The sequence below is a fragment of the Melospiza georgiana genome, chromosome W (assembly GCF_028018845.1).
Source record: "Melospiza georgiana isolate bMelGeo1 chromosome W, bMelGeo1.pri, whole genome shotgun sequence".
Taxonomy (NCBI): Eukaryota; Metazoa; Chordata; class Aves; order Passeriformes; family Passerellidae; genus Melospiza; species Melospiza georgiana.
Genome location: NC_080464.1, coordinates 14,085,729 through 14,157,817, shown reverse-complemented (window position 1 = coordinate 14,157,817; position 72,089 = coordinate 14,085,729). Strand labels below are relative to the sequence as shown.

Below are 72,089 nucleotides of genomic sequence, written 5' to 3'. Positions count from 1 at the left end.
ACGCAGTTTGTGGTGAAATCCTGAGAAGATATTTGGAAAAAGCTAGAAAAGATAGATCGGTGGCAAAAACAGGGGTTGCAGGAACTGCTTTGGGAAGCCCAGAAAGTCTACATGAGAGGAGATGAGGAGAAACAGAAGATCCAAGCCAAGGTTTTGGTGGCTGCAGTAAGGGAAGCACAAAAGCAGGAGCAAGGTAAGGACACGGCGAAAAAGGTGCTGGCGAAGAAACAGGGTTCTTCACAGGGAAAGGGTTCAAACGAGCAAAGGCGGGATTTTGAGTGCTTTTACTGCAAACAAAAGGGACACATTTGAAGGAATTGTCTCAACGAAGCCAAGGACCAGGCAATATTTCAGGAAGATTAGGGGTGTCAGGGGCTCTTCAGTTTGGAGTCCGAAACACCGAGGGAGCCCTTGATAAAATTAAAAGTGGGACCCCACAGGGAAGAGATGTGGTTTATGGTAGACTCGGGGGCGGAACGGACAACAGTGCAACAAATACTGAAGGGGTGCTCTCTGAGCAACTACTCCATGATGGTAACTGGAGCAAAAGGGGAACCTTTTGAGATTCCAATCATAGGAGATGTAGAAATAGAAATGGAAAATAAAAAGTGCACAGGAAATATATTACTGATACGGGATGCTGATTTCAATTTTCTGGGACGGGACATGATGGTTGCTCTGGAAATTGGATTGGCAGTGGAAAAATCCCTGCTCAAGGTGAGAATTTACAAACTCACCGTCCAAGACAAGGAAAAGATAGACTCGAGGGTGTGGTATGTTCGGGGGGAGGCCGGGAGGCTGGACATAGAGCCGATTCGAGTCGAGATTGAGAGACCAGAAGACCCAATATGGGTCAAACAATATTCCATCTCCATGGAAGGGAGAAGGGGTTTTGTCGCAGACATTTCTTCACAGAAATCCTTTCTTTCGGATTTCTGTGTCTTCTGGAGGCCAGAGGCCTCGGAAGACAAGGTAAACAATTATTATCAGCTGCTGTGGAATGTAATGGGACGCACCTTGATTGGCTCATTTTCTTTGTTTATAATTAAGGGCCAATCACAAAGTGTAAGCCAGGGACTCAGTCTGTGAACACAACTTTGTTTTAGATTCTTTGAATCTATTCTTAGTTAGCCTAGCTGCTCTGCAAACCTCTCTCTATATTCTATTAGCATAGTCATAATATATTATATATAATATCTTAATAAATCAAGCCTTCTGATTCAAGAAATAAGATTCATCGTCTCTCTCTCACCAGCTGCGACCCACTCAGGAGCGGTAATAGGGTTTGAAGCCAGTGATTGATGAATTAATAAAGAAAGGCACACTGGAGCCGTGCATGTCCAGACACAACATCCCAATTCTGGTAGTGAGGAAACCAGATGGCAGCTTCAGACTGGTGCAGGACTTAAGGGCTGTGAATCAGAGAACTAAGACTTTGTTCCCCACAGTTTCAAGTCCTTACACTTTGCTGAACAATATCTCTCCCGAGGACAGTTGGTACAGTGTAATTGACTTAAAGGATGCTTTCTGGACCTGTCCTCTAGCTGAGGACAGCCACTATTATTTCACGTTTCAGTGGGAAGATCCGGAGACGAACAGAAAGCAACAGCTCAGGTGGACTTCGTTGCCACAGGGCTTCGTGGACTCTCCAAATTTATTTTGACAGGCACTTGAACAGGTTTTAAGTCACTTTGTACCGACTGAAGGGACAAAATTGCTTCAGTAAGTAGATGATTTGTTGGTTGCAGGTCCAAGGGAGGAGGCTGTAAGGACGAGCACAATGGAGCTTTTGAACTTTTTTGGGGGAAAAGGGATTGAAAGTTTCAAAGTCGAAGTTGCAATTTACAGAGCCCGAGGTCAGGTACTTGGGACATTGGTTAACCAAGGGCAAAAAGAAACTGAACCCAGAGAGGGTGGCAGGGATTATTGCCTTACCACCCCCTCAGACAAAAAGGGAGGTCAGGCAGCTTTTGGGGTTGTTGGGATATTGCTGGCAGTGGATTGAAGGGTACAGCGAAAAGGTGAAGTTTCTATATGAGAAATTCACCACAGACTGGATCAAGTGGACAAAGACAGACAAAGAAGAATTCAGGGGAGTCAAGGAGGCACTCACAGCAGCACCAGTGCTGAGTCTCCCTGATGTGAAAAAACCCTTTCAGTTGTTTGTGGATGTGAGCAGTAACATGGCACACGGGGTGTTGACGCAGGACTGGGCGGGGGTCAGGAAACCTGTGGGTTACACGTCCCAGCTTTTGGACCTGGTCAGCAGGGGCTGGCCCACCTGCTTGCAGGCGATTGTAGCCGTGGCATTGCTGGTGGAGGAAGCCAAGAAGGTAACCTTCAGCACACCTCTGGTAGTATTTGCACCACACAACATGCGGGGCGTACTACAGCAGAAAGCGAACAAATGGCTCACTGATGCAAGGTTGTTAAAGTATGAGGCCATTTTGATTCACTCGCAGGACTTGGAACTGAGAACAACGACATCGCAGAACCCTGCGCAGTTCCTGTTTGGGGAAGCTTCATTCAGAGGAATTTATTCACGATTGCGTGGAGGTGGTTAAATTGCAAACCAAAATCAGGGAGGATTTAGAGGAGAAGGAACTGGACGAGGGAGAAAAGTGGTTTGTGGATGGATCGAGCAGAGTAGACGAGGGAAAAAGGAAATCAGGATACGCAGTCATGGATGGGAGAACGGCAAAGGTGATTGAAGCGGGTCCCCTGAGCACGAGTTGGTCGGCACAAGCATGCAAACTGTACACAGTTTTGAGGGCATTGAAGGGGCTGAAAGGGAAAAAAGGAACGATTTTTACAGATTCTAGGTATGCCTTTGGGGGGGTTCACACTTTTGGGAAAATTTGGGAGGAAAGAGGACTGATCAACATGAGGGGAAAGGGACTGATGCATGGAGAATTAATCCGGCAAATCTTAGAAGCTCTAAGGGGGCCGGAGGAAATTGAGTGGACCATGTGAAAGGACACCAGGCAGGAATTCAGTTCCGGACCAGGGGGAACAACTTGGCATACCAGGAGGCCAAAACCGTGGCGTTGATGACAGTGAGTACCCCAGAGATCAAAGGGGCTGAGGTCCCTGACGATCCTCCTCAGCCCTCCCAAAAGGAGATCCAATGTTATGAGAAGATTGAGGGAAAATTGAAAGAAGATAAGTGGAGATTACCTGATGGGAGAGAATTAGTTTCCAGAAGTTTTACCAGTAGGATTTTGCGAAAATTGCACCAGCGAACACATTGGGGGGCACAAGCCCTGGCAGAACAATTTTTGAAATTTTTCGGGTGCAAGGGAATTTACGAATTGGCCAAACAAGGTACAAGGGTGCCTTATTTGTCAGAAAGTTAACAAATCAAGAGCAAAACAAGCTGCCCTGGGGAGTTGCCCCGTTGCGTACCAACCATTTGAAAGAATTCAAGTTGATTTCACAGAGTTGCCAAAAGTGGGGAGGTTCAAATTTGTGCTTGTAATTGTGGACAAATTGACTCATTGGGTGGCAGGCCTTTCCCAGCTCATGGGCAACAGCTCAGACAGTGACCAGAAAATTACTGGAAGAAATTGTACCCCGTTATGGGGTAGTGAATTGCATTGATTCACATCAAGGGACTCATTTCACATCGAAGGTTATTAAGCAGATGGCTGATGCACTAGGCATCCGATGGGAATACCACACTCCGTGGCTGTGGGAACTCAGCACATCACTCCTGATGTCCAGAGTTGCCGAGGTAACCCTTGGGGGGCTCGGAAATCCTGGAATGTTGCCAGAAGTGCTTGGTGGTTGGATTTTGACCCTGCACGGGATGTGCCACCTATATGAGGATGAGAGGATCACTTGGGGATAAGTGGTGAAGGAATTGATTATTTACAGGGTGAAAACACAGGTTTTGGGATTTTGGTACAGGGGGGTTCTTAGGAGGCAAGATGGAGGAATTAGAGCATGCCCTGTCCTTCCCCTCTTCTTCTTGTCATCCATCTTTGATGGTGATGCTGGCACTTTGGGATTGGTTCACACTAAATCTGCACTTGTTAATAAAAGTAAAAGGTATTGGAAGGTAAAGGTAAATATCTTATACGTAGTTTTTAGTATAAAAATAGACGACCGCCCAGAGGGAGGTCAGTGTGCCCATGGCTGTCTTGCTGGGCAGACCTCTGTCAGGCTGGCAGACAACTTTGTAGATAAGAATTAATAAACAATATTGAAGACCAAAAAATCTGAAGAGTGCTTTCGTCCTTTGGAGCGCGGGCTGCCTCAAGGCCATCCTAAGCCTAACCAGGCAGAGACAACAGGCCGAGAACGGAGACGTGGCATCCCCAGAGTTCAGGACAAGTGGAAAGAATGAATCAGACTTTGAAGGTGCAGTTATCTAAATTATTTTAGAAACGCAGATGTCCTGGTTGAAATGCCTGCCTTTGGCACTGCTTAATATCCGAATCATCCCTCATTCAGAGACGGGGCTCTCACCGTTTGAAATGTTATATGGGATGCCATATAGACATGGAATGCCGGTGGGACATCCCAGGTTTGAGGATGGTCAGATTCAACCCTATCTGGTTGCAATCAACAAGAATTTGCAGGAAATCAGAAAACATGGGATAGTGGACAAGAGTGCTCCTCTGGGATTCGCTATTCACAAAATCCAACTGGGTGACAGAGTGCCTGTGAAAGTGTGGAAGGAGGTACCCCTCTCTCCTTACTGGGAAGGTCCCTTTCTTGTGCTCCTGACGACACCACCATTCGGACAGCGGGGAAAGGCTGGACACACCCGTCTAGGGTGAAGAAAGTCGAACAGCAGGAGAAAGTGCCCAAGTGGAGGGTCACTTCTTCCCCAGGAGACTTGAAGCTCAGACTCCAACGTCCTTGTAAATGACCGACGGCGAGTGGATAAGTTGTATACTGTCAGATTGTGTATGCTATTCATTTGTACACTTTAAGTGTGAATATTGTCGAGGGGATTTTGCTATTCACTGTAGAAGGGGACAGAGGCCAAAGGGGCTGTGTACTCAGTGTTTGGAGGAAGAGCTTGAGCTGACTGACCGTATCCTAACCTTAGCCACCAATTTGGGAATCATTGAATTGGACTCACAGGAGTGGTTTCAGATTTTTCAAAACGGGGTGCGTGGGAAGCTTAGATCAAAAGCAGAAATTTTGGATGTGGAGTGCCGGAAATCCATCAGAGTACCGTGCAGTTCTGATGCCATCAGAGTTTCGCGGTGGGGCGCTTTTAAAAGGAGGTATACAGCTAGGTCAGAGAATGTGTTCCCTGAAGAATACTCCTGCTGCTGTGAAGATGGTCTTCCTCGCCTCTGGTGGCACCCCAGGGGGCAGAGGCGAAGGCAGAGGAGTACACCTGGTGGGAATCTTGATTGGCCTGAACCTAGCCATGTGCGGGACACAGTCTGCACACTGAGGTCCCAAGGAGAGGCGGAAACGAGAGCTCCACAGATGAGTGTAGAAATTGCACTCAGGTGGTATACCAAGCCCCAGAGGAATGTCTCAGGGAACCTGGCGGGTACTGTTGGAAGAATGGCACAAGGGTGAAATTGTGTGAATTGGAAACAGATTTGGTGCATCAATCCTGAGGCAGGGCTAAGGAACGAGCAGTCAGATGAGCACCAACATTAAATGAGATAACGAAGTGTGGAAACAATGTCAATCCCCATTTGTAACCGATGCAACTGAACCATGTGGGGTTGGGGGAAAGACGGAATCAATCTTTGTCGTGTATCACCAGGTGAATCCATTGTGCTACGACAATGCGAGGCTGGGGATATGCATGATGAATGGGAAAATGCATTGGATGGCGAGAAATGCTAAATTTGACAGCAAATTTACTTTAAACAAAGACCCACTCATATTGGACTTGGCACAGGCAAATGACGACAGAGTGTGCCTGCAATATGATCGGGTTGTCTGTTTCACTAGAAATAAAAATGATGAGAATCCTGAGGGGAGAATGAGAGAGATAACTCAGGAACTGAGGCAAAGGGAGTCAGAACTGAGGAAGAAAAGAGTTGAACAGGAAAGATTGAAAACACTGGGAGAACAATATGAAATGCTGGAAAAACAATATGCTGGTGGGGAACTACCTTCCCCAGACAGGAACCTGTTCATTGACTTGATGCAAGAGATTGCAACTGAATTAGGATTGTCAAATTGTTGGATTTGTGGGGGGCTGAAGTCTGCAGAAAAATGGCCTTGGAAAGGGGAAGGTTTGGCTCCAGAAAAGCTTTTGAAATGGGACAATCCGAGGGTCTCAAAATTGGCACAGAGACGTGAGGGGTGGATTTTGGACCAGAGGGTGATTGGAACTATCTGTATCAGTCGAGAAGGAAGGGAGTACACTGAGACGGTGGGATATACTCCTTCCTTGTGTATCTACCCTGACGGTGAACTCAGACACAAAAAGTAAGGTCTGGCAGCCAGAACCCCCTTCGGGGTACTGGAGCCGGAGAAAAGAAACAAATTGTGAATGGAACAAAAGAATGGGACTGTGTTGGGTCAAAAATCCAGGACCCAACCCTTTCCAATCCTTGGAGGGCATGAGGGAATACTGGGGAGACCCAGGGAAAATAAATATCAAATGGAAAGCCCCACATGGAATTTATTTGATCTGTGGAAAGAAGGCATACAGTGAGTTACCCCCAAGGTGGAAGGGATCATGCACCTTAGGCATGATCTTGCCAGTGTTCTTCACTCTCCCGTGAGCAAAAAGTAACCTGTTAGGGGCTCCATTATACAAGACCCTGAGAAGGGAGAGAAGAAGCCTGAAAAAGATAATACCAGTGATAAGTGGTAAACAAACCTGGGGGGAGGAAGAGTGGCCAGCGGCAAGAATAATTGATTATTATGGACCGGCCACGTGGGCCCAGGATGGAAGCTACGGGTATAGGACTCCGATTTATCTACTGAACAGACTGATTCGGCTGCAGGCAGTAGTGGAAATTGTATTGAACCACACCTCCGAGGCCCTGGATTTACTTAGTTGGCAGCACACCCAGGTACGGGCATTTGTGTACCAAAATCGAATAGCTTTAGACTATTTGCTGGCTGAAGAAGGGGGAGTGTGTGGAAAGTTCAATGAATCAGAATGCTGTATTGAGATCAATGATTATGGGGAAACCATAAGAGGTTTGGCAGCCGAGATCAAAACCATGGCCCATGTCCCTGTTCAAAAATGGAACTCGATTTTACAATCCTCATGGTGGGACAAATTGTTTGATGGGGCCTGGTGGAACAAAGTGATGTTTTTAGTGCTCTGTTCAGTAGCTGGAATCCTATTCCTGCCTTGTCTAATTCTGTGTGTTCTTAGACTGATCCACTCCGTGGTCCAGGGAATGCACATAATTCCCGTGGATCCGGAGGGAGCTTCTGGAGGCAACAGATCTAAAATCATGAGATTGGGAGAAAGGAAGTATGCCAGCAACGCTGCCGAAGTATTGGCAAAGTTCGAGAAACAAGCAAAAGCGAATGTGAATAATATGGGATATCAGGGTGTTCCACAAAGGGAGTACCGAATAGTGTAAAGGGGTACTCTGTTTGTGGAAGACCCTTAATGGTGGCGGGTAGAAGTAGAAAATGAAAAATTTAGCAATTTGAGAGCATGAATTAAATTGGTGATATAAATGGGGAGGGATTGTAGTATATGGTAGAGATAATTCATGCTATTAATGTATAAAATATTGTAAGATCCAAACTATGTCTTTTGACCATCCTGGCTGGGAGCAGTGTCTTATATACATCTGGTTCCTGGACTTCGTTGAGATAACATTGGGGTTTTTAACGTAAGAATAGAAGTTTCCAGGTCGATAATCGCTGGTTTCCCTGGATTGCCGGGACCACTCAAGAGTGATTATCGCCTCCATGATTACATCTACCAAGATAATTGACTGCGCCACCCTGATACATGTGAATGCTGACTTCCCGAAGTCGACTGATAACATCGAGACACCTGGACTGAGCCTTTGTCCACCTCTGCACATGTAAAGCAACGGCGATGCATGTGAAGAGACACAAAGAACATTCGGTCATCTCTGCCTCGGGCAGAATAAACTGTATAAGAACTCGCTGCACAAAGCAGCATTTGTGAACCGAGGGGGAGACTGACATTTTGGAGGTCAGATCCAGGTTCACCCAGCACCGAACCCAGACTCGACGCTGACTCTTTGGCTGTAGTGGTTTGTGATGACCGAAATTCGGTCTCGCAGACAAATTAATAAATCTTTGCTAAATTTTCTTATAAGTTTGGCTCTTGATTTGATCATTTATAACACTAACCCAATAATCTCATTATCTATAGCAATCAGACTCTCAAAAGTAATTTGGCCAACTTATGAATTAGACAACAATGAGATGTGGCCTGAGTTTGGCAGTTTAGATAAGGAATTAATATCAAATTTGATGTCTCACATATGCCAAGACCAGTATTTCAGAGAATTAGAGTATGCTAGGCTTTTTATGCTTTTATCACGTAAGGAAAAACTGCTAGGACCTAAGAAAGAACATCATGTGATGCTTTTAAGAAAGAAGGGGGAAAAGGATGAAAAGAAAGAGCTCGCTCTCAGCCCACTGTGTTTGGGGGTGCGGGGAGGAGGTGGAAACAGATTTGGTGGCTCCTGCTCCGAGGGCGGGGATGCCTGCGGTTCCAGCCCCACCCCTGCCGCCACTGCCGGTCAGAGGCAGCCAGGGGCAAGAGTGCAGCTTTAGCAATACCCCCGCCGATAAAAGAGGAGGGGGAATGAAAGAGGGATTTTTATGGGTCACTGTCCCCCTCTCGGGAGACGGCGGTGCTAGCGAAAGCGGATCCACCGGCTTTGCTCTGGCTGCCTCTTCCCCCTTCCCCTCCTTCCCCACGTCTCCGCGGTGCCTCTCGGGTTGCGAGGGAGGCGGAAGGGCAACTCCTGCGCCCAGAAATGGCGCTGGCGGAAGCGGACGTGTGTGCGTTCTTCTGGCTGTTCTACCCTTTTCCCCTTCCCCCCTCTCCACCGATTCTTCCCGAGTCGGGAGGAGCTAGGCGGGGGGGGACAGCCATCCTATGCAGCAGCCAACGGCACTGCCTCTAGAGGTGAAGCTGGAGGGCAGAGCTTCCGATTGAGAGGGCGGAGAGGGGACCTACCACCAAGGGGACGACACCTCTGCCACTCTCAGAGGTAACAATGTGTGCTCGAGTTTCTATGACCACACCGTTCGCTTGGGAACAGGCTCAGGAGATGACGTCTCACCTGGCCGAGCCAGACCAGCTGAGGCTGACTGGTTTTCATGGCGTAGCAGGTCCTGTCCAGCGGAAACAGACAGTAGTATTAATTCAGGTAGCTCCTCTGGAGAGGAGGATGGGGGAACAGCTGTTTTGATCAGACGGACAAGGAGAAGAATAGCACGAAGGGCCATAAGAGAGCAAAGCCCTATAGCCAGTTGTACCACATCTTAAAGTGAAGAACCAGTTTTACTAGCCCCTTTGAGACAGGCAGTCGGTAACCAGGAACCTATATATATAAAAGTCCCATACTATCTTGCAGAGTTGATCAGTGGAAGACCCCTTTTGAAAAATATAAAGAAAATCCAGATAGAGTAGCCAATTTGGTTGCAAGGGCTATTAAGACACAGAACCCTGACTGAAGTGATTTGAAATCTATGATGGACACATTCCTTGATCAAACTGAGAGATGGTTAATAAAGCTATTATAGGTTCTGTAGAGGCACAAATTGTAGGTTGATCTGGATAATTATTTTAAAGGGTTAAGATTTTAGCTGAAGGATAGAACCAATTCATATTGAAGTTAGATACACCAATGATAGGTTAATGATTATTTGATGCTTAAGCTAAAGCTAATTGTTATGTTAGGAGCTCATTTATACAAGGAAGTGGAGCAAGTGAACCATTATAGGAAGATGTTGCAGTGTGTTGCAATTTCCTGTTTTAAACTTCCCAGCCCCTTCCCAGGTGTGGCAATACCTCTCTCCCTTCCCCCTCGCCCCCTTGCTGAGTGAGTTCTGTCAATCAGGCTTAACATTCCAGCAAGGCATCGTGTGGTTGGTCAAGTTCAAAGGATGCAATACAGGCCTGGGGGTCATTGGCCTGTCTAGGTGTCCCTTGTCCCCTGAGACCCTCCTCCTCCCACCTGGTTGGTGCTCACCTGTCCCTTCCCCTCCCCCTGTCCCTGAGCTTAAAAAGTCACTCAGGCCATGTGCTCGCTATTCTGTTGGAGCTGTTATCTAAGATTCAGACGTCTGTGACCACGGAATAAACTCTGGATATTAACCCTCTGGCAGAATCTGTCTCCTTTCTCTTCCCCTCGCCTAAGGACCTTCACCATAGGTAAAAACTGAGCCTTCTACAAGCCTGGGCTTGGTTTCTAGTGCCTAGCTGCGATTCCCAGCCGGCCAGAGGTGTCTCTGTGTAAAATACCACAGCAGTTACTTCCGGCCAAGAAGCTAAGGCTCAGAACAGCCCAGGCATGTTCCACCTGGAAATATTGGGATCTTATTCCAATAGGAAGATACTGAAACCAGCAGAACAATGCCCAGCACCTGGGCTCTGTGTCAATCCATCATGAAGCCAGAGGGTCACAGAGACCTGATGAAGACATTCCTGACTTCATCCCTGTGACCACTGACCCAATTCGAGACCACTGACTCAATTCAAGAGAAGAATTGTGGGTGCATCAAAGATTAATAATCTCATTTTAATACAAAGCGAGGATAGGAGGTGCTGGGGTTGTGCATATTTATTATTTTGGGAAATAAATAGAAAGCCAAAATCCTTGGGCAGTGCAGTCACCCATTTCGGGAACATTCACACCTCTTCCCCCCATGCCGCCCGCCGGTGTAATAAAAATATGTGGTGGTTTCATCTTGAAATCGGGTGGAAACACTAATTCACTAATTTTGTGTAGTGGTTTTGGTTTGCCAAATTAAGATTTCTCCAATTCTGAAATTTTCTCGGCCAACGCACCAAAGAATATGGCGGGTTCAGTGCTGGCTAATCACCAATATACTCACTTCTTGCTGTGAGATAGGGTTAGGAGAAAGGCAAAGGAGGCTCAAAACTTCAAAAGGGTATAAAGAAGATTTTATTAAAAGTAACTAGAAGGAAAAAAAATAGTAAGAATCAAAACAAAATCTCCAGAACACTTCTCTTCCCCCACAACCTTTTCTTTCCCACTGACAATGTAAAGAAACTACAGCCAAGATTTCCAGTCAGTTTACCACTTCTAAAATAGCCTTTCTTCAGTTCACTGAGGGAGAGAAGTCCCTCTTGTTAAGGTTATGGAGACTTATTCACAAGAGGAAAAAACAGTTTTCTTGTGGCTCTCAATTTCGTCATGAATAGCAGCTGCCCAGGGAACTCTGCCATTGTGAAATTTTTTCTATTACCACAAGCCTTCCCACAGCTTGTTGATGGGCCATGTTGACTTATGGAGTATTGTTTTAAAGATGAGCTGTTCAAAGGCAGAAGTCCTCATTATCTATTTCTAAAATTATCTTCATCTCTGGAAACAGAAATCTTCTTCTTCTTCTCCTAGAAGCACAGGACTACTCTTCTCACTGTTTCTGTTCAAACTTCTCATGAGTTCACAGCTATTTCAACATCTGCTTATCTTAGCATGGAGGCTTTTGTTTGATATTAATTTGAACACTTTCATCTCCCCATAGTTTCATGCATTATAAAGAAAGAGTCCTTTCTCCACAGCTTACAAGAAGATTTCAGTTCTAAAACAAGGTATCTCTTCCTCCCTCCCATCTGGGACTTAACTTCTTCTTCATTGACCCTAATGTCTGTCCTAAGGTGATGTTATGATGCTTGTATCCCCATTCGTGTGTTCTGTTTATGCTGGATATTATGTTCTGTGCCTTCAAGACTGGCTCTGAAGAGTGAAAGTTTTGTTTTGGTTTTGCTTTTGCTTTTCGCTTTTGCTCTTGCTCTTGCTTCTGCTTTGCTTCTGCTTGCTCTTGCTTCTGCTCATTAGCTAGTTTAGTTAAACAGTCCAAATTTCTTCCTGGACTGTTTCTCATTTCCTTTTTTGGACCTACTCAAACCTGCTCCGGACTGGGACCTGAGACTGCACCTTGTGGCCTGCAGCAGCTGCCCCAGCGCCAGAGGGACTGATAACAGAGCAACCACCCCCAAGAGAGACTTTCTGAATTTGCCATCTTTTTCAGAGCAGTGAAAGAGTGGTGTCATCTGGTATTGTTCATTTTGTGTGCTGGGGGGTGCTGTGCCTGTTAAATAAACAGATTCTTTCCACTTCTCTCTGAGGAATTCTTCCCGAACTGGTTGGGGGGAGGGGTCGTGTGGGTTTGCTTTCTGGAGGGGCCCCCTTTGGAGATTCTCTCCCAAATTTGCCCTAAACCAGGACAATGTCTTTATGCTGTTCTTTTACATGCTTGCATCCTCGAGAGAGGATTGAAGCACTGAAAGAGTTAACATCACGTATGTGAAAAACGCCAATCACTTGTTTTTAAAATTTTAAAAGTTTAATAGTAATAAAATGGTTATGAGCATAGTCATACAATTAGAGTAATAATAATTTGGGCAATTTGAATTAGGACAATATGAGACAACAAATACAAAGAGTTACTGATGTTTGGATACCTTTTTCAGGGCAGCACGAGCCCGAAAAAGGACTCCCATTAACAAAGGATTAACCCTTAAAAGCAACAGCCTGTTGCATATTCATACACTTCATATATGATGCATAAATTCCATTCAAATACAGGATTCTGTCTGGTCATTGTCAACTTCATCCTCCGAATCCTAACAGCGCCTTTGAGGTGGGAAGAAGTTTGTTTCTTCTGATAAGAGGGCAATAAATTCTTCTTCTCTGAAAGATTTAGGTGTCCTGTGGCTGCTATCTTGCTGTGAGTCCTTTCTTTTTTTAAAAAAAGTATCCTACATAGCATAGTTTCTATTTTAACAATTTTTATAACCTAAAACTATATTTAACACAGTACTTAAGAGAATTAACACAGCATTACTTTCTAACACAACACATATAATATTCATTTTAATATTTGCGAAAAGCCAATCATTAAATACATGCATTTTTCACAATGTATAAGCTCTTCAACTGACCCCGGTCGAGCTGAGCTGAGTGCTCTAGATGGCAGCAAGGAGAGGCAACTGGGAGGCTGAGATCTGAGATCTAATCAGCCAGGCCAGAACTCAGCAGCAGCACAGCAGCACGCCTGGATTGGAGGGGGGAGGGAGGGTGGCCTTCTCCTTCCCCCTGCCTGATGGTTGCGGGCAACTTTCGCGAGAGTAAAATCTTGGCACCGACCCGGGGCACAGTCGGTGCGGCTGGGCCCTGAGCTGAAGAGTTGTAGGCAGCAGCTAGATGTTAGCAAGGTCACCTCTATCCTGCCTGCCGTACCCCCTCTCCCTGCCCGGTGGACCTGGCCCGGCCCGGGACGGACCCCGCCCAGCGGTGTTACTTCCTTCCTGACCAGAAAAGAAAGAAAAAGTTCCCAGGGTTTTTCGTCTTTAACATGTCTGTTTCACAGCTGCATGTTCAGCTTTTCAGTAGTTCCACAAACTGTCAGTTACACAAAAAGCTTTGCATCACTTCCCTGAATTTCCTCCCATTCCAAACTAAGACAACATATCACTTTCTAACTTTGACTAGTTAGAGAGTCTTTGAACGTGATTTTTGGTTTTAACAATTCAGATCTATTCAGGGCACAGTTAGGAAGGTTTTCCTATTGGATGATTCAGGGTGGGATGCTAATGTGCCGGAACAGATAGCAAGGCTAAAACAATACCAGAATTTCATGGTGTATGGGTTAAGACATGGTGTCCCTAAAGCTCTAAATTGGTCAAAACTTTACAAAATAAAGCAAAATCAAGATGAATCTGCCACTGATTTTTTAAATAGGCTGAGAGAAGCTACAATCAAATATACAAACCTAGATCCTGATTCAACTGAAGGGAAATCTCATCTAACTCTCCTGTTCGCAGGTCAAGTTATGAATGATATAAGAAGAAAGCTGCGAAAATTAGACAGGGTTCAGGACATGAGTTGATTATTAGAGGTAGCCTGGAGGGTGTATCGGGACAGAGACCCAAGTGACAAAGCTAGTCGCCAACCTAGTAAAAGGTTATTCAGGAGAAGTCACCCAAGAGAACTTCTTCCCTTCTGGACAAAGATCAGAGTGCCTTTTGCAAGAAAAAGGGACATTAGAAAAATGACTGGCCGATGTTGAAGAAATCCCCAGTCCCCCAACTCACTGTGGGACAGGACTCAGAGTGATGGTGACCAAAGGTCTCTCCCCCAGCAGAGCCTTTGGTTATAGCTAAGCTGGGGAAAGACGACACTGAATTTTGAAAGATACTGAAGCAGTGTATTTTGTGTGAAATACTTTAGAGAAGAAACTGAGTCAAGATACTGTACATGTTAGGGTGACAGGGGTGGGTGAAACACGGCCTTTCTTCCAACCTTTAAAATTCAGACTGGGGAAGCACTGGGTAACTCATCAATTCCTTTATATGCCTAACTCCCCTAAGCCATTGTGGGGGAAGGATTTACTGGAGAAACTTAATTAAATTTAAAAAGGGAAAGGATGTATGAGTTATAATTCCTGAATCTAAATTTGTCAAAGTTGCTGCACTTTTTATACAGGAAAAATGTGGTGAAACCCCCATTTTAAAATTCAGAAAATGCTGTCAACCCAATAGTGCGAGCCAGTGATGTTTCAGGAAGATCCAAACAAGCAAAACCAGTGAGTATTGCACTCAAACCAGGAGTCACACTGGTAAGGCAAAAGCAATACTCTTTGAAATTAAAAAGCCATAAGAGATTGGCATCTATAATTGAAAAATTCCCCCAACATGGGTTATTAGTGCAGTGTAAGTCTAGGTGTAAGACATACATCGTTTAAGACAGCTGATGATAAGAGTTATTGATTAGTGCAAGATTTAAGAGTAATTAACAAAATTACAGAGGACATACACCCAGTTGTAGCAAACCTTTTGATCACACTGACAGATGAATTAGGGTGGTTTACTGTCACAGACTTGAATGATGTCTTTTTCTGCATTCCTGTGCATAAAAACAGCCAAGAGCTCTTTGCTTTTGAAGGGAAAATCCCAAAACAGGGAGGAAAAGTCAGCTTGCTTGGACAGTCCTACCGCAGGGTTTCAATAATAGCCCAGCAATATTTGGAAACCAGCTAGCAAAGGAATTGAAAGACTGGAGGAGACAAGAGCCATGAGGGATTATTCTTGATCATGTTGATGACATCTTGATTGCAGCTAAAACACAAGATGACTGCATCCAACGTACTGTAAATTTGTTAAACTTTTTGGGACTGAGTGGGTACAGAGTTTCCAAAGACAAGGCACAGATTGCCAAGGAAGCAGTAGTTTATTTGGGGCTTGAGATCTTTCATGGACACTGACAGTTCAGCAAAGAACGGAAAGAAGCCATCTGTTGACACCCAGAGCCCCACATCATAAGAGAGATGCAAGCTTTCCTGGGAATGGTAGGTTGGTGTCATTTATGGTACTACACTTGTATATGTATACAATGATTACCAAGAAAATTAAAAATTCTTATTAGAAATATTATAACAACAGGGTATAATATTAAATTCAAAGTGTCCATGGTAGTTGGGAACAATCCAAATGAATCATCCTTTCATGATGTTACCAGCTTGCGTAAACCAGGATTTTTCCCTTTCCTTTAGTCTTAAAACTGTAGAAATGATGTGATGTAAACCAGGATCCAGGAAAAAGGGTGTATGGAGCCTGTTTTTCAGTTGCAGTGATTGGAAGAGTTCAGCAGATTGGTCAGCAACTTCCTTCACTTTCAATCATGCTTCTTAATACAATTCTTTAGTTAAGTTCAGTATTAACAAATATAGGAATTTTACTACACAATAACAATAGTCTGGTTGCCTCAGGGAGAATCAAAGGTAAAATGAAATCAAATTGTTCCTACCTACTCAGCATATTACTCCAGTCAGGGTCCTACGTTTGGACCAAATACCTTCCCAATTTTATCAAATCTTTCATTGGTTTCTGTTGGTTTCTTTCGGCTGTTTTATGGCCTGGTAAGGCTCGGGGATGGCCTTGGGCAGCCCGCGCTTCAAAGGACGAGAAGAGGCTTCAGTTTTTTTCTCGGTCTTCAGTGTTTATTAGTTGTTTATCTAAAAGATTTTCTCTCGGCCCGACAGAGGTCTGCACAGCAAGCCAGCCATGAGCACACAGTCCTCATACAGGTGTCATCTCCCATGTAGGATCAAAGTCCAGCCACCAGACACTTCTGGCAACATTCCAGGACTCCCGAGCCCCCCAAGGGTGGTCTCGGTCACTCTGCACATCAGTCCTGAGGTGCTGAGATCCCACAGTTTCCAAACCCAAAGGTTCTTTCTTTCTCTCTTCCTTCAGTTCTTTCTCCCTTTCTCCAGGAGCCATCAGAAGTTTAGCATTCCTTGTTTTGTACGATCATGCTTCATACATTGTTTCCCATTACTACATGCACTTCCTTCAATTATAGTAATTTTATACTTTGCTCTGAAGAGGCATGCAAATCTGTTTCCACAATTATATGAAATGTTGTGCGAGCTTCCAAGCTGAATTTAGGGAGGAATCCTCTGCCCACTGTGGCAACCACAGAAAAACCCCACAAACATTCCAAAGCAATGCTTGCAGAAAATTCATAAATATACTGCAAAACTAAAACAGATACAAATATTCATCCAAATAATTGAAAACTTCTCTTATTCAGATTATCTAGTACTCTAATAATGCTGATCAAGATTCCTAACACTATGTGAAAAGATTTAAGTTAGAGTAACCATCCATCCTTTTGAGACCTTTTCAGAAAAAATGTTTCTTGTCAGATCTACGCATCTTGTTCCATCCTATTTTGCAGATTTGGAATAGAATCCACACACAAAGCATTAATGTCAGAACTATTATCATTACGTCAATCAGTTTTCTTACAATCACATTTAAATTTGGAATCCATGATGTTATCCAACCAAATATATCTTCCCCTAGATTTTTTCTATTTTGTGAAAGATTCCAGTGTTCATTCTAATTTCTTTCAAATCTGTCTGTATTCTCAGTCTGATCTATGTATACACAGCAGCTAGTGTTGATAACTGCGCACAACCCACCTTTGGAAGCCAAAAGCAAATCCAAAGACATTCGGTTTTGCTTGACTACCTTTGAGAGGCTGGTAACTTCTTGTTGCATTGATTGCATTGTTTGTCTGATTTTCTATTTGTTTGAATACTCCAGATATATTCACTATCGCCTTTTCTAATTCAGGCACTCCTAACCATGGTAGGAACCCTCTCACAAATCTGTGGAATCCAGAGGATCTCTCAACCAAGGGATTCAAATTTTGCTTTTATCTTGTTATAAAAGATCATAAGTGTCCTCTGGGGAGTTCTGATTTATCAGTTATATCTATCTCTGAGACTACATTTCCAATGGTGCATATTCCTTGCCATTTAGGGGGTAGAGCTTTTCTAGTTCGATTTCTACAAAGCCAATAGTATGCCATATTGTCTGGAATAGGCCATCAATAAATATTTTAAATGCCTATTCCTGTTACATCCAAATATAAATGACACTTGGGATAATCTACCATTATTCCTTGGTTACACTCTTGTAATTCCATGTTTTGGAGTAAAGTCATCCCTGGTCCCTTTAGGCATCTGTGAACACAGGAGGTTTCAACAGCTACTGTATCTATTGTCAGGATTTGTTGGTCTATGGAGGTTTGGACTGCCTTCCCTTCCAAAAAGAGCATCATTCCAGCAGGAGCAATACCATTGGAAAATATGTTTGCTGTTGGAATTTCCATCATCTGAACACTTTCATCTGAATGAGTAGGAAACTGAGAACAAATCCAACAGTTACTGCAGTTTGTTATAAAAGTCTCACAGCTTGCATCAGCTTTAGGTGTGAATTTCTCTTCCAAGTGTCAGACAGTATTTGTTCTATGTGTGTTATATTAGAGCGGCCCTTAAGAAAAATGACATTGCTCTCCTATCTTTTATAATCATTAGTTGCAAGGGTTTTTTGGATGGCTGACAAATCCAGGTGAGAACAGCCATGCTACAGTATTGAAAATATTGGCTGGTAAACATAAAAAGGTAAACTATACAATGATTGTACTTTTAGAGTTTCTGATTTTCTTGCAGCTTAAGCTACAGCAGATTTATTAGTTACTGTGCTGTCCAGTATGGTTCCTCTGTGTCTGGAACTGGCTTTAGGAGGTTTTTAGGAGTCTCTGCCCATAGTTCCCACAGCCATGTAGGCAATCAAAAGTCCTTTCCACTGCTGCTTGAACAGCTCCTTGTTTCATATCTGGATATACACTGTTTCACTGTTTTCTGTCTGGTGAGGATATACTTGAACATCCAAGGTTATTAAAGAAGCTAAAAAAACCAACTTATACAATGATAAGAGTAGTTCAGAATGTGGGAAATATCCATCGGGCACTGATACTCTGTTGATGGCCATTAGAGTCAGTAGCCACCCAGGCTAATGGTCCTCAAGTGTTTGTTAGTCGTAGGTACAATCCCAATTTGGGGTAATTTGACAATGACTGGTTGGCATGAGCTTTGACCCATCTTATCTGGATTTGTCACGATTGAGCCTGTAACAACAGCCATTTCCAATGTTCTTTCTGCCAAACCTCTTTCCCTTCATTGCCAATTTAACACTTCCACTGACACAATCACTGTGTGGCACCAGCCCAGACTGCATAAAATTCAACATACACCATCCTTGCTTTCTCCTTTACTGCCAGCAATGCAGCTTTTAACTGTCCCACCTGCGCACTTCCTATTCCTTCTTCTACTAGTTCCACTCCTGTTTCAACATTAAGAGCAACTGCCCTGTACTTCCATTTACCATCAGTGGGTTTGGATGAGGCATCAGTGAATCAGACATCTTCAACTACAGAGTCTGAGGTAAATGCAGGGGTATCCAGTATAGGACTAGGTTTATTTGGCTGCTCTAAAGCTACCCTCTCTTTTCTATCCCAAACTGCCATCCATTTGTTTGCAGGTGCCTGCAGTGTAGCAGTGAGGTTTGCAATATTTGCAACAGCTGCAGTGAAATGTCCCATGTAAGCATTAAGCCTTTGATAATCAATTGTTAAACATCAGCTCCTGTCTGGTTTTTTGTTTTTCACTAGCCAAGCAGATTTTAGAACTGTAAGCAGAATGCATCTAAAATACAGTGCCTTTTGTTCTAAATTTTTAATTACATCAAAACAGATTTTAGCAGTGTAACAGATAATACTTTTTCATAAAAGCCAGTTAAACAATTTCAATTTTTAAAACTTAGGTTTAGTTTTTCAGCTTCCCTAGGAGTAATTAAAGAGGTTTCAATGAATTTCAAAGATTGTCTTTCTGCTCCTACAGCCAGATAAACAGAGGGGCTATTCTTATCAGAAAACCATTATGCAGGAATGTACCAGCTGGGCCTCAAAGTTCAACCAGCACTTAAGGTTTGCTTTCTTTTTCCTGCTGTGTTGTAAAGTGTGAGAAATGACTGCTCACTTTAAAATTTTAAAGGTTTATTAAACCTTAACAAATACAACAAAGGACTGAATAAGGAAAAAGGACAGCATCCTGTCTGTGACCAGCTGCCACAAGCTCATCTACAAAATGGCTGCTCCGCCTTTTATACACCTGGAGGGTTGCATTAGGCAACCCTGGCTCTTCCCAAAGTCTGTCAGTCAGCTCTTCTTTGCCATCCATTGGTCGAGACTACTTTCTTGCAACTTGATTGGAGGTCAGGTGTCGTCATGCCGCACAGCCCTGGCAACAAGCTTTCCCCATTCTCAACTGTCCCATGCAAGGGGCACATGTACACGCCTTTCTTCTACATGCCTCAGACAACCCAGGCTGTCTGGTGGCAACAATACAGAGGGGAGGAAGGGGACTATGGGGAGAACAGAGGACATCTAAACAACAAACCACAGTAACAGAACCATACATTAATAAAACTTCTTTTAACTTAAAATATTCATTCCCTAATTGAGAGCCAATCATCATATTACCTATCTATAACACAAAGGAATTGGAAGCAGGTTTTTTTCTCTCTGTAGAAGGTTTGAGCTTAAATCTGCCAGTTCCCGCCCCCCCCTCCCCCCTTTGCTTGCAAGACATTTCTCTGTATTCCCAAAGCCAAGGCAGTTCTCCACAGTCCATTTATCTTGGGTGGATTATGTTTAACAGTTCTCACCCATTTGTGGAGGGACGTTTTTTGGGTGGGGATTGTGGGGTGTTTTAGGTTTTTTGGGGTTTTTTTGTTTTTTTGGGTTTTTTTAAGGCAGTTTCTACATATCAACATTTGGGCTTCTTTCATGAAATTTCCAGCCCATTTCCGTTCTCATTTTAGAAAACAACATTATTTCAAGGTTCCGTTATGTAGCCATTTTCCCCTAGAATCTAGTTTATATTATGGCCACTATTTATGAAAATACTTCATCAAATTGTCCCTGGTAGCTGTTCCCCCAGGGGGCTCACCTTTTTTTTTCCCCAGTGTCTCAAAATACAACCAAGTGGGGATTTCTTAGAATGTCCCCTTTAGATTGTCCTCTGACCATCGCTCTGACAGGGGACCAACCCCAAAATGTTACAATACAATACAAAACAGTTACACAAATACGAAACAATTATCAATCAATAATAACAAAATCAAATACCAAATTCTGGAATACCAAATAATCCACCCACAGCACTGGAAAATCTGCACATCTTATGTGGGCAGGGTTCCTAGAAAGAATGCCTTATTAACAGGTGGGATCTTACCTGTGTCCCAGGCTGGACTGGGGATCTGTGGTCTCCTTCAGCAAAGTCCCAGTGCTGGCATGAAGATCCAGAGATCCTGGGTTCCAGGGGAAATCAGTCAGATTGTCCCATCTGGGGTGCCAATTCTGATACCGAAATCGGCCAGATAGAAACTAACACAGTTTTGAGTATTAGAAAGCAGGCATTCTTTATTACAGCATCCTGGACATGAGGAATTTTTCCTTTAATCTCGTGTAACCCGAGACAGACAAGTAAGGCTTTTTATTATACATGTTGTTTACATATTCTTCAGGTATCCACACTTGCTTGATATATATTCATTGTCCTGTTTTGCATATTCCAATCCTTTTCAAAAGTCCTTATTTGGTTCTTGGGAGTCTCTTTCGGGGTCTCTGGTGGTCTGTTCCCCAAATTGTGGTGTCTTCTGGTTGACCTCTGGTTTTGAACATGCACAGTTTGTTTCTAGCAATTAGCAAGGTTGCTTTTATCTTATCTATGCCTCCAGAACTCAGTCTGCATTTCTCAGGACTTTCCAAGGCTGTTTTGTCATAGGATGTAGTAATGCATAATTTCTCTTATCAACTGGCTTCCCTTGATCAACTAGGTGGATAACCTTGTCATAACCATTTATCACTTTAGAGTTAAGGAACAAATAACTAAAATCCAAAGTGTTCTGCACCTATATTCATATTCTTTTTGCCAAGGGATATGTACCACACTGTTTGCACTAAAATTTAAAGATCCATTTATCAGACTTTTCAGTACCCACTCTTACTTACCAGCCTTCCCCCTCTTTGAAACTTCAATGAGCCTCAATGGAATTAACGCTCCTGAATTATTATGAATAAAGCTTAGTTTTGAATACAGGCTCCTATCCCACCTGTCAGCAATTTACACATGATACAGTTAATGATTTTATAGAACAATGAGAGATTTCTTGTTCCATACATTCTTCCTCTGATATATTGAGTTAAAATAAACAAGCCTTTGTGCAGATTAAAAAAGCAAATGAATGCAGGAGGGACCATCAGAATGACTAAGTACTAGTATCAGTATGGTTATCCTTCCTAAAATACTCTCACCCTGACAATATCACAAATCTGGATACATTCTCTCCAAATATCCAGTTCCAAGGTGCATTCACAAAACAAGCAAACAAAAAACCCATCCCCAAACTGAACAAGCTTTTTATTATGCAGTTGAGTTGATTTGACTTTAATACAAAAAGGTAGAAAAAATATAACTTTGATGATTTAAAACAGCTCCACAATTAAAAAAAATAAAATTCATCCTAGCACATGAAAGCCCAGAACATGCCCTTGCTCCCTTAGCAGAAGCATATATAGTGGCAGTCATAATTATTATGTATTAATCACCAGCAAAGATAGCTTCTTTCAAGTCAGCATGTGCTGTGTGCTCTGTACTTTTCTTTTTCCTTGTGAAAGGTATGTATGGCATATATGACATTCATATTTGGATACAGACTCTGACAGCTCTGCCTAGGCCTTCTGATGAAGATTTTAACAAAACAATGCAGTCAGTACACTGGCTGTATTAGAACAGATCCACCAGAAATAACTTCTGTAGCCAAAAGGAGAAAAAAACAACCCAAAACCCACAACAGAACAGAAACTTTTCAAGTTCACTACTAATATTTCCTTCATTCCCTTTTAAGCACATTGTTGTTTGCTGACATCTTTATCTGGTCATCAAGTAGTTACCTGTATTCCAGCTGTTCATGCTTTTCTGACCTCAACAAGTAATCTTAAAGAAGTCAGTATGTCAAAATAAGAAATAAGGCGCTTAGAATGGTTTAGGAAAAAAAAAATCTATAGTAAATAGTTTTGTATCCCAACCGCCACAGGGCCACTTTTAAGTTACAGCAATAACAAAAAAACAATGAACTACCACAAAAAGAATTTCCTTCTGTACATGATTTTTTATTATTTACATAATACAGCAGAGCATAGATGCTGGATAGAGTCATTATGTGCAATACCTAAGTATGAACTATCTGTACATGCTTGCATATCTGATAACTATATTGAAAGAAAAAATTTAAAGCAAAAGCTTGATTTTTTAATAGTGATGAAAAAAACTAAGATTGAACACTGCAATAAAAATCATAAGTAGCATCTTGTGTACATATACATGAAGAGGCATTACAACACTAGTCTACACTATACTTGATTATATAAAAAACCACCACACGTTTCATACATCACAAAGCCCCCTTCCATTATAACACAGAAATTATTTTACCAGACAAGCATCAGTGAACTATACTGTCCTTTCTAGTTATTATACAAAGCTGTAGATAATGGAGCCCATGCAATACACCCAAGAACACTGCAGTCCTACACCCAAATACAATTAAAAATGATAAAGCAGCCTTCCAAGAGTGGTTCCAGCTCCCACTTAAGTCTACAGGAGTCATGTTGAGTTTGATTCCCATACACAACAATTGTTACATTTAAAACTTTTTTTTTTTAACTTAAAAAGCTCCTAACAATCTTTTGAACCCAGAATGTGCTGAATTTAAAAAGAACATGAATAATAAACTGTTCAAATACTTCTGCAACTTACACAGGTGCATGTGTCACTTGATAGAGTTGGTGTGGTATGTCTAAAAATACCACCCATAGTTTTTGTTTTCTAAGTCAATCTTAGCACAATATTGTGCTACTCATCATTATTAGCTATGCAAGGAAAAGCAGACAACTGTTGCAGGACAGTTCTTAAGTTTCTAACAGGACATTTCCTTTGGGAAATTATTATAATTTTCATTATTCTAAAGTTGTTATCTGTTCTAAAATAGTTTTCTTCTCATACATATCTGATTTTTTCCCACTTTTCTCATTGCAATTGCTAAATTATTTTTTATTAAATATGGCCTCAACACTCATCTTACTGGATGGTAGAGCCCTCTACATGTCTTATATTCTGCTGGAATACAATGGAGCATGGAAACGAAAAATAAAATAAGATTTCAAATGGATAGAAGTAGACCATCAGCCTTTCTGACATATCCTTCTCCCAAACAGGCACTGTCTTTGGCTAGTCATAAACACCTTAAGCATCTCAAAAGGCAGATCTGTGGCAAACATTAAGTAAACATATATTTATCACATGTGAAATAGAGCCTGTCTTCTGTGCATGTGTATTCCTGCGCAGGTTCTAGCCATCCAATCATATTCTGAGGAGAGCATATACATTGTCAAGGACTGTATCTATCCAATTCAGCCTGCAACAAACACCCAAACATTGTGAAAAAACATTATGACAGACAAGGTTAAAATTAAAACTTTGGAGAACAAAGGAAAATGGCCATGCATATGCTCTTTAATGCTTTCATAGGGCATATTAAAATAAAACAAAAGTCAGTCTTTTCACAAATAGACTAGCTTATATTCTCTGGATTTTTTCAGCCACCACAACTGGATTCTCTTTCCTGATTTTTGCTGCAGCTTCTGCTTTGTAATCATATGGACAGTTATGCTTGTCAGAATAACGGTGAAGTCCACAAAATAAATTTCCACATCGGCAATCAAACCCTGTATAAAGAAAAGGAAAAACAACATCACTAGGAAGCTTCAGACTTGAGAAAGCTATAAATTAAGGGTTTACCCAGTTCAAAGGAGCTATGTACATCTTCTGTATCAAACAGATTAAGTGAAATGAATATTTTCAAATATCAACTCTATTAAGGGATCTAACATTATGGATTTTGTGACAGCAAGCAAAAATTTAATGCCTACAGATTTCAACAAATTTAATCAATGGCCTGGACTGAAAGATAATTTGCAGGATGGCCAGGGTATCAGACCCAGCCAGCACGGATTTAGGAGGGGTAGATCATGTCTAACTAACCTGATCACTTTTTATGACCAGGTAACCCGGCTAGTGGATGCAGGGAAGGCTGTAGATGTTGTTTTTCTGGATTTCAGCAAGGCCTTCGACACTGTTTCCCATAGCATACTCCTACACAAGCTAGCTGGCCGTGGTCTGGATAGGAATACCCTTTGCTGGGTTCAGAACTGGCTGGATGGCCGGGCCCAGAGAGTGCTGGTGAATGGTGTCACATCTAGCTGGCGACCAGTCACCAGTGGTGTCCCTCAGGGGTCTGTGTTGGGACCAGCTTTGTTCAATATTTTTATCGACGATATGGATGAGGGCTTAGAGTCTTTTATTAGTAGTTTCGCTGATGATACCAAATTGGGAATGAGTGTAGATCAACTAGAGGGGTGTAGGGCTCTTCAGAGAGACTTGGAACGGCTGGACGTATGGACAGAATCAAACGGGATGAACTTCAATAAGTCCAAGTGCCGAGTATTGCACTTCGGCCATAATAATCCCCTGTACCGATACAAGCTGGGGATGGAGTGGCTGGATAGTGCCCAGGTGGAAAGGGACCTGGGGGTGCTGGTTGACAGTCGATTGAATATGAGCCAGCAGTGTGCCCAGGTAGCCAAGAGGGCCAATGCCATCCTGGCCAGTATCAGAAATGGAGTGGCCAGCAGGAACAGAGAGGTCATTCTTCCCCTGTACTTGGCACTGGTGAGGCCTCACTTGGAGTATTGCATCCAGTTCTGGGCCCCTCACTTTAGGAGGGACGTCGAGTTACCTGAGCGTGTCCAGAGGAGAGCAACGAAACTAATAAGGGGCTTGGAACACAAGCCATATGAAGAGCGACTGAGGGAGCTGGGGTTGTTCAGCCTGGAGAAAAGGAGACTAAGGGGTGACCTCATCACTCTCTACAATTTCCTGAAGGGTGGCTGTAGTGAGCTGGGGGTCAGCCTCTTTCTCCGGGCGACAACGGATAGAACAAGAGGACACAGTCTCAAGTTGCGTCAAGCTAGATGTAAGTTAGAAGTAAGAAGGAAATACTTCACAGAAAGAGTGGTCAGAAACTGGAATCATTTACCCAGTGAGGTGGTGGAGGCATCATCCCTTGAAGAATTCAAAAAAAGACTGGATGTGGCACTTGCTGCCATGATCTAGTTGAACAGTTAGAACATCGGCTGGACTAGATGATCTTATAGGTCTCTTCCAGTCTTGAAAATTCTGTGATTCTGTGATTCTGTGATAATGTGTGTATTCTATTTGCCATCTGTCAGAGGTAGGGCAGTTATCTTTTGTAATTGGGCAGTTTTCTTTATCTCTTCCACAAACCAATCCTCCCTCCAGGAAATATCTTCTGTTAATATGCCATTGAGTGTCACTGCACGACTGATAAAATTACATCATCCCATTGTGAGATGCTCACCCAGGGGGAGGAGCCAAACATTCCTTCCTGGATATAATCAGAGATTTTGGGATACCAGAGTAGCCTTTTCCCACTGCATTCCCAGAGGAGCAGCTTTCTTCTCCACTGGATTCCCAGAGGAAGACCAGGCCCATCTACACCACTACCACACCTTCAGAGGAAAACTACACCCTTCTACAGGATCACTGCTTCAACAGAACCACATCTGTCACTCCAGGAGGACTGCAGCCACCATTTAATTAGACTGCTACCAACACCCTGACCCACATGGTGTCAGGTTGTATTCTGTCAGTAGTTTGTTTTTTTTTTTTTGTTTGTACTATTACATTTGTATTTTTAGTTTTCCTAGTAAAGAACTGTTATTCCTATTCCCATATCTTCGCCTGAAAGCCTTTTAATTTCAAAATTATAATAATTCGGAGGGAGGGGGTTTACATTTTCCATTTCAGGGGAGGCTTCTGCCTTCCTTAGCCGACACCTGTCTTTTCAAACCAAGACAATCTAGTAAGAGGCAACTAATAATATAAATCTATTCAATATTAACAAAGTACTATCATACCCGTAAGGCCAACCTTCTTTCTGCATGTGAAACATCTGTTCTTCTTTGGTTTAGGCAGTTCAAAAGCTTTCTCTTCACTCTGTGAAGTACTAGGTTGAGAAACTGATGGGCTTGGTTGAGTAACAACTGTTAAAGCAAGCAAAAGAATTAAAGGTTATTTTTTCCTTTTCTTGACTTCACTAGCATGTTTGTATTTATTAACAGTAAAATCCCCTCTACTAAGACCCTGAAGCTTATTGTCTGAAGTGGTAAGTAGAATAGGTATTCTATTAACTTCCCTTTTATCTCTACAGAAAATTATCAAGTTTTCCCCACTGTTCCATCATCTAGAAAATACAGCATACCTAGTATTATCACCTGTATACACCCATATAGGTCCTGTACACACAATATTAAAAGTAATATGATCCAGTTTAAATGAATCTAAAACAATAACAACACTGTCTAAGTTGTTGAACAGAGGGGATACTTGTGGAAAATAGTCAATAGGACCATATTTTAGAAATGAACGACATTTACAGTAATGCTTTTTTGTCATAGTACCAAGTTACTCTGCCATAATACTTGCAAAGTCAGATGATCTAAAACCTCAAACAGTACACCACCTAACATTCTTGAGCTTCAAACCATTGATTTTGTGATACACCAAGTATACTACAACAAGCCACACAGCTCAAAAAAGCCCTTATTTCAGACACTTTTCTTCAGTAATTTAAAGAAAAAAACTACATATTTACATTGGATATCAGTCTCCTTGTACTATATTCAACCATAATGATCAAGCAGTTTGAGTCAAAATGGTTTATTTTTCAATTGCCTTTGCCATGAACACTTTTGGTTACATTTCTCACTTTTTATCCAAGTTCTATGCAGGATAAAAATGGGTCCTTCTGTAGATCTGTTAGTTTTCTTTGAAAAATTAAATTTTTCATCACTTGTTTTAAAAATTCTTTAAATACCCAAATTAGTGCAGAAGAAACACAAGGGAGATGTGTTTGTATACAAACTTTAATGCATATAACCCAGAGAGTCTGTCCCTGTTCAGTATTCCTGGACACTCAATTGTATGATTACATCTAATGCTTTAAAAAATAATGAGCAAACTATAAAATATACTCCATAATTAATGATTGAGACTATAGGTTTAAAGGACTCACTTGTAACCAACTTTATGCTCACAAATATGATTTCTTAGTTGAGATCCTTTTAGATGAGTAAGCATGTCATTCTGAAAGTGGATTTTTTCAACATCATGAACCCCTTATAGTTAACATTTTATTATCCTTACTATTAATACTTGCTCTTATAAGATTTTATTTGTATTATGTTCGTATGCCTATCACTACTAACACAAAGCCTCACAGACCCAAGCCCCATTTCACAATTCACTGTAGAAGTGAACAAAGAGAGCCTCCAGTCAGTTCATATTTCAGATTGTAAACAAGATTCAGTAGTGACAAACTTCTAGAGGCAACAAGGAACTTTCAGTGCTCATACCCAAAAAGTCTTATGCTGGGAATCAGTATTTTCTTATACAATATTATAGCTGTAAGTCCTAGGGAACAACTCAAGCTCTTTACTGACTTTATTTTTGAATACTCTATAGATTCTTCTAGAAAGTGTGAAGAGTTCAGCATTAACACTATTTTGCTAATTCTGAGGACAACAATACTATCCAGTCTTGGATATATAATGTTTTTTCCATACTTAAGCATGCTATTAATAAAAAGAAAAGGTATGGCACTACATTCATAACTGCTATTAATACTTTTCAGAGTAATTTCAATAGCTGTTTTTTTTTTTAATTAAGCAATTCCTTTGCCTTGACAATTAATATTTTCAAAATTAACAGATATAACCTTTTGAACTCGTCTTTAAACCCCAAGGAAAGTAGTGTTCAGTATTAGATATTCTAGTTGAAAGCCTATGACCAAAAAAAATCAGGTTAAAAACACTGACACCACAACGTAAACCTGTTGGATACCACACACCTCAGCTGACAGGAATTAAGAAATTGATTAAACATCTCCCAAATCAAGCAGCATGATCAAGCTCCTTTTTGATTTTTTGTATTACCAGTCTGTTTAAAATGAAATGCTAGTTATGAGCTATGGCAGATGGAAAAAGGGAACTTTCCAATTCTCTGGTGGAGTGAGCAAGTGAGCAGCTGTGTGTGCTTAGCTGCCTACCAGGGTTAAACCACAACAGACCATTTTGGCACCCAACAAAGGGCTTGAAGGATTTGAGATAACAACAGACTTGACTGGAATGTGCTAGGTCAAATTTATAGCTGTTAGTGCTGTTTAACTAGGAATCAGCAGGCTCCTGGGCTTGCCATGGGCTTGCTTGCCTGACTGCAAAATAAACTCTAGTGCTCATTAGTGGCTGCTTTTTGCTTTCACTGCTTATCTTCTTATTCTGCTGTGCCTGGGAACATTCTGATAACAGCAATGACCATGCATGCACATGGGTTGGCAAATGGCCAGTGCATTGCTGCTGTGCTGGACAGGCTGGAACTCTGTGTGAACTCAAGTCAAAGGGACTGTGACCTGTGGATGAGTCCCCATGGAAACAGGACACCCTGAAGCATCTGTGGCCATGGTTACATCTGTGCCAGAGCAGGTACACCTCTAAAGGGATTGTGGCTCAAGAAGTCCACACTGGAGGAGGTAATACCTTGAAGCATCTGTGGCTGTGGATAAGTCTGTAACATAGCAGGTACACTCCTGAAGGGACTGTTGCTGTGGGTAAAGCCACACTGGAGCAGGTACATCTCTGAAAGAATTGTGGCCCATGAAAAAGGCCATACTGGAACAGGTGCACCTCAAAGCAACTGTGGCTATGGATAAGTCTGTGCAGCAGAAGGTATACCCTAAAGAGACTGTGGCTTGTAGATAAAGCTCCACTTGGAGCAGGCACACTCCTAAGGGACTGCAGTCCATGAATAAATCCAAGTCAGACCAGGGGCAAGGGGAGGAGTTCATTGCAATGTTAAACCCTATGGCCTGGTACAAAGGGATCAAGGGTAGAGATTGTAATGGATATGCCTTTAAACTGTTGTAATCTGGGTTTGGAGTTACATGTTATAGGATGTAGTTATAGTAGGAACCACCTGAACCAATGGAGAACAAACCTCACAAGAAGCAGTGTAAGTGCAGCAGTGACCAGATTTGAGCTCACTGATCCATCAAGACAAAGAGATAGTGTATTAGATAATTTTGTGTCACAATACAAAGATTAAAAACAAATCCATCTAAGTCAAAATGTTATCAACTACTACAAATAAACTTACTTCCTCCTCTACATAAATATACTGACCCTGAGACTAGCTGAGTTGGTAAGAGCATGGTGCTAGTAACACCAAGGTAACAGGTTTGCTTCCTCTGTGGGCCATTCACTTAAGATCTGGACTTGAAATCCTTGTGGGTCCCTTCCAACTCATAATATTCTGTGAACTCTGTGAAACTGACAGGTGTTCACCGCCACAACCAGCAACCTGGGAACTAGGAAGCAATGATGATAATCCAAAGTGCAAAGGCCCATTTCCGAAAAGAGGTGCCAAACAGGATCCTTCCTCCACAACTAAAAACATATTCCAAAAACAAAAAGCAGGTAACATGCAGAAATGGGCAACTAAAAGGTCCCAACACAAGGAGATTTCACAGGTTCCCCTAAATCAGAATTGTTCAATTTATTACTTGACACAGATAACACCTGCAAAAAGTAGGCATCCACCCACTTTTATGTCAGCAGAGTTAGATCTAATAATGGGTTTCAATAATGAAGTCCTCCAAGTAGCTTTGCATAACAGCTAGAACAGGGACAACACCCTTTAACTAAAGCTCACACATAAAAGCAACCCCCCATTTTTTCATCAAACTATCTCAAATGAAATATAAGTTTTAGTTCTTCTGACATGACATTAATAGCCACATTCATCAGATACTATCCCGACAACTGCTTCTCACAAAAAGCTCCCTTTACTACACATTAAACAAATTTTATGCCAGAAATCATACTGTGTTAATCATCAGGCAAAGTACTCAAAGTGCCATGGAATAAATCACTAGACAAAAGCTGAAATGATGGTAGGAAAATGGTTGTTACTGTCACCTGCAGACCTGCCTCCTCAGTACCAATAATCCTATTCATACGGAGCAAAGCCTTTTATCACCAGAACATGATTTATTGCCTTAACAGAGGTCCTGTTGGCATGTAGCTCTCTTCACCACCAAGGTTATTTCTCTTGCCAACTACCAGCTCAGATTACCAGATGAGGTTTGTTTAACTTCAATTTTAGGAGACCAGATCTCCTGCTACAAGGTTGAAGAACTTGGGAGCAAAAAGAAGTTTCCAGAAATGGACATGATATTTAATTTTATTAAGTAATACAACAATAAGTTAATCACAGGCAGTGTAAAATGCAGTGTCATCAGGAACAACAAAACAGGCACAGGGGATGCCATTCAGAGGGACCAGGACAAGCTCAAGAAGTAGGTCCATGTGAATCTCCTGAGGTTCAACAAGGCAAAGTGCAAAGTCCTGCATTTGGGTCAGGACAACCCCCAATATCAATACAGGCTGGGGAATGCAGGGATTGAGATCATCCCTGTATAAGAGGACTTAGGGGTAGTGGTGGATGAAGACCTGGATGGCAAAGGCATGGACTGGGAGAACAAATAAGCACCCACTGTAGGAGATCAGGTTTGAAAGCATCTAAGGAACCTGCAGGTGCACAAGTCCATGGAACCTGATGAAATATCTGCAAGTCCTGAGAGAACTAGTGGATGAAGTGGCTAAGTCACTATCCATCATATTGAGAAGTCATGGCAGTCTCCAGTGAAGTTCCCATTGACTGGAAAAGGGGAAACATAACCCCCATTTTTATAAACAGAAATAAGGAAGACCCAGGAAACTACAGGCCAGTCCATCTCACCTCAGTGCTTGGCAAAATTATGGAGCAGGTCCTCCTGGAGACTATGCTAAGGTACATAGGAAATAAGGAGGGGATTGGTGACAACCAACATGGCTTCACTAAGGGCAAATCATGGAGATCTTTATGAAAGGGTTACAGGATTGGCAAATATGGGAAGAGTGACAAAAAAAAATCTACCTGGGCTCATGCAAAGCATTTGGTATTGCCCCACACAACATACTTGTCCCTAAAGTGGAGAGATGCAGTGTTGACAGATGGACCACTTGGTAGATAGGAAATTGGCTGGATGGTTGCACTCAAAGAGTTGTGGTCAACAACTCAATGTCCAAGCGAAGACCAGTGCACACTGGCATGGACCTGTTCATACAAGTCCAGAGAAGGGCCACTGAAAGGCTTCAGGAAGGAGAGCTGGAGCACTTCTCCCATTAAGACAGGCTGAAAGAATTGGGGCTGTTTAGCTTGGAAAAGAGAAGTTTCAGGGAAGACCTTAGAGCAGCTTTCCAGTACCTAGAGGGCCTACAGGTAGGCTGGAGCAAGACTTTTTACAATGGTATGTAGTCATAAAACAAGGGGGAATGGCTTTAAATTGAAAGATGGTAGGTTCAGATAAGATATTAAAAAGAAATTCTTTACTGTGAGGCTGGGGAGGTCGTGGCACAGGGTGGCAGAGAAGCTGTGGCTGCCCCATCCCTGGAAGTGTCCAAGGCAAGGTTGAATGGGGCTTTGAAAAACCTGGGATAGTGGAAGGGTCCCTGCCCATGGCAAGGGGGTTGGAACTATACGATCTTTAAGGTCCCTTTCAACTCAAACAATTCTATTATCATAAATCTGCTAGGATAAGGAACCAATCTAATCCTAGTACAAAAAGTGCCTGAAAAATAAAAAGACAAACAAAACCTCCACAAATACAACTGTTGCACTGTATATTTGGGAACATTTACGTCATTCAGTCAGAAAGTAAGATGCATCTTCAAAGCAGACAGAGGGAGAACAGCAAGATTACTTATGATTAGAAGTAAATCACAAGCCACAGCATGACAACTGTTCAACTGACACAAAGAAAGGTCCTGCAAATAGGAAGACTAATGCTACTCTGACCCCAAAGTATTAAACTCACAGTGACTGAGACTTCTGAAAAAGCAATAATCACTGTACTAATAGGCTCAAGAACAATGCATCCCAATGAGCAAGGAATCAGGTAAAGAGGACAAGAAATCTGCATGGATGAATAAAAAACTCCTGTAATTACTCAAACATAAGCAGGAAACACACAGGAGGTGGAAGCAGGATCAGGCCACTTGGAATGAATATAAAGAGGTTGTCAGAGTAAGTAGAAATGAGATGAAGAAGACCAAGGCCCAACAAGAATTAAATCTGGCCAAGGATGTCAAGGACAACAAGGACTTCTTCAAATACATCAGTGATAAAAGGAAAACTAAGGAAAATGGGGGACCATTTCCAAATGGAGGGGGGACCCCAGTGATAGAGGACTCAGAGAAGGCAGAGTTACTGAATGCCTTCTTTGCATCAGTCTGCACTGACAAGATCAGCGCTCAGGGATCTTTGACCCAGGAGACCAAGGTAAAGCTATGTTAGAAGGAAGACTCCCTTGGTCGAGGAGGACTGGGTCCATGAGCCTGCAGTGCCCTTGTGGCCAAGAAGGCCAACAGAATCCTGGGATGCATTAGGAAGAGCATTGCCAGCAGGTTGAGGGAGGTGATCCTGCTCTTTTACTCAGCCCTGATGAGGCCACATCTGGAGTAGTGTCTAATTCTGGGCTCCTCAGTACAAGAGAGACATGGAGCTCCTCTCTTATGAGGAAAGACTGCGGGAGCTGGGCCTGTTCAGCCTCAAGAAGGAATGACTGAGAGGGGACCTTATTACAGCGACCTGATAAGGTCTTCAAGGTGAGAGAAGTGGACGAGAATCTTGGTTGATGATCAGAAGGCTGGATTTATTGATATATGATATATAATACATTATTACTATACTAAAAAGAATAAAGAGAGAAGTTGCAGAGGCGGCTAAGCTAAGAATAGAATAGAAAAGAATGAATAACAAAGTTCTGTGTCTAGCAGAAAGCAAGGACAAACTCTCCTGTGAGTGGTCAGCAAATCCAAACACTCACAAAAGACCAATCACCGCTGCACCTGTTGCATTCCACACCAGCCAATAACAATTGTTTACATTCTTCTTCTGGGGCCTCAGCTTCCCAGAAGATGAACAAATCCCAAAGAAAGGATTTCTATGAAAAAATGTCTGCGACATCTCACCTTTCTAAATTGTATAAATTAAAAAGAAAAATGCTGATGTGAAATGAACAGGAAATTTCTTCACCTGTAAAATATACAATCCAAAAAATCACTAAAACAATCCTACAATCTAAGAAAATGCAACAAACAATGCAAAGAAAATTCAAGTCCAAGCAGCTGAGTTTCAGGAACAGTCCATGAGCTGAAGTTGTTTCTCTTGGACAAATCTGAGAGTCCTTTTTGGTCCTGAAACAGACTTGCTACAAAAGTCCCATCAATAGTTATCAAAAACCATTGACAGTCATAACACAATTTCACACAATTTCAAACAATTTGAACAATTTTTGGAATGTCCTTTTCTGGCCCTTCAATGCTTCAGTGCTTCAGAGCTGCTGCCCGCTATTTTCAATCCTTTTATTTAATTTTAATTTTTTTTTTTGGATCGAAAAGGAAAAGAGCAGCAGCCAAGCAGAGCAGTGCCAGAGAAGGAAAGGCCCTGGGGGCCCTGGCCCATGATGGACCAGGAACCCCAAAACTGGCCCACAAAGGGGGGCCAGGACCGGTAGGAGAAACCACAACTCCCAGAAACATCAGGAGGCCAAGTGATGGCCCTGGCCCAAACCCACAAAGCAGGCTCTGCATTCCCACAGGCCTGCGCCCTGCTGCCAGTACAATGGCAGCATGGGTGGTGACACGCTTCCTTTCCCCAAAACCACTGAGGCATGCCAGCAGCAGGGAAATAGAAGCCTTCCCCAGAAATCCCATCTAGGGTCTGGAGATGTTTGTTCCCCACAGCAAACCAGCTGTGATCTCCTCCAGCTGTGCCCTCTCCCTCTGCAATGCATCAGGTTTGTCTCTCATCCGCCCCACAGCATCATCCACACCCCCTCTGGGCTGGGGATCAGAGGCAGGGCTCTCGGGATGCACGTGCCCCCCCATGCCACTAGAACGCAAGAGAGGCGGCAGCGATGGGAGCCGCCATGGGACCATCCCCAAAAAACCACCCCCCAAACCGCCGAGAATGCTGATCTTAAAAACAGGCAGCTGGACTGCCCCCAGAGTCAGCTAGCGGGCAGCCCCCGCTCCACGGAAGGAGAGACCAGCCTCCGGGGCCGCTGCTAGGACAGCCGGTCCGGGATGGTCCGCGCTCGAACAAGCCGCCAGTTCCAAGGCAGTCTCTGATGCCGACACGAAGGGCTGAGCCTCCGACAACGGCAGAGCCGCTGGGACAGCCCCGGACAACCCGAAACACTTGGGGAGGGAATCACACTGGGTGTAGGAGCGGCCGCGGGCTGCTCCGAGGGTCCCGCGGGTTCGGCACCGTCTCCAGCACCATCCTGAACAGGGACCATCTCGGCTTAGGGCGGCAGGGCGGCCAGTGGGAGCAGCATGGGGGCCGAAGGGGCTGGAGAGAACTCCTCCTCCGCTGAGCCAGAAGCTGGAGACGCAGCGTTGTCGCCTAGTAACAGCGACTCAGGCACAGGAAGCGCTGTTTCTGCATTCTCAGATGCAGGCAGGAAAGCCGGTGAAGCTGCTGGCGGGACCGCCTGGAGAGGCAGAGACGGGATCACCTGGAGTGGTGGCTGCACCGGCGGGGCGGGTCTTGGAGGCGGCCGCGGCGCTGGCAGCGCAGGTCTTAGAGGTGGCCGCAGGGGCCCAGCAAGCGGGGAGGCCTCGGGGACCAGTGCCACCCCCATCACTGAGCGGGGTGGGGTCCGAGAGGCCGACTGCGGAAAGGCCTGCCGGGCTTCCAGGGGCGGCACCAATGGCGCTGGCTTGAGCGCCGCCGCCCCCTCCCATCCCCCCAGCGGAGGAGAAGGGGGGGAGAAGGACTGCTCCGGAGAAAGAGTAAACAAAACTTCTTTGCGCAGCGCAGTTTCACCCCCCCGCGCCACGAAGCAGGGGGGGCTGGGAAGCAGAATCTCATCCCCCACCGGGTCTTCTCCCACTGGGGACGGGGGAAACGGAGCCAATCCATAGCAGTTAGAAATCCATGGAAAAACAGCTGCTCTCCGTTTCAAAACTGGGAAGAGCTTTCTAAATGCTGGGTAGACGGGAGGGAAGTCGCACCTCTGACCCCAAACGAATCGGAAAATGGAGTCCATGCATTCCCACACGAAAACATCCAAGGCATATAGGACATCAGTAAAGAACCCAAAAAGCTTTGCCCATCGAAAGAACTCACAGAGATCTGGTTTTGACAAGAAAAATCCGTCTTCTCCACACCATCTTTGCCAGAGGGCAATAAGGTTCTCCTCTGAAGGAGAAAACTGAACCTCTTCTTCCAAGGCATGTGTCCCCCATACGAACAGCCACAAACTACGAAGGGCTGAATCCTCAGGGATAGAAAAGCCAACAGTACCTTTTGAAAGAGTCCAGCATGCTCTGGCCCGCTCCACGGTTCTGCTGCTCTTTCCGAACATCTCCCGGAGGGTTTTCAGGTTCTCTTTGTGGTCAGCCTTGGCTGTGAACTCTGTCCAAATCAGGATCTTCAGTTCTTCAGCTCCTGGCTTGAATCCACTTCTGTGGTCACTTCAAAGCAACCATCACATGCTACACATACAGGATTTTACCCAGTGCAGCAATTTGCTCCTCTGGTCTTATCAAATTAATTTTTGCTCTGACACGAGGGGTCACCAAATATTACAGCGACCTGATAAGGTCTTCAGGGTGAGAGAGAGACGGAAACTTGGTTGATGATCAGAAGGCTGGATTTATTGATATATGATATATAATACATTATTACTATACTAAAAAGAATAAAGAGAGAAGTTGCAGAGGCTGCTAAGCTAAGAATAGAATAGAAAAGAATGAATAACAAAGTTCTGTGTCCAGCAGAAAGCAAGGACAAACTCTCCTGTAAGTGGTCAGCAAATCCAAACACTCACAGAAGACCAATCACCGCTGCACCTGTTGCATTCCACACCAGCCGATAACAATTGTTTACATTCTTCTTCTGGGGCCTCAGCTTCCCAGAAGATGAACAAATCCCAAAGAAAGGATTTCTATGAAAAAATGTCTGCGACAGGACCTCATCAATGTCTATAAGTATCTAAAGGGTGGGTGTCAAGAGGATGGAGTCAGGCTCTTCTCGGTGGTGACAACCAATAGGACAAGAGGCATTGGGCAGAAACTGGAACACAGGAAGATACACCTGAACATGAGGAAGAACTTCTTTACTGTGCAGGTGACTGAGCACAGGGGCAGTTTGCCCAGAGAGGTTGTAGAGTCTCCCTCACTGGAAATATTCAGGAACTGCCTGGACACAATCCTGTGCCATGTGCTCCAGGATGACCCTGCTTGAAGAGAGAGGTCAGATCAGATGGCCCACTAGGCCCTTCCAACCTGCCCCATTCTGTGGTTCTGTAACTAGACTGTCAGAACTGACAGTGGTTTTCCTTACACAAACCAATACAGCTGGAGCAGTTCATAAAGGACTGCATCCTGTGTGAGGGACCCATGCTAGAGCAGGTAAAATGTGCAAGAAGGAAGGAACAGCAGAGAACAGCTATGAACTGACTGCAACCATTTCCTCCTGCATTACTCATAATATAGGGAGAGGAGGTAGAAGAGTCTGGAAGTAAAGATGGGTCTAGGATGAAAGGGGTGAAGGGAAGGCATTTTTAGTTTTCTTTGTTTCTTACTATCATGCTCTATTTTTTTTAATTGGCAATAAATTAAATTAATCCAGAAAGGACTACTAAAGTAAAAGCAAGGTTTTAAAAGCTTCCTGTATACTCAAACAAATTAGCCAAATTAGTACCTTACCAGTTAAAAAAATGCATTAACTTCCACAGTAATAGGAAGCAGTAAGCATGCCAGTGAAGAGTGAAATGTCTGAAAGCATTAAAAAAAAAAAAAGCTTTAAGCATTCTAACTACTTTTACATTAAGGTAAACCCCAACTCCTACCACAGAAAGGCTGGGAAAAATAAAACAGAAGAAGGGATAAAGGTAATAGACAAAGAGCACCCAAAAGTCATCAGAAAAACATACAGCATTTCCACAGCACCAGAACTGAAGACTATACTACAAATTACATAATTCTTGTGCTGCACATTAACACAAGTGACTTGTATATAAAGTTTGAGTCAATAAGATGGTCAGTATTTATTATGCTTTATCAAACTTGAGAATATTTTATTATTTAGAAACTGTAACTGCTATGCTGATCTACCTGTCCATGATAAAATGCTAAAGAATAAACTGTATATTCAATTTGATGCCAAAGAACTGGGATAAAATTATTCTGCAGCATGAAACTAATCTCTCACATGCTCAACGGGCAGACTGAATATTTTTACTCTTACATCAATATAACAGATCCCCCTGTTAAGTATCACACTAAAATATGGTTTAGATTGGCTGCCATCAAGACTTGATGCCTTTTGCACATCTCTCAAAAAGATATGATAGCACGTTATTTGCAACAAGCACAGGACAAGCAGTTTGGTCTCCAGATGTATTCTTCAAGATAGACGGCTTCAAGACTTCAAGATTATTAGCTCCATTTCAGAATTGTTTCAATTGAGGGCATCTACTTGAGCTACAGCAGACATGGGAAATGGGAAGGTAATTTTGAACACAAGAAAAAGTTGATATATCTGATGATTTTATTGACAGCCACAAAGGAGCTGTCTACAGATAGCACCCACGTTTAAATACTATAGCCATGTTTGAAAACAAATCAGAATCAGATATTAAAACAAGAAGCAAGCAATATAATCTATCATCTTGAATATTCAATAGCTCATAAGATATTCAGCATATTACTCAGAATATCTGTAACACACTGTAAATTTCAAAGCTACTGGTTTTATCTGTAACATAAGTGAGGGCATCCCGTAACAGCATGTAAGATAGCTGTGGCGTTGAACATTAAAATAACACATCATATTGGCTTGGTATGGAGCCAAAAGAAAAATGAGCTCACCATCATCTCAATAATTTCATTATATGACAACATTCAGGAATGGGAAGAGCAATCTACAACATGGATGGAATAAGACTCTAAGTTAACAGTGTTTGTGGAAGAATTTTAACACTTATTTTACAGAAGACCATATACATTTCAAGTTCCAGTTCACCTTCTTCATAGGCAGCACTACTGCACAGCTGTGGCTTCAGTGATAACTCACCACATTGCTCTGTAAAACAAAGCTATTACTGGGTTCAGAAAAATAAGGTTTTTGATATGCACACTACACTAATTAAGTCTGGAAACACTAACAGCCCTGAGAGATTTATTCAGAAACGTAGTGACCCACAAAAATGCGAGAAATATGCTATGACTTGATACAATATGATTATTTAAACATATTTGTTTTCACAACAGTTGAGTTTTAGTGCTCAATATGCAAGTCAGCTCTCTTGTATGAATCTTTTATTGCCATTTAAAAATCTGCTTAAATAAAACAGGTTTCTTCGAGGCCTCTACTATGTCTCACTGTTGGAGAGTTTTTGTGCAGACGTGGCTTGAGAAAAAAGGCCATGATCATATACAGCTGGTTAAGCAGTAAAAAGCAGCTGTAAGCAGTAAGTTCTCAGCCTTTTCCTTACGAGAAAAACAACAACACTGCGTCCTTGAGCAAATAACAAGAAAAACATGGTGAAAAACATGGTGCCCTTGAATGTAGTCAACAGCAGGATGTAAAAACAAGAATTAGCCTCAACAAGAAAACCACAAGTATTTTGAGAATGTAGCCACAAAGGAGGGGTTGACATGTAATCTGTAACCAATGATGAGCTTAGCTTTTGCAATATGTATGAGCTTAATTAACACTACTATAAAAGTATGTAAGCTGGATCAATAAATTTGAGACCAATGATCATCAATAGGATGTGCTCATCTCCCTTCACTTCCGTCATCTCACCAACTTAGTAATAGTATTGCTCTGATGCAATAATCAACACAAGGAAAGTAAATTAGTTATATAAGGGGGTTTTGGCATTTAATTCCTGTAAGTTAACATGGGGAAAAAACCCACAAATATGAACAATATCTCTAGAATATTTTGGGTATATTCTGACTATGGTCAAAACTGAACAAAAATTAAATCCTTACTTAAGAAGTGCAGAAGCAGATCAAAAGCCTATAAAATGCATTATATAATTAATGTCCAATTATGGAATTTTGATAGAAAGGTATTTATATTTCACTGACTTCTACACAGTTCATCAGATAAGCAACTGAACACATGCCACAATTCAATTCCAAAACTACAACAAGCAACAAAGTTGAACTAAGAAACTAGAAGTTAAAATATAGTATGTTAGACATTTAAATTATAACCAACTAGGCCAGTTATATCTGTTATGCCTTTCTTCCTTCAAATGCTAAGATATGATTCATTGCCTTCAGACCTGATTTGTTCTAAATGAGAATCCAGATTACAACCTCAACCTGAGAAAAACAAAAGAAAATACAAGCCTGTTAAGATTAATTTTATTCAACTTCAGAACCCGCTGGAATCAGATGCTTAAAATCCAAACAGCATGAGAGTATTCTTTTAGCCCACAGACTTAAAGACAATTGTGCAGACCTAACTATTTAGAACTTTGAATTGAAGTCTTCATAATGCTTAAGAAAAGAAAAAGCCAAACCTACTTTGCTTGAAGGCTACATTGTTTGTTCCAGACCTACCATCTAATAGACAGTTATGAAATTCAATTGCCAAGGTGAGACCACAGATAAAACTAAAGTATTTTCATTACCAACATCATGACAGGCATTAGCTTAGAGAATTACATCTCATAGAAAGTATTAGCTTTGTTTTACAAGGTGACATTATCTACTATTGTTTCAGCTCCTCCTCAAGAAAGACCAACACATATTGGATGCTGCAGAAAAAGAGAAAGGAAAAAAAAGAAACTAACCCAAACACAATAGGGATTTATAAAAAGGTGAGGCCAGCTTTTTTTGACTGCAAGACACAGGATCAATATACTAGTAAATACAGCAAACACTTGCTGTATCTTAAATGTCTGATAAACCCTTAGTAATCTAAAAACAGCAAAGGCACTATTCTGTGCTGTCTAAAATCTGCTTCCAAGTTAACTTTTAGATCAGCTGAAGACTGTTTCAAGAATTTAATGATATGTACTAAGGAAGAAAATTTTGTTATAGAAGTTTGTTTTCCAAACTTTTAAATTCCATCGTCATTTTCCCTATTATCTCTATGCAAGCTTTAACAGAGCTTTGACTGGTTTCAACTCCGAGTTTCAAGCTGCAAGATTATTATCTTGAGTTGCTTTTAGGGACTTTTTTCTTCTTCCTATTCTAATCAATAGAATGTTGTGTGTGACACTACCATTTAGTTGCCCTGTTATAAAAAAATGAATATTGAGTCAACATAAATAGAAGACCGGCCTTCATAGTCAGCAAAATGACAAATCCCTATTGGCAGTTTTAATAAGAAAATTCAGATATTACTTGACAACTGCTACCAATTTATGTTTTCCTTTCCTGCCTATCACTTTTTCAGGTACCAATACATAATAAGACAATATGGGTTTATAAATAGTGTAACAAAGTATAAATTTCTAAGTTACATACAATAACTTCAGATAACACAAGTTACAGGAAGCTGAAATATTGGGATATACAACACACTGCAACACTGAAACGTGCAAAAATCTCCTCAGTCTGTACATAACCAAAAAAGAATATAGTAAAAGCAACTGTAATTTATTTCATGTCACAATTCTAACTTAACATGACAACTAAAATTGTAAAAACCTGTGAACAAAACCCGAGCAATTAACTAGTAGCTGTAATTAATAGCAGTCCTAAACAAAGATGCATGTATACAGTGCTGAGTGGTACATTCTGGAATTTTCAACACAAAAGAAGTAGAAGTAATTTTATCTTCAGTTGTAGCAAACACATTTTCCTGTTAAAAATCAGCTTTCAATGTTTTAAGACTTTCAGAACTATTAAAATTAACAAATATCAATATCTATAAATATCAAACAGGTACATTAAGATATCCATTTGAATAAACTGCCATATAATAAGCATGAATTTGCTCGCTTTTTAAAATTGAACATTCTTACTAAGCAATTAATGCTGTAAGTACTCCATATTCACACAACAGCATTTCAGTTATATCTACTGATTACTCACTTAGTCCAAGACCCTTTAGCAGTCCTTGTTAGTATTTTAAATCAAGTATTCCCTTCTGCCCTATTCTCATCCTTTTGTAAAATAGAATTAAGAACCCTGTTCTTCAAATGCAACAAACCATTTTGATAGCCACAAGTCAGCAGAAACTGTACTGCTAGGCTTTATAAAGAAATCAACACTGACTTCAAAATTTAACATCTTGCACCCAGATACAACTTCAGTGTCTTACTTTTAAAAATGAAGGTTTGATAGCCAAAATGCTCCTCAAATGTCAAAAGTTATGCACTAAAATTGAACACGTCTGTAAACTATGTTCTGGCACTAGTAAGTCTTCTTGATTCTGAGAGTATTAATACTCAAGAAGCATTCATAATTAACATTTCCTCAAGACAATCACCACAGAGATGCCTACTTAAGAGAAAGTAAATAAATTGTCAGCTTCTGTTAAGCCAGTTGTATCCAGTGTTACTCTGCAAACATACCTGGCTCGATGTCTGTTTTTGGTGATACTTTCTCCTCTCTTGAAATGCTCATTTCTGTCATTTGCTGCATTACAGGCAAAGCAGCAACAGGCACATTTCTGTTTACATACAGTGAAATGGGTGATTACATTAGTTTAGAGTACATAAGAGCTTAAACTGTCAAAATCCATCAGACTACCCAATCTGTTATTATTGATACACATTCTTGACCTGTACTTCTATGTCTCTTCCCAAGAAGAAACTAGGCAAACTGTAGCAAATATTTCCCCAGATAAACCAGAAATGTCCTTGTAAATGTAGTAGTCCAATACCAAACACTAATTAGTCCTAATTTATAAAGATTCATAAAGCACTGTAAAGTGCGCTGTCACTTTTTCCTCTGCAGAAACTCTCTGTAACAAGGCAACGTCACTTTAACTTGCTATATACTCACAGTTCATTCAAACCTCAAAATAATACCTTCATCTGGTAAAGGGTCTAGAAAGCAAGTCTTATGAGGAGTGGCTGAGGGGGCTGGGAGTGTTTGGCCTGGAGAAAAGCAGGCTATGGGGAGACCTTATTGCTCTCTACAACTACCTGAAAGGAGGCTGGAGCAAGGTGGGAGTTGATCTCTTCTCTCAAGTAACAAGGGATAGGACAAGAGGAAATGGCCTCAAGTTGTGCCAGGAGAGGTTTAGATTGGATATTAGAAAAAATTTCTTCACTGAAAGGGTGGTCAAGCATTGGAAGAGGCTGCCCAGGGAAGTGGTTGAGTCCCCACCCCTGGAGGTATTTAAAAGCCATGTGGATGTGGCACTTAAGGACACGGTTTAGTGGTGGACTGGGCAGTGTCAGGTTAATGGTTGGACTTGATTATCTTAAGGGTCTTTTCCAACCTAAATGATTCTATAATCTTACCTTGATTTTCCAGATGTGCTACTAGCAGTACCTTCACAGTTGCTTAAGCTAGCATCGACTCTCTGTACAGATGGAGAGTCTGAGGTAGGACTGTTTGAACCACTAGCTGTCCCTATATAACAGAAATTTGAGAAGTTAATTATAAGCAAAGCATAGAATACAAGTTAGTCAAGCAGATTTTAATACAGTTATGAACCATTTCAAATCCTTCCTCATTCTACTGCATCTTCTTAATATAGGCTATATTGTTAATGACCAAAACACAAGGATTGTATAAAAACACAACTGTAGCAGAGAGTAAGTAAAAATTCAACTTAAGGTTCAACACCAAGTGGGCCAGAATATATTACATTAAAAAGCATTTTTATTGTGATTTAAAGTATTATCTCCTTTGATATTCATAGTTTTAATATGCAGCTATCAGAAGATCCCCTGAATACATCTCATCACCTATACATTATGTTTTCAAGTCACACACAAAAAAACCATGTCTTAAACCTTTACCCATTGGGCTGATTCTGCCACTATTCTGCTGTCGCTGAAGATGTTCTTTGTAGCAAACAGAACACATGCCATTTGTTCTAGGATTTCCATAAAATCCACATCCTGTACTACACAGCATAGGCACTGGGGTCTGGTTTGTCTCCTGAGCCATTTCAATTCTGTAAATAAAACCAAGAACTGCATTAAGAACTGGCATTTCACCAAAATTGATTACAGGGTTATAGAATTAAAGTAGGTCTGCTTACCTTGCCCACAAAAAGTGATATCAGCATTTTTAAAGATGGCTATATGGATGTTAATATATAATTCAATACTTCAATTGTATTGATAAGTAACATTGTCAGGAACATCTAAGAGAGGTAAAAAACATTATCATAGTTTAGTGGGTTGACCTTGGCTGGATGCCAAGTGTGCACCAAGCTGCCCTATCACTCCCCCTCCTTAACTGGACAAGTGGAGAAAAAGACAATGAAAGGGTCATGAGTTGATATAAGGAGAGGGGAGATCATTCACCAATCACCATCACAAACAAAACAGATTCAACTTGGGAAAAATTAATTTATTATCAATTAAACCTGAGTGGGATAATGAGAAAACAAAATCAAATGTTAAAACACCTTCCCTACACACTTCCCTTCTTCCTGGGCTAAACTTTACTCACAATTTTTCTATTCCCCCACCCCTCCATCCCCCAGCATCACAAGGAATGGGGGTAGAAGTCAGTTCATTACATGTCTTTCCTGTTCCTTCCTCCTCACATTCTTCCCCTGCTCCAATGTGGGGGCCCTCCCACAGGGAACGGTCTTCCATGAATGTCTCTGATGTGGGTCCTTCCCACATGCTGCAGTTCTTCACAAACTGCTTCAGTGTGGGTCCCTTCCACTTTTTCTTTCCATGAGGTGCAGTCCTTCAGGAACAGACTGCTCCAGTGTGGGTCCTTCACGGGGTCGCAAGTCCTACCAGCAAACCTGCTCCATCATGGGCTTCCCTCAGGGTCATAGCCCCCTCTCCATCACCTGGAGCACCTCCTCCACTGATCTTGGAGCCTGCAGAGTTGTTTCTCTCACACATTCTCGCTCCTCTCTTCCAGCTGCTGTTGTGCAGCAGTTTTCCCCTCCTTCTTAAATATGTTATCACAGAGGTGCTATCACCATTGCTGATTGGCCAGCAGCAGGTCCATCTTAAAGCCAGCTGGCATTGATTCTGACATAGCAGAAGCTTCTGGCAGCTTCTCACAGAAGCCACTCCATGGCCCCCTGCTACCAAAACCCTGCCACACAAACCCAATACACACAGTAATACTGATAAGCAATATACTTATCAGAAACCAAACTATGTGTGCAGATTACGACCAAATTTAATTAACTGGCCAACAAAAAAATTATTAACCTCTGAGCACTTACAGGGTAGAAAAAAACCCAAACAAACCACAGCTAGATGGGTAAAACAAGCAAGACCAAGTTTGGGTCTACTAAATAGTTTTGGTAATTAGCACAGTTTATCTTTGCAGACTCCAGAAGAACTGCTCCACTTTTTCAGTAATGGTGATCTTGTATCATTCTGATGCTAATAACATTGTTAGCAGTTTGTACTTTCAAAATACATTTGTTAAACAAAACAAAAATCACTGAAGGATGGGCAACAGTAATTTTAAAATTGGATTTTATATCTTTAGGAGATGTTTCTATAACAAGATGTTTACCTTTGCTTAAGTTCCATACAAAGCCCAACACTGAATATTAACTAGCAACAACATACATACAGTAAGCCCGCAAAACAGATGATCCAAAAGCATTACTGAAATATGCTTAAACCAAATTTTGCTCTTCCAAGAAAAATAAACATACATTCATACATTCATTTGCATACTATATGCATTTCCAAAGAGCCAGTTAAATCTTTTGTCTTTAAAATATAGGCAGACTTCTGCATCTTTCAAAGATAAATAATTCTAACCCTCATCTCTGCCATCAACTGCAAAAGTTAGGAATAAAAATACTTCACCTTCGCTGGCAGTTGACCTCTGCAATACAAGGCTAGTAGAAAAACTGATATAGCAACCAAATCCTAGTTTTATTGCCACTGGGAACTACGACTATAATAATCAAGCAATCTACTACAAATTGAGGACACACTTGTCCTCCAAAAATTTAAATTTAGTGCCTATAGCACTTAGACATTTTAGTGAAAACTCCAGATTACAGCCTTCCTCTTAAAGGGCAGCCACAAAACAAGATATTTGTCTGCTGATGCTCATGAAAACTCAAGCATACCAAACATTAATTAACTCTAGTGTATAAAGAAATACTTTTCATAACTTAAAGAAGCCATACTACAAGCTATAACCATATATCTCAACAGTATGACAACTGTAATTGACAGCAGTATTTGTCTGGTTAATCTAAACTTCTGGGATCAAAGTAATTCAACAGGAGAAAAGAGTAAAATCAATCTGCTTGCCTGCTGGTGGTCACAGAATTTCAACAATTTATAACTTTGTTTCAGTACTACAAAGCAAACTTGCACTTATTCTGATATACCACTTAAGAGTTTGCAGTTTTACAGCCATACAACAAATCAGTGGACACAACAGAAAATCTAAAACGTTAAAAAATATTTGCATCTTTATTGTAGCTCTATGTTATTATAACACAAGTAAAGACTGTACTTCTGGCCTTATTACATGCAGGTACACTCAAAGCACTATCAAAAGTGCTACCACACACTATCAGCATCAATCTCATTTTACTTGGTCCACTCTCAAATTAGAATCTTTCAACACTTACTAATTTTAGCTTTAGGTATTAATGATTATATGAGCATATTACAAATGAGTCTTTATAGCTCTTTTTCAACACAGTCCTTCACTACCTGAAATACATGCTGCTTATTAAAAAAAAATTATTAAGTTGTCATTCAATGCTTAAGAAATTTTGTTGTTTTCACTCTTTAAGGTCTAGATATCACCTGTCTAGGTTATAATACACTTTCCAGAGTTTAATCTAATAATCAGAACACTAAAATATGCCATTTAATATTTTGAACAGCAAAGTTTTCTCAAAAGACAGATTACAGACTTCTGCAATTCTTCCTTACTAACTTTTATAAGATCAGTAAGTACCTAAGGCCTTGCAAATGCAGTTCTGTTACCCTGAAAAACAAGTGAATACCATTATGTATCTGCTTTCCTGAACTTTTCTAAGAAACTTGGTGTGAGAGACTGAAATGCTATGGTTAATAGCTTAAACATTGTTATGAAAAACTTTTTGCTTATTATGGCAAAGCTGTATAAAGAAGCTGTGACCACCAAAGCCCACCCCTCCCTGAATATGCTTCCTGACTGGAACCTTGGACTATGAGTTAAGCTGCCTAATGGAACCTGAGATAAGATAAAGGTGACACTACTGTCCAATTATCTCAGGTCTAGGGAGAAGTTAAGAAGGCTGAGGGAGAAGAATGTATCCACAAGAAAGCCAAACCTAACAGCTGTCCTGAAAATCAGCTCTGGCTGGGTTTGGGGGGGAAGAAGGCCATGGCCCATTGGCTCATCTGCTGAGGCCAGGTTTGCACACACTCTCCCCAACCAAGGGGGAAGGAGGAGAGTTTTTGGGTGTGTGGTATAACCTCTGGTCAGAGGGAGTGAACATCCATCCTCTTTTACACTGTCTCAGTTGTAAATGCCTCCCACCCTGGGCAGGCCAAATACACACAGAACATTCATATGAGAAGCAGCTGAGAAGGTGTCATAAGCCATCAAAGATCCCCGAAGTGCCCCCCAGACTGGTTCCTGAGGCCTTGCAACAGACAACTGCACATGATGCAAAGCGATGCAACAGATCCAGAGTCTGTTGCAAGAGGCAGTGTCAAACTTGCCCTTTCCAGGGGAGGCACCTAGGCATTCTCACCTGGCCCAAACATATATTAATCCATTGAACTCTATGTTTTGCTGGACCCTCACCACTGAGAAGACAAGAAGAGGATCAACAGGACACCGTCAGGATCCAGAGTGAAGTTTTCTACTTAATCTGTCACTCTCTCTCCCCCCACACCTTTTTATATTTCTTTCTAGCTCTCTCTCTCACATTTACTATTCAATAAAATCCATACTATTGACTTCAGCCTATGCTCTCATTTGCACCTTAATTTGGGCAGAGGCACCTCTCTAAATTAATAATTGGATCATAACACTTGGATCACATGGTTGAGCACATTAGCTTCTGCCTGTCACAAGGCTGCAGTGTGACAGACTAATCTAAAGGCTCAGACACAAAACCTTGTCAACAGGGGCCTCTGAAATCAGCTTCTATTTATATCTCTGAAAGCTGCCAACTCCTACAACCCCACAGAACTGAAGCAGCCAAGCATATACCCACTATTAGAGGAAAACATGAAATTCAATTTACACAACTACAGCTTCTTTTCTAGAGGAAAAGGGAGTGCAGATACTTCAATCAAGAAAATGCAGCATCACGAGGCAGTCACCTCAGACATTTTCATCTCTATTTCACAGCAAGAACAAAAAACTGGCTATGATCAGACCTAACATATTACACTCTCACAACCTTACATTCCCCAATCTTTTGGTTGACTGGTTGCAACCAAACCTTTACAAAAAATATCATGATCTCTCTTACCTCCAAAAAGAGTCTTAACACTTAAAAGATGTCCCTGTTTAACCCTGACCTCCCAATAAAAAGGAGCTTTTTAATTCAGTGTGTTAACTCAAACAGTAATTTACACCACTGACATTCACAGTTACTGGCAAATTTACCCAGACAAACTAAAAGGTGAACATAAATACTTTGTTATCATTAAAGTTAACAGAGCCTCATAACTAAGACATCTTTTAATTTCAAATTACAACTAAACTGAAGCAAAAGTCAATTCTAATAACAGCAGATATTTAGATTGAGTGGCAAATATAATTAAGCTTTTGTGCACACCAAGTGCACTTCCAAGAAACTACAACTTATGAACTACGTGAAATACATAATAAAAGCATTTTAAGTTACCCTACTACTTCACAGACTCCTGGAATGGTTTGGGTTGGAAAGCACCTTAAAAATCATCTAGTTGCAACCCTCTGCCACAGGCAGGGAATCTTTCATTAGATCAGGTTGCTCAGGGCCCCATCCAGCCTGGACCTGAACACTTCCAGGGATTGGGAATCCACAACTTCTCTGGGCAACCTGTTCCAGTGTCACACCACCCTTGTAGAAAAGAATTTCTTCCTAATATCTAATCCTACCCTCTTTTAGTTAAAAGCCATTCCCCCTTTTCTTATCACTACACACCCTTGTAAAAAATCCTTCTCCTACTTTATTGTAGGCCCCCTTTAGGTATTAGATTAACTTAATTACTTAATATAATAAAGGGAATACAAATACTAACTAATGTTAAATCAATAATAAAACCTAAATGAGCTGGTTAAATAAATATTTATTTACCTGAATATCCCCATCTAGAAAATGGACCATAAGAAAACCAAACGCAAAACAAAAAACCCCAGCAAGGATATTTCAGGCATACACCTCTCTAACAGTAATCTAGGTGAAGCAAAAAGACGAAGTATATGCGAAGAACGCGAACCAAACCCAGGCATTTCCCAATGACAATTAAATGCAGCTCAATAATCCAGACAAAAAGGGCGGCACCGCCAAGTGCTCAAAGCGTAGTATGTTTTAGTCGCCATCGCCTCCACACACCCGACTCGCCCCAGCCCCTCCCGACACCAAAACACAAAAGACGTGGAGGCTACCGGTCTAAGGAGAAAACAAACAAACAAACAAACCCAGCTCCTCTCCCAGCGAGGACTGAGGAAGCCTCATTGTCTCGCTCCCTGTCTGCCCCAACTAAGGAGTAGTGTGTGTGCCATCATAGCCCCTGGCCTCCCGCCGCATCAGAGTGAAAGAGTCCGCCGGGGAAAACGACAGACGCCCTACCAGCCCTCGCCTCGCGGAAGGCAGCAAAAACGCCCCGGGGAGGCCCAAGCACCCCCCGCGGCGCTCCTCTGCGCACAACACCACCGCGCTTATAGCTCTCAAAAATCAAATCCGCATACTCCCGCAGCCACCCTTCAGCGCCCGCGTACCTGCTCCTGGAAGGGGGCGGAGCAGAAACCCTACTGCCGATGCCGGAGGCGCTGCAGATGGCTTCAGACTGTTTCTGGGAGAGTGAAGGGCAAGAAGCTGGCGGTGCCACCACCACTTTCCTTCTGCGGCAGCAGCACGGAATGAGACACGCAGCGCACAGGAGAAAGACGAAAAGAAGACGCAAAAAAGAGAAAGAATTGAGGAAGAAGGGTGGATGAAGGAGGGATCTGAACCAGCTGGTCCGCTCGCGTCAGCTCCGCCTCCTCCTGGCTGTTGCTGAGGTCTACACGCCAGCGCGGTCCTACACAAGGGGAAAGAGAGCACGAAACACACGTGAAGCGGCTCACAGTACCGTCGCCTTTGCCTGCGGAGTCACCAACCTCTCCCTCCCTGAGACTAGGGACTATACAGGCAGTGCCACGTGTGACAAAAAACCACAAGATGTCTCAACTGTGTTTCCAAAAAAAGCCTATAGTACAAGAAAAACTCTCCTTGATAAACTGAGAATTAATTATCTAAAAGGTAGTAATAGACTAAGAGTTAGTGATCTGAAAGGTAGATGTATTAGAAATTTAGTAGAGAGAGAAGGAATGTTTTTTAAAAAGTTTTCATTCTGAGTTCTGTGTGTGTTTCTTTTTATATATAGTTGTAAGTTAATAAAGTTTTTCTTTTTTATTCCTAAGTTAGAGCCTACTTTGCTCTATTCTTAGTCACATCTCACAGCAGACACCAGAGAACATATATTTTCATAGAAGCGCTAACATTGCCCCAACGTCAAACCATGACACTGTGCCTCCTCTCTGTGGCCAGAGAGCTGCTGCCATGGGTTTGTCTGTACTCAAGGTAGAATTTATTTAAATTGTTTTTTCTAATAAACCTTTGATATGTACTACTGGGATTTTGTTTTTGTTTACTGTATGCAGGGGTTCAGATTGGGTAGGGTTCACTTGGTTGGTAGAGCTTTGGGTGTTAATTAACTAGGTGGTTTTTGTTAGATGCTGCTCTTAATTTTTGAAAGATCTCTCACTCAATGTTTTAAGGTGGTTTTTAATAGTCTATTGGGTTTTTTTACTTTGTTTGTAGCTGGTGTATGGTAGAGGATATGGTACACCCGCTCAATGCCATGTTCTTTAGCCTAGGTGTCAATAAGGTTGTTTTTGAAATTAGTTCCATTGCTCGATTCAATTTTTAAGGGGTACCACACCTCCAAAGAATTTGTTTTTAAGGCCTAGGATGGTGTTATGGGTTGTAGTCTGAGGTATAGGGTAGGTCTCTATCTAGTGATCTTTATTATTCTGAGTACATAGTGTTTACTTTGGTGTATTTGGGGTAGTGTGATGTAATTAATCTGTCAGGTTTTTCTATGCTTATATTTGGACTATTGCCTACCATATCCGAGGAATTTTAGCCACTTGTTTTGTTTGATCATAGTACATGTTTCACAGTCATGAATAATTTGAGAAATACAGTTCATGGTTAGATCTATTCCTCGGTTTTGTGTCTACTTATAGCTGGTATTTTTGTTCTGATGACTTGAGACATCATGAATCTATGTAGTTAGGAACAACTTGGTTTTGTGTTGTTAATCTATTTTTCATACTTTTATTTTTGTAGCTTGATCTACTTGCTGATTGTTTTGGTGTTTCTTATTGGTTCTATTCTTGGGGATTTGGGTATTTATATGGTGAATTTTCACAGACAGTTTCTGTATCCTGGTAGTGATGTTTTTTCACTCATCAGCAGCTTTAATTGGTTTTCTTTTATACTGTTAATTAGTCTTTTTTTTGTTTTTTAGTTAACAGAGTATTGGTTATTATCTATGAATCAGTGTAGAGGTAGAGTTTTGGCCACTTCTCTCTTTCAGTAATGTTTGGAGTTAGTTGAATGGTTTTGAGTTTAGTAAGTTGAGTTGATCTACCTTCTCCTTTGGTAGTTTGTGTAACTTGTGTGGGGTTTCATATGGTTGTTTTCTACTTCTGGTTTATCTTTACAATGTGGTAAGAATTATTAGGAAAAAGAGTGTAGTGTGTTTCTTCTGCTGGTAGTTGGTTATATAGTGGAGTTTTTTCAGTACGTGTTACTTGTTTTTGTTCTTCTTTGTTAGTGAGACTAAAATTTTTCTTTTCTGGTCAGTTTGTAATTATTTTTAAAATTTTAGAGTGATTCAGTTTTCTAATACAGGCGTGCTGTGTGATGAGGGTAATCTATTTGTTCTATGTGGTACTGGTGGTATGGTGGATAGAGGGAATCTTTGTTTTGAACATCTACCCCAGCACTGGTAGTCGGGGTGCCAGGAGGAGTTGTGTTTCAGTGCTGATTATCTCTGAGGTAGCTTGGACTCCTTTATAAGCTGCTAATTTTTTTTTTTTTTTTTTGGAGTGTAGTTGGTTTTAGACCTTCTGTAGTTTTGACTTCAAAATCCTAGTGGTCAGTCTTGAGTTTTATTAGGCACCTTCTGCCAAAGGTTCTAGGACAGAGCACGGCTCCCGGCTGTAGAGTATATTCTTCACATCTGGTCCTGTCCTGATCGGGTCAAGGGTTACTGCATGAGTGATTTCCTGTTTAATCTGGGTAAAGGTTTGTTGTTGTTTAGGGCCCCAATGGAAAGTGGTTTTTTTGTGGGTGATCAGGTAAAAGGGTTCACAATCTGGTTGTACTTGGGAATGTGTATTCTTTAAAAGCCTATGGTGCCTAGGGAAGCTTGTGGGGGTTTTTTGTTGGTTGGTAGAGATATTGTTGTGATCTTGTTGATGACATTGGTCGGAATCTGATGCTGTTTATTTTGCTACTTCACTTTCAGGAACTGGATGTTTTGAGTAGGTCTTAACTTTGTTTTTCTTGATGGTGAAACTGGTTTTCAGGAGAATCTGGATGATTTTCTTTCCTTTCTCAAATATTTCTGCTGGTTTTTTTCCCCCACACAATGATGTTATCAATGTACTGTAGATGTTCTGGAGCCTCACCCTTTTCTAGTGTAGCCTGGATTAGTTCATGGTTGATGGTAGGGTTGTGTTTTTACCCCTGGGGTAGTTGGCTCTAGGTGTACTGCACACCCCTCTAGGTGAAGGTAAACTGAGGCTTGTATTCTGTTGTTAGAGGAATGGAGAAAAACACGTTAGTAATGTTAATAGTGGTCTACCACTTTGCTGTTTTGGACTCCAGCTTGTACTGGAGCTCTAACATATTTGGTATAGTAGTGTTTAATAGTGGAGTTACTTCATTTAAGGCACGATAGTCTATAGTCGATTTCTATTCTCCTTCAGATTTGTGCAAAGGCTAAATGGGGCTGTTAAAGAGTGAGTGACTTTTGTTGACTACCCTTTGGTTTTTTAGTTCACAGATTATTTTGTGGATGGGGATTACAGTATCTCAAGTTGTTTTGTACTGTTGAGGTGCTAATTGGTACTTGTTCTTCTACCCTCAGGAGTCTTACTGTAGATGGGTTTTTTGATAGTCTAGGTAAGGTGTTTAATTGTTTGGTGTTTGAATCTTGTCTTCCAATTCAAGTACCTGTTGTGCCAGAGTAGCAGTAGATTTTCCAACTTATTTCTTTATTTTTTTTTTCTACAATCACGCAGGAAGTACTACAGCTTAGATTGTGGGGTGTCTTTTCTCCCTGTCTAGGGAACGTTTACATTTGGTACCAGAACTTCTGATCTGTATTGCTGAGATTTGGAGAAAGTCGTCTTTAATCTCCTCCTTGAGTTTCTTGTGATTCTCTTTTATTTTATCTTCTAATTTCTGTAGACATGTGTGACGGTGTTCACAGTGGTCCGAGGATGAGGGAAGAGACGAGGATCTGACTCCATGTGTTTTGCGGAGAAAAGATGAAACCTCACAACTTCGTAAAAGTTGTAAAGTTCGGTATGCTTTATTACGACACGTGCCGGACGCAAGCCTCCCCAATAGGCAAGCGTACCTCTGAAGACCTCGGGTCTTCTTTTATCCCCCTCCCAAATGCATATGCATACAGTTTCACAATAAGTTCATACATATTCATTCCGCGTGACATTTAGCACTAGTTCTTCTTTATCAGAGGAATTCCTAGGTCTGGGGCAGATCGACCTTGCGGTAATTTCTGTTTTCCTTTCTCTGTCTCCTTGCTGTCTCTGGAATGCGGCCTTTCCTTCAGCTTTGGCCCCACAGACCTCTCACCTCTTCCCGGCACTTCACCTAATTCAGAATGGATCCCCACTTCGTCTCATTCCCCCCTTTCCTAGGAAATAAGTAAATTCTTTTACTTAAGGAAAACCCCCGCGACGATAGGTGTCTTTTAACGCTTCACCATGCACGTTTGACAAAGATGTTAGTACAGCTATTCATTGTAGCATCCTACAGTTCCAAATTAACAATGTGATAGATAGCCCTAAACTTATCCCAACTAATATTAGTAAAACTACAATGGGGTGACACAACTTATTAAAGATTCCATTTGCAGTTGGTGACCACCCAAAGATCACATCCCACCAGTGATGATCCATATTTTGTTTTATTCTTTGTAGAACCCTGGTTATCTCCTTTGTATCGTGTTGGACTGTAATTAAGGTTTTCTTTCCACTTTCTTGGATTTCCTTCAAGATTTCCAATAAGTCTTGGTGCTCAATTAATTGTTTCACTAATGTAAGGTTCATCCCAATAGGGGTAGGTGGTAGTCTGTGATACATTGTGTAATTAGCTTTAATCAGCTGGTGGGATGTCACTGGGGCCAAGTACGAAAAATCACACCCGATAATCTTAACAAAATTACAAATACAGAAGTTAGAATGATTTTTACTAGACAGAATAACATCATTGCTATCAATATTTACTGCAGCACACGCAGTCCTTAGACACACACACCCTTTTCCAGTATATACGAGCACAGTTCTCTGGTCAGTGACTGGATGAATTTCAAAGTGACAAATACTCTGTTCAGTGTCCAAACACACATCCTGAGCATTAATAGTATTGCTTTCGCAAATGAATCCCATCTGTTCTCTAGTAATGCAGGATTCTAAGTTTACTGTCTGCCACTTTCCATTCATCTTTCGTGCCCATACTCTATGTTCTGAGGGATAGAGTATGGTTTTTTCATGGTTTAATCCTAGGGCGATGATGGGATGGATAACATAAACAGTGGCATTACGTATGGTAAGCACAAAGGCAGTTGCCACATTAGAAACAGGATCATAGGTGAAATTCACCATAGTCCACCAGGACTGAAATTTCCTTTCAAAATCAATTGCATTGTCCCACACAACCTTCCGAATTTCAGCTGGAAAATTACCTTCACCCCCTTCCCGTATGATCAGAGCTGCTGTTGCCTGCATCCATAACTTTGCTTGTATACAACTGAAAGCTAAGGACACATTATCTTGAACTGTACCAAGTGCCTCTACTATCAGCTTGTGGTCTTGGTCCCCAGCCGTTCCCCATTTTGACAGAACTTTCGAAATCTGCCACTGGCTAGTTTCTAATGCCAATAGAGATGACTGCAAGGGTTGCTTCAATTTTGTTAGGCTACCTGCTGCAGTGGCCAGTCTATTCATCAGTATTTCTGAATCAATTCCATTTAAAACTCCTAATCCTGTCCCTAATATGCCAGTTAGATCCCTGCTTGTTCTGTTCCTGAGGTATGCCTGTTTTTGTAACCATGTTGTCCAGCCCCCAAATGAAGTTTTTAGGAAGGAGGAGCAGGCTGGTTGGATTTTTGAGATGTTAATTTGCATTATTAACTCCACACGTTTGAGAGACCATTCTGGATTGAATAATAGTTGCTGCTCACCCACATTCCTTACTACATAGGGGCCTACCCCATACACCTCAGGTTCAAGTTTGGGTTGAGTCTGAACTATTTGAGTCTTGGTGTGGGCTGTATAGGGTTCTGCTGTGGTAAAAGGTGTAGTATCTATTTTGAATTTAAATGAAAGCCCGATATCTTCCTGTGCCCAAAGGCAAGTTATTTCTACAGGCTGTATTAAGGTGAAATTACACCAGCAGTCTGATTCATTTAGGCTATCACAGATTTTCTGGCGTTCATGTACACCAGGAGAGGTTGAGACACTAATCTCATTTGGTCTCTCGTAAGCTGTCCCATTTATCATCCGGCATCCTACCTTAATTTCTTCTCCTCTGATCCCTTGAAGTGTCCACAGCCTCCGTTCCTGCCATTCCTGCTCCCCATATACCTGATCTCCATGAATTACCACAGTGGATAGGTTTAAATCCTTTATCTCAGAAGGTTTTCCCATGGATCCAGTATACTGATTAAACGCCTGGGACCAAGGCCATTCAGCATTGCTTTGGATAGAGGTACTTTCAAGTTCTAAAATCTTAGTTATGATTACATACAAAACAATTCTACAAACTAAAATATGAGCTACTCCCACCACAATATACTCATTTTGCCCGAGTAAGTTTTAGTCTCAGTTCATCGTCTCCTGGCGTAACTCCTCAAGAGGTTTCTGGGCCTTCTTCACCCGAGAGTGATGAATCCAGGCGTTCTGCTCCTTGATTTTGATTGCAGTGAAGGTGGTGAGAAGCACTTGGAATGGTCCTTTCCACTGTGGTTCCAAGGTCTTTTCTGTAAGAGACTTAACATATACATAATCTCCAGGTTGTGTATTATGTACTGGCCCATCTAATTCCCTGCTCCGAGTTCCAGCCACATGTTTCTCAATTTCCTTGAGCTGTTTGTTTAAAGCCACCATGTAGGTGGCTAGTGTTACCTCTCCAATATGGGTGGACACTCCCTTTTGTATTCCATATGGTCTTCCATAGAGTACTTCAAAAGGGCTTAACTTTTCATTAGCTCGAGGTTTCGTTCGAATTCGCAACAGTGCTATTGGAACAGCCTGGGGCCAAGGTAGATTAGCTTCCTGCCCCAGTCTTATGATTTGCTGTTTAATCAAATGATTCATCTTCTCCACCTGGCCGCTTGATTGGGGGCGGTATGGAGTGTGGAGTTCCCAGTCTATGCCCAGGTGGCTACTAATCTGTTGTACTATTTTGGAAATGAAATGTGATCCTCTATCTGAGGATATTGTGGCTGGAACTCCGAAGCGTGGTATTATTTCTTGTAATAATACTCTGGTCACCTCTCGAGCTTTGACAGTTCTGGTGGGGAACGCTTCTGGCCACCCTGAAAATGTATCTGTCAATACCAGCAAATACCGATACCCCCCTTTCCTTGGGATTTGTGAAAAGTCAATTTGCCACTGCTGTCCAGGCCCATGGCCTCTCCCAATCTGACCGAGTTTCGGTCTGGGGGTGTTTTTGGGGTTAGTCTGGAGGCAAAAATCACACTGTCGGGTCACCTGAGTAATAGTGGCATATAAATTCCTAGCAACAATTCTTTCAATCAGATAGGTGTATAGGGCATCTATTCCCCAGTGCGTTTTCTGGTGTTCCTCCCTTACTAGTGACCACAATAAATGGGAAGGGATTACCAGCTTCTTTTCAATGGTAGCCCACCCTTCTTGGTTATACGTCCTTTTTTGATCTTCAATTAATTTCCTATCTCTCTTGTTGTATTCTGGCTTACCTTCAAGGGAGATTTGTCCATCTGGAATAAGGGCTCCTTCAGTAGCTACCTCACCTTTTGCTGCTTCTTTTGCCTCTCTATCCGCCAGCTCATTTCCTTCTTCCAATTCTGAGCTCACTTTTTGGTGTGCCTTAATATGCATAATTGCTACCTTTTCAGGCAGCTGAACTGCTTCCAGCAGCTGGATTATCTCTTGTGCATGTTTGATGTTTTTTCCCTGTGAGGTAAGCAGTCCTCTCTCCTTCCAGATGGCCCCATGTGCATGTACAACTCCGAATGCGTACCTCGAGTCTGTGTAGATGCTTATCCTCCTCCCTTTTGCCCTTTCCAAGGCACGGGTCAGGGCAATTATCTCAGCCTTCTGCGCGGAGGTACCTGTTGGTAAGGGTCCAGACTCGATTACCTCTCTGTAGGTGGTCACTGCATACCCAGCATGTCGCTTCCCATTGGTAACATAGCTGCTCCCGTCAGTGAACCAGGTCTCTGCATCTTCCAGAGGGGTGTCCTTTAAGTCTGGGCGGCTGGAGTAGGTCGCTTCGATGGTCTCCAGGCAATCATGGTGTACTGCTTCTCCTTGGTTTCCACTGAGAAAGGAAGCTGGGTTGACAATATTAGTCACCACGATCTCTACATCATCTTGCTCTACCATGATGGCCTGGTATTTCAGAAATCTCTGTGGCGAAAGCCAGTGGCCACCCTTTGCTTCCAGTACTGCAGATACAGTGTGGGACACTAGCACAGTCAATTTTTGTCCCAGGGTAAACTTGCATGCCTCTTGAATGTTCAGCACAACTGCTGCTACAGCTCTGAGGCAACCTGGCCATCCTTTGGCTGTTGCATCTAGTTGTTTAGAGAGGTAGGCAACTGCCCTTCGGTATGGACCCAAGTCCTGAGCCAGTATTCCCAGGGCAATTCCCTGTTTCTCATGGGAAAATAGGAAGAATGGTTTACTCACATCTGGAAGTCCCAAAGCTGGAGCTGACATGAGAGCATTCTTCAGCTGGTGAAAGGCCCGCGTTGCTTCTTTTGTCCACTGGAGATCTCTGCTTCCATCGGCAATCAGAGCATAGAGGGGTCTGACAAGCAGTCCATAATTATAGACCCACAGCCGGCACCATCCTGCCATGCCTAAGAAGGTTCGGAGCTCTTTTATGGTCTGGGGTTTTGGGGTCTGGCATATGGCTTCCTTGTGAGCCTGCCATAAAGTCCGTTGCCCAGCACTCACCTCGTACCCCAGGTAGATAACTTTCTGTTTTACTATCTGCGCCTTTTTCTTCGATACTCTGTATCCTTGGAGTCCTAGGAAATTCAAAAGGCTTACCGTCCAGGCCACACATGCTTCCCTCGTCTGAGTGGCCACTAGAAGGTTGTCCACATACTGCAAAAGCCTTCCTTCTTCCTGTGGAGCTTCCCAGGACTCCAGATCCTTTGCAAGTTGCTCCCCGAACAAAGTAGGGGAATTTTTCCAGCCTTGGGGTAGTCTGGTCCATGTGAGCTGAGTTTTGCGCCCACTCTTAGGGCTTTCCCATTCAAATGCAAAAATTTTTTGGCTGGCTTCATGGATGGGGAGGCAAAAGAAGGCATCCTTTAGATCTAAAACAGTAAACCAGGTTAGCTCAGGTGTTAGGCAAGTTAATAAAGTGTATGGATTGGCTACCACCGGATACAGATCTTCTGTTATTTTATTGACAGCCCTCAAATCCTGTACTATCCGGTATGACCCATCAGGTTTCCGAACAGGTAAGATGGGGATATTGAAATCAGATTGGCATTCTTTCAGTAATCCTAACCGCAGAAAATTTTCAATTATTGGGCTGATTCCTTCCCTATCCTCTTTCTTTAGGGGGTACTGCTTGATTCTCACTGGTTGCGCCCCCTCCTTGAGTTTGATTATTATGGGAGAGGCATTTTTCGCCCTCCCTGGCACATCAGAGGCCCACACCCCAGGAAATACCTGACTCAGTATTTCTTCATCAATTTCTTCCTTAATGCCAATAGCTGTCAGAGTTAAACTTAATAACTCTATGTATTTTTGATCATTTACCTCCAGAGTAATTTCCCCCTTTTTGAATGTAATGGTTGCTTGTAACTGTTCCAATAAATCTCTCCCTAAGAGTGCTCTTGGTGAGTTAGGCATGTACAAGAATTTATGAATACCCCATTGTTTTCCCAATTTATACCTCAAAGGTTTACAAAAATACGCTCTTTCAGACTGGCCAGTTGCCCCCTGCACTACAACATAATCATTTTCCACAGGTACTAAAGCCTTATTTAGAACTGAATATGTAGCCCCCGTGTCAACCAAAAATTCCACCCTTCTCCCTTCTTCCCCCAGCCTCATTGTTATAACCAGTGGATCCGCTGGGGTAGAATCCCCCGGTCCTCCTCAGTTGTCTTGTACGCGTGCAGCCATCTGCTGGTTACTCCTTCTTCGTTCTGGGCATTGGTCTTTCCAGTGACCAATTCTTTTGCAGATTGCACACTGGTTCCTGTCCAGCCGAGGTGGTCCCTGTCTCGGCGGTCTCTGGTTGTATTTCCTCTGCCTTTCCTCCTGTACCACTGCCACCAACCTTTTCATTCCCTGTTTATATCCTTCCTCCCGGTTACTAAATACTCTCCAGGCTTCCTCTAACAAGGCTTCGAGATTCCTCCCATCTGGTCCCCGAATTTTCTGAAGTTTACGTCTGATATCTCCAGCAGACTGCCCCAAAAATGAATTAACTAGTTGATTTATCCCTATCTCCGACTCCGGATCTAATGATGTATGACGACGCATAGCATCCCTCAAACGCTCTAGGAATTCAGATGGAGTCTCAGAAGGCCCCTGCTTAAGGGAATATAAGGCAGACCAGTTTATGGTTTTTGGAATAGCTCTTTCTACCCCTGTTGCTATTCACTCTTGATACTCTGTTAATTTCTTTACCTCTGCCGACACATTAGGATCCCATTCTGGATCTTGGAGGGGGAAATGTTCTTTTACATCCAGCTGTGTGGCCTTACAGTAATCCTCTGCCAAATTCCCTGCTGTCTTTAAGATCAGCTGTTTCTCAGTCTCAGTGAAAGCATCTAGTAGCAGCTGGATGTCAGCCCAGTCTGGATTGTGTTGTTTGATAACATATCGTAAGCGTTTGGCAGTGAGTATCGGGTCAACACGATAATTCTTCGCAATCCTTTCCCATGCTTCTAAATCAAGGGTGGTAAATGGCACTTTGATCATCAATTTGGTCCCTTCTGGTCCCACTGCCTGTCACAGAGGGGCCTGTAGCACTACTTGCCTCCTAGTTCTAGATGCAATTGGACTCCCACGCGTAGGGTGGGTTCTAGTAGATGTGCCCTCTCTACTTGAGTCCTCTTCCTTTTTGGGGAAGTTCCCTTCCTCCTCATCCTCGGTTTCAGCCTCAACCTCCTCCGCCTCCCCCCCCCCCGGGGAGGAGCTGGAGGACCTTTCACCCACTCAAATGAGTCTCGTTCTTGCTCCTCAGAACGATAGACCTTATCCGATCTCATACACCGTTGTCCTATACTGCATGCTGAACAACAGCGTTTGATTTGCCCTCTCTTTGCCTTGTTATCTTTTTCGAGGGCCAAGACCAGTGGGTCTGAGGGTGATTTAATCCCACAGTCCTTTTGCCACTCTTGGTGATTCCTTAAAACAAAAAACATATCAGCATATGAAACCTCATCCCATTTACCTTCCCGTCTTAAAAACAACATTAACTGCAGTAAAGTATTATAGTCTAGGGTTCCAGTGGGTGGCCACCTTGCTCTGTCCCCTAACCTGTACAAGGGCCACCAGCGTGTGCAATACTGGATTAAATCCTTTTTATTCTCAGAGCCCCCCCGGCTAGTGATTTCCTTCCAGTGGGCCAAGATGCACCCTAAGGGGCTAGCCCGTGGAACTTCCTTGCTCTGGTTGGTTCCCATTATTTCCTTCTTGCCCTCTCTCGCTTCCACCCAAATCTCTTTTCACAGGACTTCACAGTAGCTTCCCAGTCCTCCTCCCACACACTCCAAGTGGCAGGTACCAGATGCGATTTTCCACACAAAAGCTTTAAGATCTTAGACTCTGAATCAGTTCGATGAGAAACCTCTAACTTACACTTGGGGCAAGTGCCCCGTCGCCTGCTGGAACAGCAATACCAGCGTTTCCCACAAACTATGCACTCTAATAACACCCACGCAGCGTGCCAGCCCCTTGATGCACCAAAGGCTACTGGAAATTTCCCGCAAAGGCAAGCTATTCCATTTATTACAGGGAGCTCTAAATCCTCTACGGCAAGCTGTTCCCAGTCCAGACTTACGAGAGTGCCAGCTGAAGTCCGGTAGAGCCCCTCTAAATGAACTCGTTCGTCTCCCCTATCTATCCAATAATTCACCGGATTCACAAACTCCCAGGGGTCGAGTCCAAACCACTGAGGCAGAGGAACCCCTCGGGTTCGTCTAGCCACGGTGAGAGTGTACACAACCTACACCACAATTTACCACCTTTATTCAACAACCGTTCTCACCCACACTTTTCTACAGTTTACTCTGTTTTCCTCTGTTTTCTCTGTCGGGCGCTCCCCGCCCCCACAGCCTGCTCCGGCCGATGTTTACTCAGCCTCTCCAGCGGCGGGTAGGGCTTCCCCCCCCCGCGCAGCCTGCTTCGGCCGGCACTTACTCTGCCTCTCCGGCGGCGGGTAGGACTCCCCCCCCCCCCCCCGCGCAGTAGAGCACTATGGATCTGCTCTCTTTTATACAACATACACTTTATACACTTGCACGATTACAAACACAGCGCGCTGATCACACAATGCAACATACAGCCACACAGTGTCCGGACACCACTCACACACACAGGCAAAGAAAACATACGCGGGTCCAGCTCTGCCCTATCAGAACAATGGACCCCAATACACGCATACACGGGTTCACCCAGCCCACCCCCAGAGCTGCTAGCGGTTCTGCTCTATCAGAATCGATGAACCCCGTCTCTAATACAGTTTTCAGCTGCTCTATCAGCTGAACTCAGCTGCTCTATCAGCTGATCCCAGACGTCTCTGGGTCTCTGGGTGATTTACTCTCTTGCTCCTCTTCCTCCCCCCCGGGGGCCCCTCAGTACATACCGTATCTTCCTCCGCAGGCCAGCAGGTCCTTGTCTGTCCCAGCAGGAGGCAAGCCGAGACGAGTGGAGCCCCACCAGGAAAATCCTGGGGCGCGCCTAGGAGTCCGTTGGTCCCCTCCCTGCCCCTGCGGGGACAGAGATGGAGACGAAAAGTATCTCCTTCTCCTGCCTGGCTCGCCAAGAATGTTTTGCGGAGAAAAGAAGAAACCTCACAACTTCGTAAAAGTTGTAAAGTTCGGTATGCTTTATTACGACACGTGCCGGACGCAAGCCTCCCCACTAGGCAAGCGTACCTCTGAAGACCTCGGGTCTTCTTTTATCCCCCTCCCAAATGCGTATGCATACAGTTTCACAATAAGTTCATACATATTCATTCCGCGTGACATTTAGCACTAGTTCTTCTTTATCAGAGGAATTCCTAGGTCTGGGGCAGATCGACCTTGCGGTAATTTCTGTTTTCCTTTCTCTGTCTCCTTGCTGTCTCTGGAATGCGGCCTTTCCTTCAGCTTTGGCCCCACAGACCTCTCACCTCTTCCCGGCACTTCACCTAATTCAGAATGGATCCCCACTTCGTCTCACATGTTTCAGAAGGCTTGATTTATTATTTTATTATATATACTAAAACTATACTATAAGAATAGAAGAAAGGATTTCATCAGAAGGCCAGCTAAGAATAGAAAAAGAATGGAATGATAACAAAAGCTTGTGTCTCGGACAGCGAGTCTGAGCCAGCTGACTGTGATTGGCCATTAATTAGAAACAACTACATGAGACCAATCACAGATGCACCTGTTGCATTCCACAGCAGCAGATAATCATTGTTTACATTTTGTTCCTGAGGCCTCTCAGCTTCTCAGGAGAAAAAATCCTAAGGAAAGGATTTTTCAGAAAATATCATGGCTACAGACATGTTTTTATAGTTGTAATTTTTGTATGTGTTGGGCCATGCACAACATCTGTATATGCTCGGAGCTTCTTTGTTATATTAAGTGTGATCTCCTCGCTGTTATCTCGCTTCATTATTGCTAAAGAAGAAGCATATTCTTGTGGCTCAAGTCGTACAAGTTTTTGTTACATCACAGGTGTACATGGTACTAAGTCTGGATTTACAGTGTTTAGGTTATCTGAGATGACAATTTCTGCTACTTTTATTTCTCTTAAACATTGATTCCCTTGTTCTATGGTCTTCCATTGGGTTTGCTGTATATAGAGATCATCTGCACACAGATATTTTTGTGATACACTTCCCAGGACCTGTACCCAGAGATTATGAGGGTTAGCCCCTCTCATCATTCCTTGGTTGATAACTGGATCATGTGACAGAGATCCCAAATGCCTCACTTCAGTATTGTCCAGAATTGTAGACTCTCTTGTAGTATTCTAAAGACGAACTAACCAACCAACTATAGATTTATCAGGTCGTCGAATGTAATCTTTTCTTACACCACAAAGGTCCTTCAGGGAAAAGGACTCAAGAGTGATCTCTGATTTTGTTCTTGGTTTTGAGGGTCCTTTCCCCAGATCATCATCATCCACTGGCTGATCAGTTTTAAATGTGTGTTTTCTGCTTGCCATGGTAGGAGCAACAGCTATTGTTTGAGGTTCACTGTCTGGTTTAGTTGCTGGTTTAGGTTCACTGTTTGGTTTAGTTGCAGCCTGTGTGACTGGGGTAGCTGTTGATTTACTTTTCTGCTCTCCTGCCTCTATCTGTTGTCCTACAGTATCTAGTAGCATGCAATAAGCATAGGCCAAGGCCCAGCTTATTGTAATGATCCTTTTTTCCTTAGAGTCATCATGGTACTTCACTTTCAGGTATTTCCCAACCTCAGTTGGGTTCTGAATTTGTTCACGTGGAATATTCTAGGTTACAGGGTTAGAAAATTCCTTCAGGGTTTGGTCTATATTCTCCTATTCTCCACACCACTCAGGATTTTCCACGCCTGGGTCTACCTCTGGGTCAGGGGTCTCATCAGCTCCTCTGGACATCTCAGCCCTAATTCTAGACAAACTGCAGACCATATAAAGGAAGTTTACTGAATTAAATACTAGGATAGTGGTATCTTTAATATTCAGGGGAAACTGAATATTCTTAAAAATTATGTAACAGATTAAAAGGAGAAGAAGGAAAGGAAAGGTTGAAAAGCCTTATCTCCTGCTCCTCTTCTAACAAACTGGGTGTAATTACTAATAAACTCCTAAAACATGTTACTGGAACTAGGACACAGGGTAGGATGAAGAAACTATAAATCATATTTATCTTGAATAAATTCTAGTACCTTTGTAAGCTCCCTATAAATTATTATCACTGAGCCCAGCACAATAGTTCTTCTAATCCATGCCCCTCTACTGTAAAAACTACGTGTTAGGGACAATACTGGAGCTATTTCTGGATAAGAAAATAATCTTAGGGACCAGAAAGGTATTAAAACCTTAAAAAAGTCAAGAGACCAGAACTACATGAAGGCCTCCACTCCAAGAGACATTATGGATTCAAGTAACACGGTTACTGACTGCTTTATCCCAATAGAGAGTAAGTACAAATAAAATGTAATCAGCACAGGTTTTTCCCACTTTCTTGAGCCCCACATTGGGCGCCAAAAATTGTATTTGTCCTGGTTTAGGGTAATTTTGGGGAAAAACCTCTAAAGGGGTTTCCTCTAGAAAAATAAATTCAAGTGACTTCTTCCCCAACTGGTTCGGGAAAAAGATTTCCTTGGAGAAAAGTGGAAAAAATTGTTTATTTAACAGGCAAAGCAATCACCAGCACAAAAAAGAATAATATTAAACAATAAAACCTCTTTCCACTACAAAGGAGATGATAAACTCAGAAAAGTTCCCTTCATGGGCTGTAGCTCGGCTCACCCAGTCTCTTATCAGTCCCTCCAGTGCTGGAAATGCTGCGGCCCAGGCCCAGCCCGATGGGCTACAGGTGTGAGCTGCTGGTGCTTTTCTGGGTGTTCAGTCTAGAGCAGGTTTAAACAGGTCCAAAGAAAAAGGAAAACCAGAGTCCAGGGAACTTGTCTGCTTCAGCTAGCTAAAAACTAAAAGCAAAGGAGAGCTCTGTCCAGCTGTATGTCTGTCCGCAGACAACACAGTCCAGGAGCAGGATGCAGGGGAGCCAGTGCAGTTTCTGATAACAAACTCTGCACTTCTTCTCTCTCCCCTTTGCTCTCAGAACAAGTCTTAAAGGGGCAAAACTTATTATTCAGCATAAACAGAACAGATGGTTGGGGATACAAGCATCATATAGCCAACCCAGGACACGTGTATCTTAGGAGTAAAAGGTCTGTAAAATTCAAAGCTGTTTTAGACAAATGGTCTAGATAATTCAACTTTGCCTAAATGCAGTTTCTACCATATTCTACTGATTTTCTGAGGCTACATATATCTGGGCATATATTTCTGGGCCTCTTTAAACCATTTAATCTGAAAAAAAATCCAGCTAGAATTAGAAGGTGAGGTTTTACAGGAAGCATGCCACTGAAATTATTAGAAAAAAAAACATTTTTGTCTGACATGTCTTCTGAAGCTGATCTCTTTCCTTGTTTGTCAGAGGGATGGCTCATGAGACCCAAAAACTTCTATCAGAGATAGATGAAACTTTCAGGTAAATGTTATTATACTGTGCTGAAGGACAGCTAGCTCTGCAAAAGTACAGGGCACTAATCCGGCCTCCTGCTGGATGCAGATTTGCTCCCAAGCAGGCTGCACGGGCCAGATAGCTCAGTCCTTTAGGGGGACTGACTGCCCGAGAACCCAAGCTCTTAGCCGCTGGCAACCTTAGCAAGCTTAAGGGATATCAGCTCTTTTAGTGATTATCAGCTCTTTGTGCTTCCAGCTCTTAGCTTGCAAGGTGCCTAGGCAGGCCAGCAGACACAAGGCGAGAGAGGAGAAGGCCGTTCTGAGGTTCCGCAGTGATGTCTTTATTGGGTGGTCTACAAAGGGTTCCAGCAACAGCTCTTCTACAGAACCGGGCTAAAACAGCCCATTATATAGGGTATAGAGGGATCAGAAATTGTCCAGTAGTAGGAGTTAAGGAGAAGTGACATATGGGCTTACAGAGAGATAAGCAGGGGTCTGAAAGGTGGAAGACAGGGGCTTCTAGCTATTCACCATGACTCGGCATTTCCTATCTTTAGGCCTCTGCTCTCCACAGGGCCTTTGCAGTCCCTGTGCCTGCTACAGGGCAATAATAATGAACCTCCAACACATAAAAACAGCATGCAGAAGATGAAAGCAGAGACAGGCTACAAAGAAGGAACTAAGAAACACTGCCCAGGCATATAAGGATGCCTAGATCAAGAAATCCGCAGATGGATGGTGATGACATAAAATACTTTTGTGTCTGTGTGTGTTAAGTAATGATTGGCCAAATCATGTTATATCTGGATGTTTGAAAGGTATAAGAATTGTGTAAAACCACATTCGGGGTGCCCAGATTTGAATGGGACACCTCATACACATGAATAAAGAATTTACTCTTACAATTCTATACTTTGTGTCCTAGCCTCTCTTCTCAGTTTACATGGGACAGTTATGAAATTTTTGTGATTGTGTGGGAACCCAGAATGTCCCTCTGGCTGTCCGGGACCCCTGCCAGGGGACCCAAAAGCCCTGGCACGAAACCCAAAACACCTGTGGGTTTGATTATGACCTGTGGAGCAAATTACCAACCTTATATGAAGATCAGCAAGCCACAGCAGTTTAAGTAGAATATTAGTGAAGTTATCACGACAGGGTGGAAAAGTAGATTTTGGGGTTTTTGGTATGGGGGTTCAGGAGGCAAGATGGAGGGAACTGGGTGTGTCCAGCCTTTCTCCTTCTTCTTCTTGGCCTCCATCTTCTGCTGTGGTGTTGGCACTTAGAGATTGGTTTAGAGTAGAAGCTTACTGTCTAACATAGGTGATAGGTATTGGAAAGTAATTGTAAACATTGTATACGTAGTTTTTAGTATAAAGACATATCACTACCCCAGGGGCAGGCAGTGTGCCTGGAACTGTCCTGCTGGACGGACCTCGGCAGGGCAGGAGAAAATTTTTGTAGATAAGACACAATAAAGAACCTTGAGACCAAGAACTGAAGATCTCCAACTCATTCTTCAAGTGCTCGGGCTGGGAAAAGAGACTTTTAAAAATCTCAGGGTCGCAGCGACCCAGAAAACCCCCGAGATTTTGGCATCCCTAGGTGGGCTTGTGGGCCTGATAACAAGGCACTCAGGTGGACTTTTGGCAAGCAGCCACGCCACTGGCCATCAGACATTGAAACTCAGCCCGAGAGAGAGCAGGCACACTCAAGGAAGAATTCAGAGAGAACATCTCAACCTCTGCCAAGAAGATTTGTCTCAAGCCCGACCCGGAAAGGAGGGGGACCAAGGCGCCTGGAAACCCTCACCTGTGAGCTGCTGGGCGGTGACCAGGGCAATTTCTGGATCGACCTTGCTGGCGATTCAGATTTTGGTAAGAAGGTCAAAATTAAGAACATGGGGAGTACATGCTCCCAGGAACAGCTTAACATTTTGTCAGCCCTACAGGGCCTGGCAGCCACACACCCTATGGAAATTTCGGAAAAAGAGCTAAAAGATCTCTTGTTGTGGGTGCACTGTAATTACCTGCACTCAGAGACGCGTCTGTTGCTTGAAATAAGCTTTTGGCAGGAGATCAACAGACACCTTTATCACTTAGCTACAAGACGAGATAAGACAGCTACAAAATTGTTGCCGTCCGCAAGGGTGATGTTGGAGGCAACCACAAAAAAACCCGGGACGGCTGCCAGCCAGCAGCAGGCAGCCCATTCTCCCACAGGGGTCGGGGGGAGGGAGCTGCCCAGCCAGCAGCAGGCTGCACTTGTCCCTACCAGCCCAGGGGAGACAGAAACTGCTCCCACTGAAGGGGAGCAGGAGGAAACATCATCACATCCTAGGTCCCAGGGGTCCCCAAAGCGACCAGAAACCCCAGAAAACTCAAGAGTCCTCGGATGCGGACTCAGACACACCCCTGCCAGCCCCGGAAAAGCTTAAGCTAGAGATTTTCCCAAGCGAATAGGAAGATTTGGACTTTGTCTTCTTGAGGCGTGTCCTCCTGATTCGCCAAAGCCAAAACATAGCCACACTGCGGGGACAGCAGCGAAATCGGCGGGGGAGAAAACCGCGCCGGGATCTGAGGGGGAGGGGGAACAGCCCTCTGGCATCGGGCACAGCTGCGTGGCGGCGTCACCAGGCAGCCAGCGGCATTCTGGGGCTGCGGCGGGGACGACCGGGGGGGCAATGGAGGCGGTGGGAGGTTCAGGAACTGTGGAGGTTCGCGCGTGCGCGGTGCCGACGGCAGCGGCGGTTTCAGGCGAAATGGTGCAAAAAACACGCGCGAAGGGAAAAAACCGTGCGACTGTTGTGACGGGCGAGCAGCAGTCACCCGGGGAAAGCTCACGGGTCGCAGCGGCTGCGTCGGGCGGGAGTAAGCCAGCCGGGACGGCTGCAGGGTCCATGGCAGCTAGCGCGTAGAAATGCAGCAGATGCACGATGATGACGCAAAACCCGGAAGTCGGAATGGGGAAATTTTCCCGGTTTGCCGGCAAGTCACAGGCACCGTCAGAGCAGGGATAGCGCGCGTCGGTTGTGGGTGAGGACACGGGATCAGAGGAGGAGGAGGATTCCGAAGGGGATCAGGATAGAGAGGAAATATCGGAGTCGGAATGGGACCGGGACAGCGGGGATGTCAGTCTCGGGGAGGAGGGGGGCGTTCCCGAGACCGCGCCTGCGCGGGGCAAGCGCGGTCGGGGCGGCGATGCCCGCACTCCCGTGACGGCACAGGCAGAGATGGGGCGTGGTCAGGGTGCATAGGTTTCCCAGGGTACCACCCCCTCTCCAGTCCCATGGCAACAGGCACGTAGCAAGCCCCGGCAGTCAGCCCAGGACCAAGCTCAGCAAATCGTGCAATTTCAGCCTCGATCAAAAAGTCAGATGGGAGAGTTGTCAGAGATACAGCAGATATTGCTTGAGGCAGTCAACGACCCATCAGAAACAGAAGCAAGGGACTTTAGTGAAAATGTACGAGTGTTATAGCCGGTCGCCATGTCAGATCCAACCGGGCATGCGACAGCGCCACCTTGTGGTGGGACCGTCACATTGCAGGAGACGCTGCCAGACCCGGTTGGTCGAGCCACATCGCCACCTCGTGGCGGGACTGAAACATTGCAACATTATTTTCCAGTTTCTTATAAAAAGAAAGCCAGGTCAAAGAAGACAGCTTTGACACAGCGAACAGAGCTTCCATCAGCTCCGGAAGGTCATGAGGCTCAGGACACCTGCTGAACCACAGCAACAGGATGACACAGTATGTAGTACTGGTTCAGAGGGGGTTCCAGCCTGGATGCTTTCAGCAACGGCAACCACTGGCTCATCCCACCAGGGGCCGACGGTCACAATACCAAAGAATGTCACCAAAGTTCTTTTGCAGTATTTGGGCACAGCTTTGGGCAAGTCGGCACAGGAATTTCAAATCCCTGTTCCTAATTTAGGTTCAAGGGGCAAGGCGCCAGCCTGGCAGGGGATGCAGATTCCAGTAACATTGATGAGCTCCAAGATGGGAGGGGCTGCAGCATGGCCGCAACCTCCACAGACAACTTCATTGTACATGCAAGTACCCATGGAAAAACAGGTATCCAAAGCACAGGCAATTCAAGCTGTAGATTGGACAAATATTAGAAAGGAATTAGAGAAAGAAAAAGACTTATTGCAAGGTTCAGGGGACATCACAATGCCCGTGACTTACGATGCACAGGGCCAGAACCCAAGATGGGAGAGAATAGACCATGAAGTAGTCAAAGATTTAGCCAAGGCCATCAGAGACAATGGACTGGGTTCTCCATATTTTAAACAGCTTCTGAAGGGCACTTTCTACATACAGACCTAACACCTTATGATCTTAGATGCCTTGTGTCAATGATTCTTACAGACACCCAGAATCTCTTGTGGGACACGAGATGGAGAAGAGCTCTCGGTGAGCTGAGAGACAGATATCAGGGTGGACCAAACACGAACCTCACCGTGGCACAGTTGGCAGGTGATCCTCCAGACAACAATCCACTGCAACAAGCAGCGAAGCTTCCACGAGAAGTGCTGAGTGACATCAAGGAAGCAGCACGGAGGGCAATCCTACAGATTGCGCCAGCAGGAGTCCAGGACACCATCTACACGGACATTAGGCAAGGTCCCACCGAGCCTTTTTCTTCATTCACAGATCGCCTCACACAAGCAGTGGTGCAACAGGTGACTGATGAGGGAGCAAAACCACACCTCATCAAGAGCCTTGCCTTCGCCAATGCCAACCTGGATTGCAGGCGAGTCATCAGCGCAATGCCCAACACACAACCCTCTTTGGCAGAGATGGTGGAAGCGTGCAGCAAGGTGGAAACACCTCAGCATGTTGCATCCATTGTGAAGCAAGACCTGCAAGGACAACTGGAAAAACACCTGGAAGGACGAATGGACAAACGGATGGACAGAATGTTTCAAGCACAAAATGAAAGCATTGATAAGAAAAACAGTCTCCCTGCAGGACAATGCTACAAATGTGGGGCATTTGGACACTTTAAGAGAAATTGCCCACAAATGCCAAGGACTGAAAAGCCATCGGACCTCTGTCCAAGGTGCAGGAGAGGAAGATACCTCGCAAGTGAATGCCACTCTCAGACGGATGTGGATTGAAAACCTCTACCGCATCCGGGAAACGCAAAGAAGAGCACGCATCATCGTCAGCACGTGTTGACACAAGTGATGGCGATGACACAAGAAAAAACAGGACAGTCATCGGGGAACGTCGAGCAGATCTCCTCAGCAAAGCCATCAGCAGAATCCCCAGCAACCCAGAGTTACTCCCACCAGGGGCACAATGCATCCTGGCAGCTTCAAAATTGACGTGCTTCATGGATGAAAGCCACGCAGTGATACCCACAGGTGTCACTGGAATGTCGCCCAAGAGACAAGACTTTTTAATAATTGATAAGGACAGAAGCAGTACCCTTGGACTTGTCATTTACCCTTTGATCGTTTCAGCAAATCACAATGAAGAGCTGACAGTTCTAGCCAAAGCTCTTTGACCACCACTGACTGTTCCAGAGAACACCTCGGTAGCCAAAGCTATCTCTTTGCCACCACATGCAGTGGAACAGGTCATGCCGGTATTTGATCAGGAGGACTTTCCCTCTGGAGAACATGTGGAAGTACACGCTTCCTGGATAAAACATATAGGTCGGGACTGACCCACTGTCACTTGTCAATTGACTTGTGGCGAAAGGTCGATCACCATCAGAGGGATGTTTGACACGGGGGCCGACGTCACAGTCATATCATATGTCTTTTGGCCCCGAGAATGGAAGTTGGTTGCTCCCTTGGGTTCTCTCACAGGCATAAGGGGGAGTTCCCTATGTCTGCAGAGTGAGAACGCAGTTGTTGTCAGAGGACCAGGAGAAAAAACAGCCATCATGCGTCCTTTTGTTGTGCAAAAGCCCATCACTGTATGGGGAAGGGACCTTTTAGCACAATGGGGCATGAAATTAGAAGTGGATTTTTAG

The 72,089-nt window shown here is 43.1% G+C and overlaps 2 protein-coding genes across 2 annotated transcripts; both read right to left on the bottom strand.

Moving 5' to 3' along the window:
• Window positions 1-24,189: 24,189 nt before the first annotated feature.
• LOC131095426 (AN1-type zinc finger protein 5-like) lies at window positions 24,190-43,955 on the bottom strand. The gene is made up of 5 exons (XM_058043127.1): window positions 43,805-43,955; window positions 43,301-43,412; window positions 42,404-42,501; window positions 26,610-26,735; window positions 24,190-24,338 (listed from the first exon to the last, which is right to left on the bottom strand). The coding sequence occupies exons 1-5, from the start codon at window positions 43,953-43,955 to the stop codon at window positions 24,190-24,192; spliced, it is 636 nt and encodes a 211-aa protein (XP_057899110.1).
• Window positions 43,956-47,758: 3,803 nt separating this feature from the next.
• Window positions 47,759-60,194, bottom strand: LOC131095423 (uncharacterized). The gene is given in 5 exon segments (XM_058043122.1): window positions 47,759-47,764; window positions 49,252-49,265; window positions 49,747-49,969; window positions 50,130-50,197; window positions 57,473-60,194. Coding segments are annotated over 5 exon segments (3,033 nt in total).
• Between the last annotated feature and the right edge of the window lie 11,895 nt (window positions 60,195-72,089).

What these genes read in the sequence shown, in the direction of transcription:
- LOC131095426 (XM_058043127.1), bottom strand. Translation starts at nt 43,955, where the DNA reads ATGGCTCAGGAGACAAACCAGACCCCAGTGCCTATGCTGTGTAGTACA. An exon ending in TGGCAGAATCAGCCCAATGG is followed by an intron (nt 43,413 to 43,804) that starts GTAAAGGTTTAA and finishes TCTGTTATATAG; the next exon opens with GGACAGCTAGTGGTTCAAAC. An exon ending in AAAAACAGACATCGAGCCAG is followed by an intron (nt 26,736 to 42,403) that starts GTATGTTTGCAG and finishes TTGCTTTAACAG; the next exon opens with TTGTTACTCAACCAAGCCCA.